Source organism: Pristiophorus japonicus, chromosome 4, assembly GCF_044704955.1.
Source record: "Pristiophorus japonicus isolate sPriJap1 chromosome 4, sPriJap1.hap1, whole genome shotgun sequence".
Classification (NCBI taxonomy): domain Eukaryota; kingdom Metazoa; phylum Chordata; class Chondrichthyes; family Pristiophoridae; genus Pristiophorus; species Pristiophorus japonicus.
In genome coordinates this window covers 42,091,854-42,163,942 of record NC_091980.1, presented here as the reverse complement: position 1 = coordinate 42,163,942, position 72,089 = coordinate 42,091,854, and the positions used below count along the sequence as shown (strand labels likewise).

The 72,089-nt window shown below is 42.9% G+C and overlaps 1 protein-coding gene across 7 annotated transcripts; it reads right to left on the bottom strand.

Annotated features, from left to right (window-relative positions):
- Positions 1–22,213: 22,213 nt before the first annotated feature.
- rnf14 (ring finger protein 14) lies at positions 22,214–66,810 on the bottom strand. Of its 7 annotated transcripts, XM_070878127.1 has the most exons (11): positions 66,669–66,810; positions 65,585–65,836; positions 56,084–56,215; positions 55,761–55,857; positions 54,918–55,079; positions 54,639–54,787; positions 51,399–51,917; positions 47,484–47,712; positions 39,532–39,704; positions 29,872–30,002; positions 22,214–26,579 (listed from the first exon to the last, which is right to left on the bottom strand). In XM_070878127.1, exons 5-11 carry the CDS (start codon positions 55,069–55,071, stop codon positions 26,507–26,509), a joined length of 1,428 nt encoding a protein of 475 aa, XP_070734228.1. In that variant the 5' UTR covers positions 55,072–55,079; positions 55,761–55,857; positions 56,084–56,215; positions 65,585–65,836; positions 66,669–66,810; the 3' UTR covers positions 22,214–26,506. The 7 variants fall into 7 exon arrangements, with proteins under 7 accessions (XP_070734228.1, XP_070734229.1, XP_070734230.1 ...); XM_070878128.1 differs by lacking the exon at positions 55,761–55,857; XM_070878129.1 differs by lacking the exon at positions 56,084–56,215.
- Positions 66,811–72,089: the final 5,279 nt, after the last annotated feature.

The window sequence follows — 72,089 nt, the reverse complement described above, 5'->3', positions numbered from 1 at the left end:
CTGTCTTTCCTGATGAGAAGACTTTTATTGTGACGGCTTTACTAGTGATTTCTGCTGTTTTAACGGATTCCGAATTTCTCAGCAAGTTTTGAAGGCACAAAGACTTAAAAAAAAATGTTTTTGGATGTTTACGCGAAGTCACGTAATGACATCAGGCCTTCTTACAAACCTGTAAAGGAGTTAACCCTTTCCATTGACAGCTATTTTATACTGGACATTATTAATTTGGATTTCTGAATAAAAAAGACTCACCTGACAGATAGAGGAAATGGTTGGATGGGTGGGGTGGTTTGACCCATCCACCTCCACGGAGGTGTGTGGGGGTGCTGACCCATCCATCTCCATGGCACGAACCTGGTATTGCAGTACTTCCAGGAACGGTGCAATGGCTCTAGGCCTTTTGGCTAAGAGCATTGGCGCAGAGTGATCCTTGATGTGTGCAAGGTGACCTCTGGCGTTTGTGATCTGACAAAGAATTGGAAAGATTGGATAGTCAGAATAAAAATAAAACAGAACTAGCCTATGTAATAATACTCCACTGATACAAATAAAAGAAAGATACTCAAACAAAACAAATTCAAGAGTTAAAGGCTAAGATAAATAAGCTGGAAGAGATTTTTTTAAATGGGACCAGACGGATAGTGCAGGCAATAGCACCATGATCTATGGCAATAGAGCCAATGTACCCCACGGTGGGTAAGTGTAGTCCACAAGCCCAAACTAAACCTTACCTTCGATTTCACAGAGTGACCTCGACATGCATGGATAAAAGATGAGTAGACCAGAACCTAACACCTGGTGACGACCAGGCTATCTGTTTAAAATTTGCAGATAAAACACTCACCGAGATGGGACCGCAGTGGCTACTTCGACTCTGGAGACTCAGGATACTGGGAACCTTAAGGCCCACGCAAGCACTGGATAATGCAGACGGACAACGAGAGATATAGCACACGCAGGAAAGACACAACTACATGAGATGGGGCTTTGTTTAATTTAACTGCCGAAATATGCATGCCAGCAGCCAAGGACTGGAGCAAGGACAAAACTTATTTTAATGCATGGCTATGTATAGTGTATTAAGTAAGGTTGTAATGCAGCAGGCTGCCGATGCCAGGGCGCCAGTAGATTCCGAGGACAGGAGCACGTTCATAGGACGAAAAGGGGAAGGGCGCAGAAATCCAACTGGATGGAGTGTGGAGGAAAGAGAAACAGAAGGGTGGGAACAGAACGGAGCAAAAGGAGGGTGGGACCCCAGGATGTTTAGGAGAACTGGCCAGTGGGATAAAATGAAGACCAAGGGAGGTCTCTGGAATATAAGGTGTATGTCCCGAAGCATGACACGGTAATAACACCGAGAAGCCGGTATTGATCATGCGCAGCACAAACAAGAAGGAATACAACCAAAAAGGGGGTGGACGGAGTGTGGAGGAAAGATGACAATGTAGTGGACCCGAAATAAAGGTCCAGCTGGGACACCAGACATGCCCAAAGGGACCCTGGGAAGCCCTGCCGCTGCCCCGACAACCACCCTGGGGACAACAACTCTTCCCAGCAACCACGCAAGCCCCCCCATATGCCCGTCCATAAAGACTGGAGCCAAAGGGGGGCTAGTAATAAAAGAATCTAAAGAAAGGATATAATTTGGGATGGGTCAGCGACTACTTAACCTAAACCTAAAGGATATCATTCTTCCTAGCTTCTGTGGGAATGAAACTATAAGTCTTTCCCAGAACCTGACACAACGGATCCTCGAAGGCCCGGAATTCACTACCCTGAGATTTAATGTCAGAAAGGGAACAGGATAAGGTTTGAACAAAAAGGGGAATACTGGAAACTATAGGCACGGGTTATGCGGCAGGGGTTACGACAAGGAATTCCATAGACCTGTATGCAATAGACGACCGGGTTAACAACTTAACGCAAATCTTAAGGGGTTTACTGGGGAGGGACATGGATAACTTTTTATTTTTTATATCAGTAAGTAAACTGTAACATTGGTCTTTGATTTGATACTCTCCTTTATTTCCTTGGTTATCCACGGCTGGTTATCCCTTCTCTTGCCGCCCTTCATTTTCACTGGAATATATTTTTGTTGCGCATTATGAAAGAGCTCGTTAAAAGTCCTCCACTGTTCCTCAATTGTGCCACCGTTTAGTCTTTGTTTCCAGTCTACTTTAGCCAACTCTGCCCTCATCCCACTGTAGTCCCCTTTGTTTAAGCATAGTACGCTCGTTTCTGACACAACTTCTTCACCCTCAATCTGTATTACAAATTCAACCATAATGTGATCACTCATTCCGAGAGGATCTTTTACTAGGAGATCGTTTATTTTTCCTGTCTCATTACACAGGACCAGATCTAAGATGGCTTGCTCCCTTGTAGGTTCTGTTACATACTGTTCTAAGAAACAATCCCGTATGCATTCTATGAATTCCTCCTCCAGGCTACCCCGTGCGATTTGATTTGACCAATCGATATGTAGGATAAAATCCCCCATGACTACTGTCGTTCCTTTTTCACATGCCTCCATTATTCCCTTGATTATTGCCCGCCCCACCATGAAGTTATTATTTGGGGGCCTATAAACAATGCCGACCAGTAACTTTTTCCCCTTACTATCTCTAATCTCCACCCACAATGATTCAACATTTTGTTCATTCGAGCCAATATCATCCCTTACAACAGTCCTGATATCATCTTTATTAACAGAGCTACCCCACCTCCTTTCCCTTCTTGTCTATCTTTCTGAATCGTCAGATACCCCTGTATGTTTAATTCCCAGTCTTGGCCACCCTGCAACCATGTTTCTGTAATGGCCACCAAATCATACCCATTTGTTATGATTTGTGCCGTCAACTCATTTACTTTATTTCGAATGATGCGTGTATTTAGGTAGAGTGTTTTCATCCTAGTTTTGAAACCATGATTTTTAGTTTTGACCCCTCCTGCAGCCCTTTATATTCAGTGGCTCTTTTTGTTTCTTGCCTTGGGTTTCTCTGCCCTCTACTTTTACTCATCTCCTTTCTGTCTTTTGCTTTTGTCTCCTTTTTGTTCCCCTTTGTCTCCCTGCATTGGTTCCCATCCCCCTGCCATATTAGTTTAACTCCTCCCCAACAGCACTAGCAAACACTCCCCCTAGGACATTGGTTCTGGTCCTGCCCAGGTGCAGACCGTCCGGTTTGTACTGGTCCCACCTCCCCCAGAACCTGTTCCAATGCCCCAAGAATTTGAATCCCTCCCTGCTGCACCACTGCTCAAGCCACGTATTCATCTGTGCTATCCTGCGATTTCTACTCTGACTAGCACATGGCACTGGTAGCAATCCCGAGATTACTACTTTTGAGGTCCTACTTCTTAATTTAGCTCCTAGCTCCTTAAATTCGTCTCGTAGGACCTCATCCCTTTTTTTAACCTATGTCGTTGGTACCAATGTGCACCACGACAACTGGCTGTTCTCCCTCCCTTTTTAGAATGTCCTGCACCTGCTCTGAGACATCCTTGACCCTTGCACCAGGGAGGCAACATATCATCCTGGAGTCTTGGTTGCGGCCGCAGAAACGCCTATCTATTCCCTTTACGATTGAATCCCCTATCACTTTCGCTCTCCCACTCTTTTTCCTGCCCTCCTGTGCAACAGAGCCAGCCATGGTGCCATGAACTTGGCTGCTGCTGCCCTCCCCTGATGAGTCATCCCCCTCAATAGCACTCAAAGCAGTGTATCTGTTTTGCAGGGGAATGACCACAGGGGACCCCTGCCTACCTTCCTTGCACTGCTCTTCCTGCTAGTCTTCCATTCCCTAGCTGGCTGTGGACCCTTCTCCTGTGGTAAGACCAACTCGCTACACGTGCTACTCACGTCATTCTCAGCATCGTGGATGCTCCAGAGTGAATCCACCCTCAGCTCCAATTCCGCAACACAGTCCGTCAGGAGCTGGAGGCGGATACACTTCCCACACACGTAGTCGTCAGGGACACCGGAAGTGTCCCTGAGTTCCCACATGGTACAGGAGGAGCATAACACGTGACCGAGCTCTCCTGCCATGCCTTAACCCTTAGATACACTTAAATTGGCACAACAATGTTACAGTTTACTTACTGATATAAAAAATATATTCCAGTGAAAAAGAAGGGCGGCAAGAGAAGGGATAACCAGCCGTGGATAACCAAGGAAATAAAGGAGAGTATCAAATCAAAGACCAATGCGTATAAGGTGGCCAAGGTTAGTGGGAAACTAGAGGATTGGGAAAATTTTAAGCAACAGCAAAGAATGACTAATAAAGCAATAAAGAAAGGAAAGATAGATTACGAAGGTAAACTTGCGCAAAACATAAAAACAGATAGTAAAAGCTTTTACAGATATATAAAACGGAAAAGAGTGACTAAAGTAAATGTTGGTCCCTTAGAAGATGAGAAGGGGGATTTAATAATGGGAAATGTGGAAATGGCTGAGACCTTAAACAATTATTTTGCTTCGGTCTTCACAGTGGAAGACACAAGAAACCATGCCAAAAATTGCAGGCCACAGGAATGTGGAAGGGAGGACCTTGAGACAATCACTATCACTAGGGGGGTAATGCTGGACAGGCTAATGGGACTCAAGGTAGACAAGTCCCCTGGTCCTGATGAAATGCATCCCAGGGTATTAAAAGAGATGGCGGAAGTTATAGCAGATGCATTCGTTATAATCTACCAAAATTCTCTGGACTCTGGGGAGGTACCATCGGATTGGAAAGCAGCTAATGTAACGCCTCTGTTTAAAAAAGGGGGCAGACAAAAGGCAGGTAACTATAGGCCGGTTAGTTTAACATCTGTAGTGGGGAAAATGCTTGAAACTATCATTAAGGAAGAAATAGCGGGACATCTAGATAGGAATAGTGCAATCAAGCAGACGCAGCATGGATTCATGAAGGGGAAATCATGTTTAACTAATTTACTAGAATTCTTTGAGGATATAACGAGCATGGTGGTTAGAGGTGTACCGATGGATGTGGTGTATTTAGATTTCCAAAAGGCATTCGATAAGGTGGCACACAAAAGGTTACTGCAGAAGATAAAGGTACGCGGAATCAGAGGAAATGTATTAGCAGGGATAGAGAATTGGCTGGCGAACAGAAAGCAGCGAGTCGGGATAAATGGGTCCTTTTCGGGTTGGAAATCGGTCGTTAGTGGTGTGCCACAGGGATCGGTGCTGGGACCACAACTGTTTACAATATACATAGATGACCTGGAAGAGGGGACAGAGTGTAGTGTAACAAAATTTGCAGATGACACAAAGATTAGTGGGAAAGCGGGTTGTGTAGAGGACGCAGAGAGGCTGCAAAGAGATTTAGATAGGTTAAACGAATGGGCTAAGGTTTGGCAGATGGAATACAATGTCGGAAAGTGTGAGGTCATCCACCTTGGGAAAAAAAAAACAGTAAAAGGGAATATTATTTGAATGGGGAGAAATTACAACATGCTGCGGTGCAGAGGGGCCTGGGGGTCCTTGTGCATGAATCCCAAAAAGTTAGTTTGCAGGTGCAGCAAGTAATCAGGAAGGCGAATGGAATGTTGGCCTTCATTGCGAGAGGGATGGAGTACAAAAGCAGGGAGGTCCTGCTGCAACTGTATAGGGTATTGGTGAGGCCGCACCTGGAGTACTGCGTGCAGTTTTGGTCACCTTACTTAAGGAAGGATATACTAGCTTTGGAGGGGGTACAGAGACGATTCACTAGGCTGATTCTGGAGATGAGGGGGTTACCTTATGATGATAGATTGAGTAGACTGGGTCTTTACTCATTGGAGTTCAGAAGGATGAGGGGTGATCTTATAGAAACATTTAAAATCATGAAAGGGATAGACAAGATAGAGGCAGAGAAGTTGTTTCCACTGGTCGGGGAGACTAGATCTAGGGGGCACAGCCTCAAAATACGGGGGAGCCAATTTAAAACCGAGTTGAGAAGGAATTTCTTCTCCCAGAGGGTTGTGAATCTGTGGAATTCTCTGTCCAAGGAAGCAGTTGAGGCTAGCTCATTGAATGTATTCAAGTCACAGATAGATAGATTTTTAACCAATAAGGGAATTAAGGGTTACAGGGAGCGGGCAGGTAAGTGAAGCTGAGTCCACGGCCAGATCAGCCATGATCTTGTTGAATAGTGGAGCAGGCTCGAGGGGCTAGATGGCCTACTCCTGTTCCTAATTCTTATGTTCTTATAGTGGCTAACATATTGGACAACACTGATTTAAACTACAAGTTATAGCTTTTGCATTTAGATTCTTTTCCCTTGCATTTCACTTGCAGGATTTTGTCCAATTGAGTGCCAAGCCTAAAGCAGAGAAACTGATCATAAATATGTAACTGTAGGTAATAATTTATGTGAACTTGGCTTTGAAGAATGTATATTAGGAATTACTTGAGCATCACCATAGGAGTGACCTAAAATTCAACCAAACACGTTTGGAGCTGGGTTGGATGAGATAATAAGAACACAAGAAATAGGAGCAGGAGTAGGCCATTTTGTCACTCAAGCCTGCTCCGCCATTTAATAAGATCATGGTTGACCTGATCTTGGGCTCAGCTCCACTTCCCTGCCTGCTCCCCATAACCCTTCACTCCCTTATCGTTCAAAAATCTGTTTATCGCCACCTTAAATATATTCAATGACCCAGCCTCCAAAGCTCTTTGGGGCTGAGAATTCCACAGATTTACGACTCTCAAGAGAATAAATTCCTCCTCATCTCAGTTCTAAATGGGCGATCTCTTGTTCTGAAATTATGCTCCCTAGTTCTAGATTCTCCCATGAGTGAAAACATTCTCTCTGCATTTAGGTTGTCGAGCCCTCTTAGTATCTTATATGTTTCAATAACATCACAACTCATTCTTCTAAACTCCAATGAATATAGGTCCAACCTGCTCAACCTTTCTTCATAAGGTAACCCCTTCATCTCAGAAATCAACCTAGTGAACCTTCGCTGAATTGCCTCCAATGCAAGAATATCCTTCTTTAAATGAGGAGACCAAAACTGTATGCAGTACTCTAGGTGTGGTCTCACCAATACCCTGTACAGTTGTAGCAGGACCTCCCCGCTTTTATACTCTATCCCTCTTGCAATAAAAGCCAACATTCCAATTGCCATCCTGATTACTTGTTGTACCTGCAATGTCAACCGTGAGGGATTATGGAGCAGCCTCCTCCGTTTCGGCTCAAAAGGATGTCATCATCCTCCACCTGCTCCACAATGATATGCGAGCCATGATCTTGACCAATAGATTCACCACAGACCCAATTCATGTCTGGACCGGGGTCAAGCAAGGCTGCGTCATCACACCAATGCTCTTCTCGATCTTTCTTGCTGCAATGCTCTACCTCACTCCCAGCAAGCTCCCCGCTGGGGTGGAGTTAAATTATAGAATAAATGGGAATCCGTTCAACCTCCGCTGACTCCAGGCCAGATCCAAGGTCATCCCATCCTCTGTCATTGAACTACAGTACGCAGATGACGCTTGTGTCTGTGCACGCTTGGAGACCGAACTCCAAGCCATCATCAATACCTTCAATGAGCGGTATGAGAGTATGGGCCTTACAGTAACCATTCATAAGACAAAGGTCCTCCACCAAACTGTCCCCGGCTCACAGCACAGCCCTCCAGTTATCAACATCCACGACAAGGCCTTGGACAACATGGACCATTTTCCATACCTCGGGAGCCTTCTGTCAAGAAAGGCAGACATTGACGACAAGGTCTAACATCGCCTTCCGTGTGCCAGTGCAGCCTTCGGTCGCGTGAGGAAGAGAGTGTATGCAGACCAGGACCTCAAACCTGGCACCAAGCTTATGGTCTACAGGGCAGTAGTGATACCCACCATCCTATATGGCTCAGAGACATGGACTATGTACAGCAGACTCCTCAAAACGCTGGAGAAGTACCACAAGCGCTGCCTCCGCTAGATTCTGCAAATCCATTGGCAGGACAGGCGCACCAAGTTCAGTATTCTCACTCAGGCCAACATTCCCAGCATTTAAGCAATGACCAAACTCAATCAGCTTGGGCGGGCCACATCGTCCACATGCCTGACACGAGTCTCCCAAAGCAAGCGCTCTACTCGGAGTTTCGGAACAGCAAGCAAACCCTGGGCTGGGGGGGGGGGGGGGGGGGGGGCGGGGGGAAGGGGCAGAGGAAACTCTTCAAGGATACCTTCAAAGCCTCCTTGAAAAAATGCAACATCCCAACTGACACCTGGGAATCCCTGGCCCAAGACCGCCCAAAATGGAGGAAGAGCATCCGGGAAGACGCTGAGCAGCTCAAGTTTCATCGCTGAGAGCAAGCTGAAGCCAAGCGTAGACAGCGGAAGGAGCGTGCAGCAACCTAGGCACCCCACCCACCCGTTCCTTCAACCATCGTCTGCCCCACCTGTGACAGAGACTGTGGGTCCCACATTGGACTCTTCAGTCACCTAAGAACTCATTTTTAGTGTGGAAGCAAGTCATCCTCGACTCCGAGGGACTGCTGAAGAGAAGACCTAATTTCATACTCAAGATACCACTGTCCCTTTAATACAATGTGCTTCTATTTTTCAAATAAGTCTGTAATGAGGGTACTTTACCAAATGTCTTTTGAAAGTCCATATATATATTTACTGCACTATCATAAACCCTCTGTTATTTCATCAAATAATTCAATCAGTTGGTCAGACACTATTTGCTTTTAACAAATCCATGCTGACTGTCCCTTATTAACAAATACTTCTCCAAGTGATAAATTTTGTCCATGTCAATGGTCTCAAGCAGTTTTCCCACCACTGACACTATAGTAACCGGCCTGTAGTTACCAGGTTTATCCCGTTCCCTTTTTTTGAACAGGGGTATTACATTTGCAATCCTCCAGTCCTCTGGCACCACTTGAATATCCAAGGAGGATTGAAAGATTGTGGTCAGAGCTTCTGCTATCTATATCCTAACTTCCCTCAGCAACCTAGGATACCTCCCATCTGAACTAGGTGACTTGTTAATTTTGAGTGATGCCAACCTATGCAAATCCTTTCTGTTGCGTTCATAATAAAGTAATGTGATTGAGTACTGCAGACGTGAGTAAGTGTGACCTTAGAATAAAGAGACCAACTCCAGAGTGTCGGTACAGCATAGGAGGCCTGCTTATATACAGCGCTCCCAAGGGATGCTGGGATCCCTTGGGACTCCAACAGATACGCCCTCTGGTGGAGGTAGAATAATGGTTACATAGGATTGCATACATAACATCACTCCCTCCCAAAGTCAATAGTACACTTATTTACAGGGTGAGACAATCTGGGGCCTTTCGCTCCCTAGTCAATTGTCTCGGTACAAACGCAGGTGCAGGTGAGTTGGTTGGTTCTTCGCTGGGCTGCTGCGCAGCTGGACTTGCTGGGGATGATGAGTTCAGCTTTGTGGTCAACCGTGATGTCGGAGTGTGTCGTGTGTCGGAGGGTCGAAGTTGGTGGTGTCCTCTTCAGGTTGCTCTTGGCAGTCTGTGAATCGTAGTTTGGTTTGGTCCAAATGCTTTCTGCAGGTTAGTCCATTTGAGAGTTTGACCTGAAACACCCTACTCCCTTCTTTGGCTATGATGGTGCCAGCAAGCCAATTGGGACCATGTCCATAGCTGAGCACAACTACAGGGTCATTGACTTCAATATCGTGTGACAAATTTGCGCGATCATGGTATATGCTTTGTTGATGCCGCCTGCCCTCGACGTGATCATGGAGACCAGGGTGGACGAGAGCGCGCCTTGTTTTGAGCACCCTTTTCACGTGCAGCTCGGCTGGGGGAACCCCGGTGAGCGAGTGGGATCTTGTGCGGTAGCTGAGCAGGACTCAGGACAGGCGGGTCTGCAGGGAGCCTTCCAACACGCATTTCAAGCTTTGCTTGATGGTTTGGACTGCCTATTCTGCCTGGCCATTGGATGCAGGCTTGAGTGGGGAAGATGTGACGTGCTTGATCCCATTGCGGGTCATGAATTCCTTGAATTCAGCGCTGGTGAAGCATGGCCCATCGTCGCTGACAAGGACATCAGGCAGGCCGTGCGTGGCAAACATGGCTCGTAGGCTTTCAATGGTGGAAGTGGATGTGCTTAGACATTATTTCACACTCAATCAATTTTGAATAAGCATCCACAACAACCAAAAACATTTTGCCTAGAAACGGGCCAACAAAGTCAACGTGGTTCCTGGACCAAGGTTCGGAGGGCCATGACCACAAACTTAGCGGTGCCTCCCTGGGTGCATTGGCGCACGCAAGACTCCAAAATCTGAGTCGATGCCAGGCCATCACACATGGGATCTGGCTATAGCTTTCATCATTACTATGCCTGGGTGGGTACAGTGTAGGTCGCGAATGAACGTTTCCCTGCCTTTCTTAGGCAAAACCACATGATTACCCCACAAAAGACAGTCTGCCTGCATGGACATTTCATCTTTGTGCCACTGGAACGGCTTGATCTCTTCATGCATCTCTGCTGGGAGGCTGGACCAGCTCCCATGGAGGACAGTTTTTTTTTTAAAAACAAGGGACAGTAAAGGATCCTGGCTGGTCCAGGTCCTGATCTGGCCGGCCATAACGGGTGACTTTTCATTTTCAAATGCATCCATCACCAAGAGCAAGTCTGCAGGCTGTCCCATTTCCACCCCGGTGGTGGGCAATAGTAGCCGACTGAGAGCATCAGCGCAGTTCTCTGTGCCTGGTCTGCGGCGAATTACATAGTTATATGCAGACAGCATGAGTGCCCATCTTTGAATGCGAGCAGAGGCATTGTATTAATACCTTTGCTCTCTGAGAATAACGATATGAGTGGCTTATGATCAGTTTCTAACTCAAACTTAAGCCCAAACAGATACTGATGCATTTTGTTTTAACCCGTAAATGCATGCCAGAGCTTCTTTTCAATCGTGCTGTAGGCCCTTTTGGCCTTGGACAAACTCCTGGACGCATAAGCGACCGGTTGCAAAGTTCCCGATTCGTTTGCTTGTTGTAACACACACCCGACCCCATACGAAGACGCATCGCAAGCTAGCACTAAACGTTTACATGGGTCATACAGAACAAGCAGTTTGTTGGAACATAACAGATTTCTAGCTTTCTCAAAAGTTGCCTCTTGTGATTTCCCCCATACCCAGTCATCTCCCTTGCGTAGCAACACATGTAGGGGTTCTAGCAAGGTGCTTAATCCGGGTAGGAAATTACCAAAATAATTGAGGAGTCCCAGGAAGGACCGCAGCTCTGTCACGTTCTGTGGTCTCGGTGCCTTCTTGATGGCCTCTGTCTTGGCATCGGTGGGTCTGTTGCCGTCTGCCGCGATTCTTCTCCCAAAGAACTGGCGTCAGGAAAACACACTGAGCGTTTCAATCTGAGTCCCACATGATCTAGCTGACTTAGAACCTCTTTCAGGTTCTTCAAGTGTTCGATGGTGTCCCAACCTGTGATCTCTATGTCGTCCTGGATAACAACGGTGCGCAGAACTGACTTTAGCAGGCTCTCCATGTTCCTTTGAAAAATAGCCGCGGCCGATCGATTCCCAAAGGGGCATTTATTAGAAACATAGAAACAGAGAAAATAGGTGCAGGAGTAGGCCATTCGGCCCTTCTAGCCTGCACCGCCATTCAATGAGTTCATGGCTGAACATGCACTTCAGTACCCCATTCCTGCTTTCTCGCCATACCCCTTGATCCCCCTAGTAGTAAGGACTTCATCTAACTCCTTTTTGAATATATTTAGTGAATTGGCCTCAACAACTTTCTGTGGTAGAGAATTCCACAGGTTCACCACTCTCTGGGTGAAGAAGTTTCTCCTCATCTCGGTCCTAAATGGCTTACCCCTTATCCTTAGACTATGACCCCTGGTTCTGGACTTCCCCAACATTGGGAACATTCTTCCTGCATCTAACCAATACAAACGTGTCAGAATTTTAAACGTTTCTATGAGGTCCCCTCTCATTCTTCTGAACTCCAGTGAATACAAGCCCAGTTGATCCAGTCTTTCTTGATAGTCAGTCCCGCCATCCCGGAAATCAGTCTGGTGAACCTTCGCTGCACTCCCGCAATAGCAAGAATGTCCTTCCTCAGGTTAGGAGACCAAAACTGTACACAATACTCCAGGTGTGGCCTCACCAAGGCCCTGTACAACTGTAGCAACACTTCCCTGCCCTGTACTCAAATCCCCTCGCTATGAAGGCCAACATGCCATTTGCTTTCTTAACCGCCTGCTGTACCTGCATGCCAACCTTCAATGACTGATGTACCATGACACCCAGGTCTCGTTGCACCTCGCCTTTTCCTAATCTGTTACCATTCAGATAATAGTCTGTCTCTCTGTTTTTACCACCAAAGTGGATAACCTCACATTTATCCACATTATACTTCATCTGCCATGCATTTGCCCACTCACCTAACCTATCCAAATCAGTCTGCAGCCTCATAGCATCCTCCTCGCAGCTCACACTGCCACCCAACTTAGTGTCATCCGCAAATTTGGAGATACTACATTTAATCCCCTCGTCTAAATCATTAATGTACAGTGTAAACAGCTGGGGCCCCAGCACAAAATCGTGTGGTACCCCACTAGTCACTGCCTGCCATTCTGAAAAGTACCCATTTACTCCTACTCTTTGCTTCCTGTCTGACAACCAGTTCTCAATCCATGTTAGCACACTACCCCCAATCCTATGTGCTTTAACTTTGCACATTAATCTCTTGTGTGGGACCTTGTCGAAAGCCTTCTGAAAGTCCAAATATACCACATCAACTGGTTCTCCCTTGTCCACTCTACTGGAAACATCCTCAAAAAATTCCAGAAGATTTGTCAAGCATGATTTCCCTTTCACAAATCCATGCTGACTTGGACCTATCATGTCACCTCTTTCCAAATGCGCTGCTATGACATCCTTAATAATTGATTCCATCATTTTACCCACTACTGAGGTCAGGCTGACCGGTCTATAATTCCCTGTTTTCTCTCTCCCTCCTTTTTTAAAAAGTGGGGTTACATTGGCTACCCTCCACTCTATAGGAACTGATCCAGAATCAATGGAATGTTGGAAAATGACTGTCAGTGCATCCGCTATTTCCAAGGCCACCTCCTTAAGTACTCTGGGATGCAGTCCATCAGGCCCTGGGGATTTATCGGCTTTCAATCCCATCAATTTCCCCAACACAATTTCCCGACTAATAAGGATTTCCCTCAGTTCCTCCTCTTTACTAGACTCTCTGACCCCTTTTATATCCGGAAGGTTGTTTGTGTCCTCCTTAGTGAATACCGAACAAAAGTACTTGTTCAATTGGTCTGCCATTCCCCGTTATGACTTCCCCTGATTCTGACTGCAGGGAACCTACGTTTGTCTTTACTAACCTTTTTCTCTTTACATATCTATAGAAACTTTTGCAATCCGCCTTAATGTTCCCTGCAAGCTTCTTCTCGTACTCCATTTTCCCTGCCCTAATCAAACCCTTTGTCCTCCTCTGCTGAGTTCTAAATTTCTCCTAGTCCCCGGGTTCGCTGCTATTTCTGGCCAATTTGTATGCCACTTCCTTGGCTTTAATACTATCCCTGATTTCCCTTGATAGCCACGGTTGAGCCACCTTCCCTTTTTTATTTTTACACCAGACAGGGATGTACAATTGTTGTAGTTCATCCATGCGGTCTCTAAATGTCTGCCATTGCCCATCCACAGTCAACCCCTTAAGTATCATTCGCCAATCTATCCTAGCCAATTCACGCCTCATACCTTCAAAGTTACCCTTCATTAAGTTCTGGACCATGGTCTCTGAATTAACTGTTTCATTCTCCATCCTAATGCAGAATTCCACCATATTATGGTCACTCTTCCCCAAGGGGCCTCGCACAACGAGATTGCTAATTAATCCTCTCTCATTACACAACACCCAGTCTAAGATGGCCTCCCCCCTAGTTGGTTCCTCGACATATTGGTCTAAAAAACCATCCCTTATGCACTCCAGGAAATCCTCCTCCACCGTATTGCTTCCAGTTTGGTTAGCCTAATCTATGTGCATATTAAAGTCACCCATTATAACTGCTGCACCTTTATTGCATGCACCCCTAATTTCCTGTTTGATGAACAGACCTTTGTGCGTGTTGCTGCAGGTGAGGCCTTTCAAAGATTCCGCCACTTCCTGCGTCTTGTAGGTGGAGGTCAGATCCAACTTGGTGAACGTTTTTACTCCACCCAGGGTTGCAAATAGGTTATCTGCCTTGGGTAACGGGTAATGATCCTGCAGCGAAAAATGGTTAATCGTTACTTTATAGTCCCCGCAAATTCTGACCGTGCCATCGCCCTGGAGAACCTTAACAATCAGACTGGCCCACTCGTTGAACTCCACCGGCGCGATGATGCACTCTCATTGCAGCCTGTCCAGCTCAATTTCAACTTTCTCTCGCATCATGTATGGCACCGCACATGCCTTGTGGTGGATGGGTCGTGTACCGGGAACCAAGTGGATCTGCACCTTCACCCCAGAGAAATTTCCGATGCCTGGCTCAAACAACGATGGGAACTTGCTCAGAACCTGAGCACATGAGGCATCGTCGATGGATGAAAGTGCTCGGATGTCATCCCAGTTCCAGCAGATTTTACCCAGCCAGCTTCTGCCGAACAGTGTGGGGCCATCTCCTGATACTATCCATAGTGGTAGTTCGTGCACCGCTCCATCATAGGAGACTTTTATTGCTGCGCTGCCAATAACAGGGATCAGCTCTTTGGTGTAAGTTCTCAGCTTGGTGTGAATAGGGCTCGGCTTGGGCCTGTGTGTCTTGTTGCACCACAGCCTGTTGAAGGCCTTTTTGCTCATGATAGACTGACTCGCACCCGTGTCCAGTTCCATGGATACTGGAATTCCGTTCAGTTTAACTTTTAACATGATTAGTGGACATTTCGTGGTGAAGGTGTGTACCCTGTACACTTCTGCCTCCTCTGTTCGAGTCTCTGGTTCAGTTTGATCTGCCATGGATCGATCTTCCTCTGCAACATGGTGGTTTGCAGCTCGTCTGCACCTTCGCTGGAGGTGTCCTATTGTTCCACAGCCTTTGCATGCATAGTGTTTGAAGCGGCATTGATGGGCTCGATCACCTCCGCAGTGCCAACAAGGTGTTAACTGCCTCGCATTAACGCTTGATGGCGGACTCTAGGTCATCTGAGGTCGTGCAGCTGCAGGCGTGTACATTCTGCCATATGCATTCCTGCCTGAAAATGACATTACTTTGTGTACAGTACTTGCCGAAACATCTTTATACTGCAAAATTTGTTTGGTGTTATAAATGCCTGGGCTATCGTTATGGCTTTGCTCAGGTTCGGTGTTTCAACAGTCAATAGTTTGCGAAGGATAACCTCATGGCCAATGCCAAGCACAAAAAAAGTCTCTTAGCATTTGCTCCAGGAATCCATCAAATTCGCAATGTCCTGCAAGGCAGCTTAGTTCGGCAATGTAGCTCGCCACTTCCTGGCCTTCAGACCGTTGACATGTATAAAATCGATATCTTGCGATCAGAACGTTCTCCTTCAGATTTAGATGCTCCCGAACCAGCATACACAGTTCTTCATACGATTTGGTTGTTGGTGTCACCAGATTGAGAAGATTCTTCATGAGGCCATAGTTTGTTGGCCTGCAGTGGGTGAGGAGAATCTCCCTTCGTTTGGCAGCGTTCTCATTCCCTTCCAGCTCGTTGGCCACGAAGTATTGGTCGAGTCGCTCCACGAAGGCTTTCCAGTCGTCCCCTTCTGAGAATTTCTCCAGGATACCAACAGTTCTCTGCATTTTCGTGTGATAATTCATTATCTCGTCGCCAGTTGTTACTTCTATAATAAAGTAATGTGATTGAGTACTGCAGACGTGAGTGTGATCTTAGTCTCTTTATTCTAACTCCAGAGTGCTGGTATAGCATGGGAGGCCTGCTTATACAGTGCTCCCAATGGATGCTGGGATCCCTTGGGCCTTCAACAGATATGGCCTCTGGTGGCAGTAGAATACTAATTACCATACATAACACTTTCTATCTATTTTTATCCTATTCAATATCTCTACTCCTACCTCCCACTCCAAGAACTTGAGCACATAAATTTAGGTTAACAGTCCAGTGCCGTGCTGAGGGAGTGCTGCACTGTCAGAGGTGCTGTCTTTCGGATGAGATGTTAAACCGAGGTCCCGTCTGCTCTCTCAGGTGGATACAAAAGATCCCATGGCATTATTTAGAAGAAGAGCAGGGGAGTTATCCCTGGTGTCCTGACCAATATTTATCCCTCAATCAACATAACAAAAACAGATTATCTGATCATTATCACATTGCTGTTTGTGGAAGCTTACGGTGCGCAAATTGGCTGCTGCGTGTGCTTGTATTAAAACAGTGACTACATTCCAAAAGTACTTAATTGGCTGTAAAGCGCTTTGAGACATCTGGTGGTTGTGAAAGGTGCTATATAAATGTAAGTCTTTCTTTCGCTCTCTACTCTGACAGCTTCATCCTCTTTTGTGTTGTGTCCAATTCTGGGCACCGCACATTAGGAAGGATGTGAAGGCCTTAGAGAGGGTGCAGAAAAGATTTATGAGAAGGATTCCAGGGATGAGGGACTTCAGTTATGGGGATAGACTGGAGAAGTTGGGATTATTCTCCTTAGAGTAGAGAAGACGGAGAGGAGATTTGATAAGAGGTGTTCAAAATCATGAAGGGTCTGGTCAGAGTCGTTAGAGAGACTGTTCCCATTGGCAGAAGGGTCAAGAACCAGAGGACACAGATTTCAGGTGATTGGCAGAAGAACCAAATGCGATATAAGAATAAACATTTTTATGCAGCAAGTGGTTAGGATCTGGAATTCACTGCCTGAAAAGGGTGGTGGAGGCAGACTCAATCACGGTTTTCAAAAAAAGGAGTTGAATAAGTACCTGAAAGAAAAATAATTGCAGGCCTATGGAGAAAGGGCCAGGGAGTAGGAGTAGCTCTTGCAGAGAGCCGGCATGGGCTAGACAGGCCACATGGACTAGACAGGCTGAATGGCCACCTTCTGTGCTGTAACCATTCTATGATTCTATGATACTGTACTCAGTTCTGCAGTCATGCCTTCGGCCTCCACAAGATTTCCTTTTTTGTCACTAATTGGCTCCACCACTCCTTTAAATATCCTTTTACTTTCTTTACATTTCTGTAAGATTTTTGGGTTCCTTTTTATGTTATCTCCAAATCTGGTCTCATGCTATCTTTTTGCCTTTTTCAATTTCCTCATGCACTCTCTGTATTCTGACTGGTGTATGATTGTATTCTGTACCTGACATTTGTCATAAACCATTTTCTGATTTATTTTAACTTCTATTTCCTTTGTCATCCAGGGAGCTTGAGCTTTGGATGCCCCTTCTTTCCTCCTTATTGGAATATGCTTGCTTTGTACCCAAACTATCTCGGCCTTGAAGGCCTGCCATTGCTCATTTACTGTTTTCTTGGCCAATCTTTTTTTTCAGTCCGCCTGTGCTAGATCCCTTCTCAAATCACTGAAATTGTCTCTCTTCCAGTTGGGTATTTTCACCTTTGATTTTTCTTTGCCTTTTTCCATAACTACTTTAAACCTAACTATATTACAATTGCTATTACCCAGATGTTCTCCCACTGAAACACACTCCACTTGCCTGACTTCATTCCCCAGAACGGCTTCCTTCCTCATTGGGCTAGAAACATAAAATGTGTACAGGAGAACATTCTTAAGAATTCTTCACCCTCCTTGCCCTTTATTGTATTTCCCCCAGACTATATTAGGGTAATTAAGGTCCCCTACTTTTATTGCTCTACTATTTTTACATTTCTCTGAAATTTGCCTACAGATTTGCTCCCCTATCTCCTCACTATTTGGGGTTCTATAGTAAATAGCCTGCAATGTAACCGCTCCTTTTCCGTTCCTTAACTCTAACCAAATAAATTCAGTCGTTGAACCCTCCAGTATATTGTCCCTCTAGAATTGTGATATTATCCTTGATCAATACTGCCACTCTCTCCTTTCTTTTTTCCTTCCTTATCCGTCTTGAATACATTGTATCCAGGAATGTTTGGCTCCTATTCCTACCCATGTTTAAGTCAGGTCTCTGTTACAGCCACTATATCATAAGCTCATCAACCTTATTTAGAAAGTCTTGGACTTATATCGAACCTTTCACGACCACCAGACATCTCAAAAGCGCTTTACAGCCAATGAAATATAAATATATATATATTTTTAAAGTGTAGTCACTGTTGTAATGTAGGAAATGCGGCAGCCAATTTGCACACAAGCAAAGCTCCCACAAACAGCAATGTGATAATGACCAGATAATCGGTTTTGTTGTTATGCTGATGGAGTGAAAAATATTGGCCAGGACACCGGGAGTAACTGACTTGTAACATTCTGCGCATTAACACATATGCATTCCAACACTATGCTAATTAGGATTGCTCTCCTTTTACTTCCTGCTCTTCATCATAGGCAGTCCCTCGAAGCGAGGATGACTTGCTTCCATGCCAAAAAGGAATGAGTTCACAGGTGTTTCAATGAAGTACCTAATATTTCAGATCCCGAACTACATCGTGAAGGGTGAAAGATGCCTGTGAGTGGATTTTTTTTTTTTTTTTTTTTTTTTTTTTAAACGTGTGGTGGCTGTTGCACACCAGCCACCACACGGGCTTGACAGAGCTAGGTCTTGGTCCAGTAGCAAGGATTACCCAAGACGACTGGAGACCAGCTCTGCTGCACAGACCAAGTGCGCACACATCGCAGTGTGGGACTGGCCTATGCTACCCCATGGCCCTTGCCTCTCCTGGGCCCCAGTTACTTCCCTCTACGAACTCTTGCCGCTCCTTCGCCCCCTCCTGCTGTGCCTGCCCTCACTGCAATCAGCAACCTGGCTTCGCAACTGCCGCACGCTGCTCCCTCTGATGGCCTCGGCCTGCTGATGGTCTTGCAGGCCGGGACCACGCCGATTTCCGGGCCAGGCCACCGCACGCTGCTCCCTTCAATGGCCCCAATGCATTCCAACACCATGCTAGTCAGGTTTGCTCTCCTTTTATTTCCTGCTCTTATTACACTATTTTTTGTTCGGTTGCTGCCTGTCCCTCCTAGTTTTCTATGCACTTTGTCTCATCTCTCTGGTGCCCTTACCCTTACCAAATTAGTTTAAACTCTCCCCCACAGAACTAGTTAACCTCCCCATGAGGACATTGGTCCCAGCCCTGTTCAGGTGCAACCCACCTGACTTGTACAGGTCCCAATGCCCCAGGAATCTAAAGCCCTCCCTCCAGTACCACTTCTCCAGCCACAGATGCACCTGCACTATCTTCCTGTTTCTGTATTCACAAGCACATGACACTGGGAGTCATCCAAAGATGATCACATTTGAAGTCCTGTTCTTTAATTTTTTCCTTGCTCCTGAAACGCTGCCTGTAGGAGCTCAACCTTTTTTTTTTCCTACGTGTGTCGTTGGTTCCAAGATGGACCATGACTTCTGGTTGTTCCCCTTGGAGAATGTCCTGCATCTAGTGATATTCTTTACCCTGGGACCAGGAGAAAACACACCATTTGGGATTCACGTCTGCGGCTGCATAAACACCTGTCTATTCCCCTTTTGAATCCACTATAACAACTGCAATATTGCACTATCTTGTGCCCCCATGCAGCTGAGTCTCCTACAGTGCTGTGGATTTACTACTGACTGCACTCTCCCAAGGCGTCATTCATTGCTCTCCCTGGTATTCAGTTTGTGAATGCCACACTCCCAGAGATTCCTGCACCGCTTGCCTTTTCCTCCTAGTCTGCCTGGTGGTCACTGACCCTCTATTCCCCTGAACTCTCTGTAGCTGCAGGATGACCACCTCTTGAAATGTACTATCCAAATGCTTCCCCTATGCATTGCAGTGACGCCAGCCACCCCTCGAGCAGTTGGCACTTCCTGCTTTTCCAGGAAACACATGTCCTTGAGTTCCCATATGACACGATTTGCAAGCAGCTGGCCCTAGCTGTACAGCCATATTAGCTAACAGTTAATTATAATAGCTTTAAGGCTATTTAACTGTTATAAAACTAACTTAACACTATCCGTCACTTATCTGTAATTCCTTGGGTTCCACCCTTTGCAGTGGTTGTGACGTTACCACTTCAGCTTTTCCTCCGTCTTGTTTTGCGATGCTCTAGCGCTCGCTCTGCACTGTATTCATGCTCCTCAGCCCTCCCACGATGCTATGTGATTATTTATTGTTGTCCCTTGGTTTAAATTACTTAGCACCTTCTGTCCCCTCCATCAAATTCCCACTCTCACCAAATTCCTGTAGCGCTGTTAGCTGCCACTGACCTGCAATTTTAAAGTCCAGTTTTAAAGTAAGAAATGTGTAGCAAATTTTAGGTTGATAGCACACTATCTGTACTATTTACCCATTTTAACTCTCACCAAATTCTCTGTGCATGCAGAGTCTCACAGATGTGTTGCTGTTTTATGAATATGGAATTTAAAACAATCACGTGACATGTGATACAAATAAGTTTGTAAGTGGACAGTGTGATGGCTACAACGCGAGGGACAAATAAGCACTACACACAGAGAGATCTCCTGTGGCATTGTTCATGTTGAGTCAGAGGTTAAGCTGTCTAAGGGATGGCCAGAGCTAGAATTGATGGTCCAGGATAATGTTGAGGTGGACTGAGAAGGACTCCGGCCAAGCAGAGCAGCAGTTATTTGTTGTGGTACATTATGCCATGACAAATAAGATTTGCACCCAACAGCACAACTTTCCTCAGCAGTCTCTCTACTTAAGTCCTTTAATTGTGATCAGTAGTGTGTCTTTAAAGTAAGTCTTCTGTTTCTCTCAATCTATATTAGGAGTGAGGGAGGTTTGCAACTAGTTACTTTAACAACTGCTTTTACTGTTTGCTACCAGCAGAGTCGGTGACCTGAGCAGTTACTGACTGTAGTTCATTTGTTTCAGTAACCTAGCTGGAAATTTCCTAGTGATAAGCAGGTTGAGGCAGAACACTGACATTTTAAATTATGTAGACGATTAAAATTTAAGTGGTTACAGGTATAACTAAAAATTGATCAGAACTGCAAGAAAAGGATCTTCTGTAATTGCCCAGTATAGGAGAGTTCATGTGGAAGCAGGCTGTGGTGGTATGTGGGACCACTGGGGATGGGTGAGTAGTAGGAGGGCATACAGCAGGATGGAAAAAGTGGAAAGGATTTTATTAGGATCAGTTAGCAGTAGGTAGTGTGGGGAAAGATATGGATGCTTGGTGGGAAATAGAGAGATGGCAATGGTGAGACATGGCAGAAGGGAATGAGGGGGAAAACAGAACAGGTCCTTGGAATAATGGGTGATACGAAGCAGCGAGGGGTGAATAAGGGGAGAAATGCACAGGAGGGGCAAGAGGTTGCTAGAAGGAGTCACACAGCAAGCCTGAGTCAACAGGAAGGAAGGAGACGAAGAAAAATCCTTCCCCTCCATCCAAGGTTTAAAAAAGTAAAAGGCTTCTCCAGAATTGAGCTGGAAAAACATGGCTAGATGCTTTTGAAAGCTTTGTGCCTTTTAAAAGCATTTAACCAATTTGAAACTCATACCTAGTCACTGCAAAAATATGGCTTTTCTTTGTGCAAAGGCAAGATTTCCTAGTGGCACAGAAGCTGCAAGAATAATCCAGTGGGGCCTGATATTAAGGGGGAGCTAGGAGAGACCAAGTAGGTCTCCGCCATGGAACACAGCACCTTCACAGGTGGGAGGATGTAATTACAGCACAGGTTCACATTATAAAAAGTAGGCATTGGAATTTATTGTTGAAAAAGGTGATGGGAACTATACAAGATTTTTTTAATATACTACACGTCAATCTCCATGGGGAGTCAAAACCAAGTGTCGCCTTCAGGTGAAGCAGTATATAATTGAACCCTGCCACTAGTGGTAACACTGCAACTGCTTCACTGGGTGTGAATGAAGGTGTAATTAGTGTTTACATAGGTTGTCAGGGGACATAGAAATTTATAATGTAAAATGTTGACAGGAAATGCATGCAGATGCAAGTTTTAAAAATATTATGGATATAGATGAGAGAGAGAGAGAGAACACTTCCCATTTTGAAAATCTTTTGGAAAAACCCCTTTCCTCTTCACTACAAGCTAATCTTTCTGCCAGCACTATTATAAGGAAAAATACAAAATATCTGTAAAATTTACCAAAGAATAAAGCCTCAGGCCAAGGAGTCCATCAATTGTTTATTCAACAGAACTGTTAACCTTCATCAAAATCCTTTTATACAAGAGGAAATTAATTTTAAGCATCTGATATGTAGATTTTCTAGCAGTAAAGTGTCTGAATACACTTACTTCACAGCAGTTAAAAAAAAAAACTTGCTTTACAACAAAAAGCTTAAGGTAATCTTTCCTTGAAGATTATAATTTTGTTTAAAAACCACTTCAACCCTGAAATTATGCCCATCTAAATTAACCTATTTATTTTAAACTGATTATGTATGAAAGTAACATATCCCAGTAATATTTTTCTTGTGAGCTGATCCTATTGTAACCCCAGTCTTGCATTGTGTAATAGAACATGTGATCGGAAAAGCAGAGCTACATAGGTAAAACCAGCTGTTTTAATGGAAGACATGAATTGTGCCTGGAATATAACAGGAACGTTCTTAGTAAATGGTTAGGGGAAAAGTTTATTTAAAAATAAGCAGGGAAAATATGTACTCAAGATTGTAGCAATCTTAGGATTTGAACAACATCTTACATTGAGGATGTCATGTTATTCGAATGCTTCCACCATTTCAGCTTTCTGCAACTATTACTATATATGGCAACTGTTGTTCTTCCTTCTCCCAGTAAGTGACTTAATAAACGTGCAGTGATTAGATCACAATCATAAATGCATTAGTGCAATGTCACTGCACATTAACTACAAAGGATATCTTATCCAATTATACCTGAATGCGACATTGTAAAACGATGCAAATTTACCAGGGTACTTATCAAAGTGGTTCTTGGGGTCACTGAATGGGGTGGGGGGAAAAAAATGAAAAACAATTCAAAAGGTTCAAATAAGTCAAATTAATTTTAGTGCAGAAACTAACAAGCCCTGGGATAAATCCTTAAAAGCCCAGATGCGTAATTATGCCCTAGGGTAACCAGATATGATTAATAAAACACAGTAAAACCTGCCCAGTGACTACCTTCAGGATGGATTTCATAGACTTTTTGGTAGGAGAATTTTTGATACTGTGATTTAATGATAATTCTGGATTTGTAAGAGTGTTAGAGAGAAAGCAAGTGGCTCCATCAATCATAGCCCACATCAGTTAGAGTTTTCTACAATTTATCTTTTCCAAAAAGCATACCAATTTACCCAAAGTTGTCACAGATATACTTTTCAATTAATTACTCAGTAATGAAACTCCAAACAAGAAACAGAATTACTTCAAAAATATTTGCTAAATAAAAAGGCAACTTGTAGCTCTATAGATATTCCCTTCATAGAAAAAAAACAATCTTAGAATTCAACATTGAATATTAACTTCTCAAATCCACTGCAGTAAGATATTCAGTATATACCACCATTAATTAATTGATATGGAACAGTATGCTGCACTGTATGACATCATATTAATCAATAAGTTAAAATGAGATTTAAAGCACCCACTTGAATATGCAGTGAAAGAAAACCATTAAAACAATTGTGTCTATAACGTGGATGCTCACAGTTTGTAGAGCTGTTGCCTTGGGAGTGGCTTAGCCAGTCACGTGATGTTCACAAGACTCAGTCAGTTGGGTCTAGGTCATCCATGATGAGATATGCAGTTGTGAGCAGAGTGGATGAACTGGTAACGTGTAGTGTGATTGTTGAACCTTGGTTAATAAACCAACTAGTTCTTGATAGCAATGTGTTGCTATCAATTCTTAAGCAAAGAACCATGAAGTAAATACATTACACTGTCCAGTAGCCATGTGATTAACTATAAAGATAACTGCAATTTCTTTTTTAGCAATGCTAAGATAGGAATACCAAGTCACCAAAACATATTTTTATTCAATTATTTGCTTAACTCCAAAAAATATTTATTTTGCATGATACTTTAAATATGTCTTGCTGTAAGAGAACATGGTGATGTAACAGACTTAATTGACAGAAATGCCTTTCTTGCACCAGAGTTAATAGATTAGCTTTATGTAATACCAAGGAAACATAACAAAAATGCAGCCCAAACAGCAGTCACCTTCTACACAAAAATGCAGCTAATAAAAAGTATTTATAGTAAGACTAGCTGATCATTTCAGTCTGATTCACAATTCCAGCAATTTCAATCATTTCTTTTTTAAAAACCAACAATTGTATTGCTCCTTTCCACCACCCACCTGGCCAAGGGAGGGATTATCAAACTTGCTCCTAGACCTCTGCTTAGATCACTTGAGCTAGCAAGGCCAACAGGCTTATAATGCAATGCAAGTGGACAGGACTTGACATTTTCTCTACCTTTATAAAAACAATTCAGTCTACTCAGCACCTAGTCCCCTTCCTTCAACCGACCAACATCCTGCCACTGCCATACGTTTCTTACTGAATGTGTTTCTTGAATTAGCACAGTATAGTTTCACTGAAGCTTATACCAAATGTCCATCAGAAAACAAAGAAAATCCAGGAACTTCACAATATCCCTTCAGGATTAAGCAAAACAAAACCTAATTCACGCAAGAGATTAATTTGAGAGAATCTCACAATTAGATATCTTTCAAAATCTACGATACATCATTACAAGAATCATTAACCTAGATATCCTTTTTAAAAAGTTAAACTGATACGAGGTGAACTTGTTGGATGAGACTTTTAGCCTGCCACGAGGATTAATAACCATGTATGAAAGTTAATGTGTCTCCTTGGTTCTGTAGATTATTTTGCCCAATGTCACCATAGTTATGCTGCTTTATTTTAAAGGAAAGCTGTCACTGTGTACTCCAATGTATTGCTAGGTATAAGCCTGTGATCCTCCTCAATTAATTTCTAAGTTATGCTGTAAGGAACATTGAAGAGCGAAGACAAGAGAGAGAGTTGCCCCACAGGGAAGAAACTGTTCTTGTGCACATTCTAGTCTGTAATATTCAAACTACAGTGGCCTGTGAGCCCTAGCTATCTGATCCACAAGTTCGTGTTCACCATTCCTGAAATAAGTATATGCATCTCTCGTGCTGATTCTCCATGTTAGTCCCTATTGCCATGGTGTGGTGGTCAATCACATAACATGAGCCTGTTTAGAAGAAATAAAGTAAGGAGTGCTTTAGTGACTGTCAGGGCTTTGGGGTGAAAGAGAGGCATCAAGATGCCTACAGTGACAGACAGCAAGATGAAAGCTTCACATTTTACCCTGGAAAAAGATGCTGAGACACTCCAGAAGTAAAATACACATGAATGATTTGCAATGTAGAGGGAAGAATGATTCTCTTTTAATGAAGGGGGGGGGGGGGGGGGGGGGGGAAAGAAAGAGACAGAAAGCAGAATTTAAAAATGACTAATCGACCAGAGTTTGAGTGCAGCCACTTTTGTTTTACCTTTTAACTTTAACCCTGAAATGTCAGTTGTTTTTGGTTTTAGTGTATAAATAAATTATTGCTTTGGTCACTTTTTGGGGGCAAGTGAAGGTACCAAATAGCTAAGAGTTGAGAGCTGCTGATGAGTGCAAACATTGGAGGGAATCTGAAGCGTTCCAGAACTGAGGGTAACTGCTCCCTTATTACCACCTAGTACTTTCTTGCATAATACAAATATAAACTTTTATCTGCTCTCTCTCTCTCTCTCTCTCTCTCTCCCGACTCCAGCAATGCCCCACCCCCACCCCCACATTGCTGTAACTAGGATATAAAATCAGGACTGGAATAAACCCCCTGCCCGTTCCGGTGTCAAAACTGAAAATACATCAATAAAATCCCCCACAGCTTGTGGTGTTGCACCAAGCAGGGAAATTCCATTCGCAAACTCATCAATGTCCTAGCCAATAGATCAAGAGCCACAGTAAAAGGTCTACAAACAAGTTGCCAACATGGGTGTTATGGGAGACCCAGGATTTGTAGGGGATGGGGAGAAACAATATTTTTTTTAATTGAAAAATAAAGATAGCATTGATCTTTCTCCATAGCCAATTATTTTTGCAAATGGGTCCCAATGACAAGGGTTCTCAATTTCACTCAACTATACCAATATTATCCTCTGAATGTTGTCTAAGTTAAATGAAACATGATCTTGCATTCAAATTTGAATGCTTCATTTGCTCAGATATCTTGAGTATATATGCTTGAAAGCTGAAAACAAAAATACCCAGGAATACGGTATATGCTGAGCCACAAGTTTCAACACAGTCAACAGTAAGTGCTAAAATGAATGATCTACAGCAGGGGATGCCTCGACTACGATTGATTACACTGAAGATAATAGCAGCTGGTCAGTTTAAATGGTTAACACATAAGCTTCATGTTATGCTAAATCATCAGTAACTTCAGAAAACAGCTTAAACAATTCCATCGTCATCTTCATCACTCAGGACATCATCTTCTGCTTCAAACTCAATACCTTGGAAAAGCCTACAAAATAAAAAAAAGCAATATGTGACAAAAAACACAATCTCTCTTTAAGCTGTGCAAATACTTCAATTTCATATAAAATGAACCCAAACTGCATGACATATCAGGACAAGCACATACTTCACAACCTTTCTAAAACTCAGGTTAGGTTAAACTTTCAGGATATAGAGCAGGACTCAAAGTCAGGCCCCAGAATGATAGCTACAAGAGTTCTCGGTGAAATTAGTTCTGGTAGTTTCAACTCGAGTGGACAATTTTGTAAGAAAATATGCGTCATTGAGCAATGGCACGGGAGAGCAACTTATAATACAAAAAGTTTTATGCCTGGAGCACTTTCTCCAGGTGAGGAAAACGTATATAGGACATGGGAAATATTTTGACCCGTCTGTAGGATGCAAGCAGTGACTGGTCTCTGGGAAATTACATCCAATCAAAACATCCCCAAACAACTCTGAATAAAGTTTTCCTAATTCCTTTCAGCAGTTGTTGGTTAATCATCCACCTCATTATATACCCATAAAAATATAATTTCTGACCAACACATTCTGGAAAAAAACATCAATAAACTCACCCATTTATCTTTCTATAGCAAAATAAATTATCCCCTCTTCTTGATGGCTTTGCCTTGTTTACTACTGTTTCCAAATCTTCTGTCTTTCATCTAGACTTGGCTCCTGACATTTGTTGGCCCTCTATGTATGCATCATAATGTAGGACTCGGCAGAGCTGCTGAGCAAACTCACTGCTCCTTGTTCTCATCTATGCATGCGCAATCTGTTAATCCCTCCACTGCACATAGAGAATTAGTCAACAACTCCACACATGCAGTAAAATTCTCGAAGACCATTACCACTGAGCACACCACAGGACACTGATGCATAAACATTTTTAAATTGTGGTAAATTTACCACTGCTTTCAAAACTAAAGGCTGTTTTAAATGTTAAATTACTGGGAATGTTGCTTTCAACAAAATTGAGCCTGCATTTGAAGTTTTTAATCCTTATTTCCAGGAAATTATGGCTTCTCTGCTCCATTCTATCACCTCTCCTATCTCTCACACAAAGTGTCCGTGAGCACTCCTCTCTTCCTATGTTAAATGCCATGGGACGTTCTTCTACATTAAAACGTGCTACATCAATGCAAGTTGTTGATGCTGCCCCTATCCTTCATGGGACGCTTTTGCCATGATAGCTTGGCCACCATCCTAGCTGCTCTATTTCTAGCTGATCAGTTTCCATAAAATCTCTCTCGTCCTGCTTGGCTGCTCCCTATGCATAGCTACCCGTCCACCAATACTACTAGAGCCAGTTTCCAAGCCTCATGTTATCAAATCCCAGGTTCAAAGTAATTCTAACTCCAGAATACTATAAGTAGGTCCAAGCCCTTTGACGTCCTCACAGAAGCAGCAGCAGGACATTTGGAAAAGCATAATTCAGTCAGCATGCTTTTATGAAAGGGAAATCATGTTTTTCAAATTTGCTGGAGTTCTTTGAGGATGTAACGAGCAGGGTGGATAGGAGAGAACCAGTGGATCCGGTGTATTTGGATTTCCAGAAGGCAAATCGATAAAGTACCACATAAAAGGGTACTGCACAAGATAAAAGTTCACAGGGTTGGGGGTAATATGGATTAGCCTGGATAGAGGATTGGCTAACTAACAGAAAACAAGAGACACGGGATAAATGGGTCTTTTTTCCAGTTGGCAAACAGTAATTAGTGGGGTGCCACAGGGATCAGTGCTGGGGTCTCAACTATTTACAATCTATAGTAATGACTTGGATGAAGGGACGGAGTGTAATGTAGCCAAGTTTGCTGATGATACAAAGATGGGTGGGAAGGCAAGTTGTGAGGAGGACACAAAGAATCTGCAAAGAGATATAGACAGGCGAAGTGAATGGGTAAAAATTTGGCAGATGGAGTATAATGTGGGAAAGTATGGCACTTTGCTTTTTTATTTTTTCTGCCAAATTATTTAAACGGAGAAAAATAACAAAATGCGGCAGTATGGAGGGACCTGGTGCCCGGGGGTCCTTGTGCATGAAACACAGTAAGTTAGTATGTAGGTACAGCAAGTAATCAGGACAGCAAATGGAATGTTGGCCTTTACTGCAAGAATGGAGTATAAAAGCAGAGAATCCTGCTACAACTGTGCAGGGTATTGGTGAGGCCACACCTAGAATATGGCATACAGTTTTGGTCTCCTTATTTAAGGAAGGATATACTTGCATTGGAGGCAGTTCAGGAGGTTCACTAGCTTGATTCCGGAGATGAGGGGTTTGACTTATGAAGATAGGTTGAGAAGGTTGGGCCTGTACTCATTGGAGTTTAGGAGAATGAGAGGTGATCTTATTGAAACATACAAGATAATGAGGGGGCTCGACAAGGCAGATGCAGAGAGGATATTTCCACTCACAGGGGAATCTAGATCTAGGGGGCATAGTTTCAGAATAAGGGGTCGCCCATTTAAAACTGAGATGGGGAGGAATTTCCTCTGAGGGTCATAAATCTGTGGAATTCTCTGCCCCAGAGAGCTGTGGAAGCTGGGTCATTAAATATATTTAAGGCAGATAGACAGATTTTTGAGCAATAAGTGAATAAAGGGTTATGGGGAGTTGGCAGGAAAGTGGAGCTGAGTCCATGATCAGATCAGCCATGATTTTTATTAAATGGCGGAGCAGGCTCGAGGGGCCAAATGGCCTACTCCTGCTCCTATTTCTTATGTTCCTATTTTCCTCCCAAGTCTACTCACCTTTCTTCCAACCCCTCCACTTAAGAATCATTCTACTCCCTACCCATCCAAATGCATTCTCCTTCCACTACAATAGCATATCCCTCCACTTTCCATGAGCAATATCAGAGGAATTCCACACTTTAATGTGCCACATGGAATAATGGCCGTTATAAATCAGCATTCCCTCCAGCTCAAGGATCAACACCACGGAAGATTTGCTGGTATGTTTTTTTTTAATTCTTGTTATAATGCAGCTTGAATCTACATTAACCTATTATTTACTTACTCAATTGTTATATTTATCACAATCACTAAATAGGGTGATGTAGGTTCAAGCTGGATCACAGCAAGGAATTTAATTAAAACATAACAGCACATCTTCTTGATTGACCAGACGCTGCAGTTTGCATCATTTTGTGATAAAGAAAAATCTGCATCGTCTGAACAAACCACTGGTCAATACCACAGCAGCAAACTACAAGGTGGTAAAACATGAAAGCCTTTTGAGCACTCTAATGTCTAAAAATAGCTCAAGATAAAGCATTAAAAAAATAACTCACTCATTGAAGCACGGTGACGAGGAATCGCTGAAGTGTCCATATGGATTTATTCTCGACAGCGGGCATAAGCAAAGCCAACAGAAGTATTGCTTACAGCTAGTGCAACTCATCTTATTGCATCCATATGCCTTCTAGAAAGGAACATGAACAACATTTTACTGCAGCGACCCAGTGATAAAGCATTCCATTACAAGCTTAAAAAGAAATTCTACCATTGGTATTGATGATTCCTTGACTGAGTTTTCAATTTCAGACAAACATTTGGCAGTTGGTAGGGGCTGGAGCAGCAGGGTATAATGTCATGAAGCTGCAACAATATTTGAAGTTTCTTGAAGTTAGGGTGCTATAAAACAACACATTCTGTGTATAAGAACTTGCATTTATAAAGCATCGCAGGAAGCCCACAAGCACTTTACAGCCAATGAAGTACTTTTGATGGGGTCACTGTTGCAATGCAGGAAACTTTATTCCTTCATGGAGCACTAACAAATGGTGCAATGCAGGCTTCAGATCTCAACTTCATCATTGCACTGTAATGATGAGTACAGTCCAAGCATTTCCCTAAAGGGATGGAAAAAAAAAAGATCCCTGGGCTACTCCCACATACTTTCTAGTGGCTGATTTACAGCCGTCTTAAAACCAGAGCATAAATATCATGCTTAGAGGGATATATATGCGAACATATCTGCACCAGGAGATTTCTGAAAATGCATTCTGAACAATGACCAAAAAATATTCAGCTCAAATAGCAAAAAAAAAAATCAGACATGAAATTTAATTTTGATTTTTTTTGCATTTTTTCATTTAAATTCAGATGAAATAGTTCCCCTCAAGAGGCATGATGTGGAAATTTACTTTTTGAAGTTACACTTTCTGTTAAATGTATCCTTTTGTAATAAAACAAAATGGAGTCTCGGTTCTCCCAGAAGCCCCTGCAGCAGACGGCCTGTTTCTGCCTAAACATAAGAACATAAGAATTAGGAACAGGAGTAGGCCATCTAGCCCGTCGAGCCTGCTCCGCCATCCAAAAGATCATGGCTGATCTGGCCGTGGACTCAGCTCCACTTACCTGTCCTCTCCCCGTAACCCTTAATTCCCTTATTGGTTAAAAATCTATCTATCTGTGACTTGAATACATTCAATGAGCTAGCCTCAACTGCTTCCTTGGGCAGATAATTCTACAGATTCACAACCCTCTGGGAGAAGAAATTCCTTCTCAACTCGGTTTTAAATTGGCTCCCCCGTATTTTGAGGCTGTGCCCCCTAGTTCTAGTCTCCCCTACCAGTGGAAACAACCTCTCTGCCTCTATCTTGTTTATCCCTTTCATGATTTTAAATGTTTCGATAAGATCACCCCTCATCCTTCTGAACTCCAACGAGTAAAGACCCAGTCTACTCAATCTATCATCATAAGGTAACCCCCTCATTTCCGGAATCAGCCTAGTGAATCATCTCTGTACTCTTTCCAAAGCTAGTATATCCTTCCTTAAGTAAGGTGACCAAAACTGCACGCAGTACTCCAGGTGCTGCCTTACCAATACCCTATACAGTTGCAGCAGGACATCCCTGCTTTTGTACTCCATCCCTCTTGCAATGAAGGCCAACATTCCATTCGCCTTCCTGATTACCTGCTGCACCTGCAAACTAACTTTTTAGGATTCATGCACAAGGACCCCCAGGTCCCTCTGCACCTCAGCGTGTTGTAATTTCTCCCCATTCAAATAATATTCCCTTTTACTGGTTTTTTTCCCCCAAGGTGGATGACCTCACACTTTCCGACATTGTATTCCATCTGCCAAACCTTAGCCCATTCGCTTAACCTATCCAAATCTCTTTGCAGCCTGTGTCCTCTACACAACCCGCTTTCCCACTAATCTTTGTGTCATCTGCAAATTTTGTTACACTTCACTCTGTCCCCTCTTCCAGGTCATCTATGTATACTGTAAACAGTTGTGGTCCCAGCACCGATCCCTGTGGCACACCACTAACCACCGATTTCCAACCCGAAAAGGACCCATTTATCCCGACTCGCTGCTTTCTGTTCGCCAGCCAATTCTCTATCCATGCTAATACATTTCCTCTGACTCCACGTACCTCTATCTTCTGCAGTAACCTTTTGTGTGGCACCTTATCGAATGCCTTTTGGAAATCTAAATACACCACATCCATCTATCCACCATGCTCGTTATATCCTCAAAGAATTCCAGTAAATTAGTTAAACATGATTTCCCCTTCATGAATCCATGCTGTGTCTGCTTGATTGCACTATTCCTATCTAGATGTCCTGCTATTTCTTCCTTAATGATATCTTCAAGCATTTTCCCCACTACAGATGTTAAACTAACCGGCCTAAAGTTACCTGCCTTTTGTCTGCCCGCTTTTTTTTTTTTATAAACAGAGGCATTACATTACCTGCTTCCCAATCCGCTGGTACCTCCCCAGAGTCCAGAGAATTTTGGTAGATAAACATGCTAACCTTGACTGATAGCTAATTAAAGAAAGGCAGGAGCCATCTGTGTGAGCGAGGGAATCTTGAATTTACCCTCCCCAACAGAAAGAATGTCCTGTTAGAATTATACTCCCTACTAATAACTGTGCTATGCTAAACCTTAGAAATACTAGATAAAGATTGTATATAGACTAAAACAAGGATGTGGTGTTAATTAAGTGATTGAAGAACTCCTTATCTGTATTTGCTGACCGCAAGGGCAGAACTGATACGTGACGGAACCATAATTTGTTTGTTTGTTCTTCTGTATAAAGATAATGTGATTTTGTACCTCTTTGGACGTCTTCGCTGAGCCTTTGACTTAGCAGGGCTTTTCCTTGCAGCAAGTAAAACTATTAAAAGGGACATCTACCGGAGCTGTTTATGTCAAGAGTTTCATATTTTTAATTAAATTGAGTGAGAGATTTCGACAGTTACTTCTTGGAGGTTCCACCAAGATTGCTTACCCTCTATTCTGCGAGTGAACAGATGCGGACATAGTGCCTCTTCAGTGAAGGGCTTAACTGGCCAGAATAAGGTGAGCCTTTTGCTCGCAAAGGGTCTCTTTACTATTGAATCGCATATGTAATCTGTTGTTCACAGTGGAGATAAATGTCGAGTCTCGTAGATCGCAGTAAGAGCTAAAGTTATTTTTATAATCATTTCCTTCTCAGCTTGTAGGCAGAAAGGATCTGATCCTGAAAATATCTGATCTGGAAACAGCCCGGGGAGATTTTCATTAGTATAAGGTAAAAAGAGCGCTATCGATCAATGATCCTTGTGTGATAGGATCAGAGTCCTTGTGCGATAGGACTATAAAGGGAATTATCCTTTTTCGATAGGATAATACAAGTCCCTAAAGGAAAGTTCCTTGTGTGATAGGACTGCCTTTGAAGGGACAGGGTCCTTGTGCGATAGGATCTGAGTCCTTGTGTGATGGGACCATTTTAGATAAGTTAAGGACTCCGTCTGTAGTGGTGTACAACGCAGACTGAGAATTGACTATATGTTTAGATAGAGTTTAAGGCTATGATTTGTATACCCGTGTGGATGTTGTTTGTCTTAAATTGTCCTTGTTATACTGTTGTGTTCAGTACATTTGTGCGATATTGCAATTAACGAAACGGGAAGAGTCACTAGGGAAAATTGTGATTCGGAAAAACAAAAATTGATTGAGAAAAGAAACAGTGACTGATTGATAAACTACGGTTCGTGTCAACATATCTCAAACACCCAGACTGAGCCCGAATTAAGAGCCTTCTTAGGCCACCTGATGGCCAGGAAAAGTGGGCGTAGAGAACTCGTTGACCGAAAGGATTGAGATATCAGAAACTGTGGAAATCTTAATCATCCAGAATGCGTGCCGGAGCAAGTAAAACACCACCAAAGGGCACACCAGCCTATTTTATGCTCCAGAATTGTGGTCAGTCTTCAACTGATCACCAAAAAAAAAAATGGGTAAAATGGACTAAGGGTGAAAACAGGCCATTTCCACCCGATGGTTCATTTAATTTAGAGAGAACAACATGTCTAGAGGAGTGTCTTATAAACAGAGACCCAGGTAGAAGAGGGAAAAAAAGAAAATAATTTAAAAAAAGAGCACCTGGGTTCAGATTCTTCAAGCCCATGTAAAATTAACAGAGAAAGTAAATCAATATGTAAGAAAAAAAAGAAAATCTGATAGTGACATATGGATCCAAAAATAGAGCTGGCCAAACAATAAGCTTTGTTGAATGAAGAGAGACTTTTGTGAATGTCTGTCTTTGAATGAGAGTGCTTCTGTGATTTTGACTGCAGAATTCTTCATGTGTCTGAAAGCCTGTTTGGAAAAGTGTTGGAGCTGTCTGCTGTTTTAGCTCCACCCACTTTTTCCAAACTGTGAAGGTTTTTTTAAACCCTTCGTAGTGTTGTCCTATATGTGGGAAGTTTAAGAAAGTGTGAATCTTATTGAATTACATTTTAAGTTAGAAACGCAGGTGTGGATTTAGTCGGATGAGAAGTTACGGAGCTAGGTGGTTTAAAAAAAAAGAATTTATTTGACATGCTCACTTGTCAAAAGAAGACACGCAATCATTGAGTATATTGGGTTGAAAGATATAAATTTAGTCTAGGAATGAGATAAAGAATGGGGAAGGGAAGTTGTAATGCCTTTTTTTTTTTAAAAAGCCTGCATGGGTCTCTCGAGGCTGCAGGCTGGGGGAGTATGCTCCCATTTTCCTTTGCGTAAAACCTTGACGCGAAAGCTTCTAGCTCAGTAAGAAGATTTTTAAATAAAAGATTGGCAGTACAATATTTGAATTGGAATTGAGATATTTCAGGTGATTCTCCTTGATAAACATTTTGGGTGTACTGGAAAAAATATCTTGGGTTTGGAAGCCTTTTAATAAAATTACACAACGGATGTGCCAGAAGCTGTAGCTTAAAAGGTTGTAATTTATGAGACACGATCATAAAATTGAAGTGACAGAGCAAAGGATTGGAGTTTTTGATGTTCAGCTTCTAAAACAGAAGTTGGGCACATAATTATAAAACAAGTACTTTGCATTCTGTGATCTGTGAATCACTATAAGCATAAATGAGAAGTCCCTGTAACACACTGATTTTTCCGGTTCAAAAGTCCAATAGTGACAAATGGAGATTTGTCCAAGATCTCCGAGCTGTGAATGAATCTACTATATTCCCACAATGCTTAAAGAAGGATTTGGAATGGAGTATCCCGGATTGCTTTCCAGAATTTTAAGCAGTCCCTCACTTCAGCACCAGCCTTGGGATTACCAGATTACACGAAGACATTCAACTTATTTGTTCATCACAAGTCGAGTTTTGCACAATCTATTTTGACTCAGTTGCATGAGGACAGACAGCGACTGATAGCGTATTTCAGTACCCAACTAGATCCAGTGGCACGAGGACTACCAGGATGTCTTCCCTCTTTGGCAGCAACTTATTATGCTGTACAACAGGCTCAGACAATAACTCTAATACATCAGACTATTTTGTATATCCCACACTCTGTCGAGATTTTACTCACTAAATGTGCCACTCAACACCTAACTTCTGCGAGAACCACTAAATATGAAGTTGAACTGTTATCAAATCCGAACCTCATCATTAAAAGATGTACTACGCTAAATCCAACCATTTTACTCCCCACGGAAGAAGACGGCGAACCCCATTCATGCGAAATGGTAACCGAATTAGTAACTAAACCACGTATTGACTTAACAGATATACCAATATGTAACCCTGATCTAGCGTAGTATGTTGACGGATCAGCCTTACGAAATAAGGGCCAACCTAAAGCGGCTTATGCAATTGTAACCCAGTTTAATGTTGTCGAAACAGCCTCTCTTCCAGATTCCTTTTCAGCCCAACAAGCCAAATTATTTGCATTAACTCGAGCCTGTATTTTGGCTGAAGGACAAACAGTTAATATCTACACTGACTCCAGGTATGCCTTTGGGGTAACGCATGACTATGGACAAATTTGGAAAATTTGCGGATACCTAACTTCTTCAGGAACCACCATTAAAAATGCAGAACAAGTAGAAAATCTTCTACGAGCCATTCAATGCCCCTTAAAACTTGCCATTATCAAATGCCAAGCACATACGGGCCAGTTGAATGAAATAGCACTTGGAAGCGACAGAGCTGATAATGCAGCTAAGTCAGCAGCTCTGTCGAAAGGGGGGGATGCAGGTGTCATTGTTTCCACTAAGAAAAAATAATTGCTCAGATCCACTACCCACTATTAATGATGTGCTGGTCTTCCAGTCATAGGCCAGTATGGAGGAGGTGTTGACCTGGACAAAGGATCAATGTTATAAAAATTCAGGCAGGATATGGGTTTACCATGACGGCCGCATGGTGGCGCCCAAATCCTTACTTCCATGGACTGCCCAATGTGTTCATACATTCATACATGCGGGCAAAGGGGGAATGGCAGATTATATTTTGGCAACCTGGTATGCACCAGTTATTTCGGCAGTTGCAAAACAAATCTGTGAAAATTGCGTTACCTGTCAGACAATGAACCCAGGTAAAATGGAAAAAGTAGAATCTGCCTCCCACCCAAATCCAATGGGGCCTTTTGTACATTTACAAATGGATTTTATTGAATTACCTATGTGCATGGGATTTAAGTATATATTAGTTATTGTAGATGTGTTCTCTAGATGGATTGAAGCCTTTCCATGTAAAAAGGCCGATGCCACTACTGTTGCTAAATTTTTGTTGAAAGAAATTGTACCACGCTTCGGAATTCCCGCAAAGCTTTCTAGTGATAATGGCTCACATTTTACGGGGAACGGTTATAAAAGAAGTGTAAAGCATTACAGACCAACCAACGTTTTCATTGCAGTTATCATCCACAATCAGCCGGACTTGTTGAAAGATATAATGGAATGCTTAAAAATAAGCTGGCAAAATTATGTAATGACACTGGACTAAAATGGGTAGAACTCCCACCCTTAGCCTTGATGGTAATGCGATCTGCAACTAACAGAACAACAGGCCTGTCACCGCATGAGATAGTTATGGGACGTTCCCAATGAATGCCTTTCACTGCACAGTTTACAGCAAAACAAATGGACATCCATAAAATGGAAGAAAACATGTTGAATTATTGTATTGCACTAACCAAATGTATTTCCAGCTTTCATTCACAGGTAAAAGAAGCTCAAGTCGAACCAGCAGAAGGGAAGTGTCATAATCTGGAGCCTGGACATTTTGTTTACATACAGGTTTTGCTGACAACTAATACTGCAATCAAGCTAAAAGACCAACATGGATCCAAGCGTCCCATTGCTAAAGGCACCCAACAAGGAGGAATGAATAAGGAACTGGAAAATGGGGACTGACAAGTGCTGTGCTCAGCAGGATTGTGCCTTGTGTCATCAATAGTACCAGGGGTACAGAAACATGAACAAAGGGAACTACAGGAAAATGTTTTTATGGCACAGAGTCATAAGTATGCTCAAGAAAGGAACTTGTCTGACTGTTGGATATGTTCCCATGGACCTGTCCACTCCGAAGGGGGTATTCCCCAAAGATCCGTTCCCTTTAATGAATCGGAAATGGCAGAATGGTTAATAGTGCAAAATAGGATAAACCTAACCAAGGTGTCGGAAACGAAGGATCTAGCAGAATGGAGGTCAGCAGAATATAATCTTACAACCTTCCAGTGATGGTAGCAGCCAAATTATAGTAATAGCCGTCAGCCACCCTTCCTAAGTATTATTCCCGGAAAAGGAAATCCTGAAGGTATAATATGCTTAGTAAGTGATGAAACTAAAAGACCAGAAGTGGGACGCAGCAAGTGTCCCCAAATGACTAAATGGCAAGCCTCGACAAATCACGTTGACGGGAGAAAGATAGCAACCTTTTACTGGACTATGGTCCTTAATAAAACCTCAGGTAAAAGGTGGGACGGGGAGACCACTCGAGTATGGATGGCACGGAAGGATCAGAGACTGACGTCCTATAATTGCACTTACTTTATTTGTGGCCATAAAGTTACCAACCAACTGGATGGGGTCCTGTTATTTAGGCTATGTGATACCTTTTATTAGGACAACAAAGTCTCTAAGGGATGCCTATGGAGGCCATAGACCTAAACAGGATTTGACATGGTTAAATGAAAGAGTCAAGGTAATGATACCACCCTATGGAATAGCATCGAACGAATGGCAATTACGGGAACTGGCTAATTTAGTAGAATCAGTAGCCAATACAACTTCCCAGGCCTTCGAAAGGGTAAATAACGAAATGGTAGCCATTCGAATGGTGGCTCTCCAAAATCGTATGGCTCTAGACTATCTCCTAGCTAAGGAGGGAGGGACATGCGCGTTAATTGGTGAAGAATGCTGTACGTATATCCCAGATAATTCAGAAGAGATCAGCAATCTAGCTGAATATATTAAGAGGGTGAGAGAGTACAATCAAACTATTGGCCAGGGAGGTAACACCTTGTGGAATTGGGTGTCCGGATGGCTGGGATCCCTAGGAAAATCCTTGGTAGAGGGTTTGATCATATTCTTGCTGATAACTAATACAAACAAAAGGTATAGGGCAAAGATTAAGTGTTGCTGCGCCAGGTTGGGAGAAACAATATTCCCAACCGAGATCACTGCTAGGGTTATGGTAGCAACAACTACTGAAGGCTCTTGTGTGGAGATGGAAATAGAAAGACTGTGCAAGATTAGAATGGATTAAGTTGTCTTTGTAAAGGACAAAAGTGGGGAAATGTGGAAATTTACTTTTAGAAGTTACACTTTCTGTTAAATGTACCCTTTTGTAATAAAACAAAATGGAGTCTCGGTTCTCCCAAAAGTCCCTGCAGCAGACAGCTCGTTACTGCCTAAACATGCTAACCTTGACGGACAGCTAATTAAAGAAAGGCAGGAGCCATCTGTGTGAGCAAGGGAACCTTGAATTTACCCTCCCTAACAGAAAGAATGTCTTGTTAGAATTATACTCCCTACTAATAACTGTTGCTATGCTAAACCTTAGAAATTCTAGATAAAGGTTATATAGATTATAGATTAAAACAAGGATGTGGTGTTAATTAAGTGATTGAAGAACTCCTTATCTGTATTTGCTGACCGCAAGGGCAGAACTGATGCACGTGATGGAACCATAATTTGTTTGTTTGTTCTTCTGTATAAAGATAATGTGATTTTGTACCTCTGTGGAAGTCTTCGCTGAGCCTTTGACTTAGCAAGGCTTTTCCTTGCAGCAAGTAAAACTATTAAAGGGACATCTACTGGAGCTGTTTGTGCCAGAGTTTCATATTTTTAGTTAAATTGAGAGTCGAGATTTCGACAATGATCAAAGGAAAATACATAACCGTACTTTAAAAGAAAAAGAAAAATTGCTAGATCTGAGCTAGGCATTCAAACCAACTATGGAAATGTACTCATGACATTACAAATTAAAATGAAAGCAGCAAATTCCATGAACTAGGTACTTGGCAATATATGCACCATTCATGAAAAACATCCAAAACTAGTGCAAAAATCATCAACTTATCAGTTCTTCCGAACAAATGGATTGGTTTAAATTTCTGACAAAATGTTTTAAAATTCAACGGACAAAGTCCAGTGACATAACTATTTCCGTGTGTTACAAGATGATTTTAAATTTAGTGTGCGCCTTTAGGCTGATCAACCAACCTGTATGTTTGTACCACAGCGGGGACATGGCTTTGAGTTCTTATAGAGCCATTCCTGGCTGCACAACTCCTCCACTGCTTTCTGTATCACTCGGCGGCCATAAGTCTTTTCCAAAAGCATTTTTCCAGATTCATCTGTGTTCAAATACTCATCACGCAGCTCAGAAAGTTTCTCTGGATAAAAAACCCAACAAAGAATGAGAAATAAAGTAACTAGCAAGCTCACGATAACATTTCTTTCCTTGCACTTCCTGCCAGTCCAACAAAAGTCCAAGTGTGAATGACAGTGGGATTCAAATTCTAGATTGTCTTAGTCGATAGCCTATTGCTCGAGGATTCCAGTTAAGAGAATGAACATTATGTAGAAAACCAGCAATGTGTCCACTTAAAATTTTGTGAAGCTGAGATGGGATTTAGCCAAAGTGGACTGGAAACAGCTACTTGAAGATAAATCAGTGTAAGAGCAATGGAAGGCATTCAAGGAGGAGATCCTGAGGGTTCAGAGCAAGTATGTTCCCTTAAAGTAAGGGTGGGACTAACATCTAGAGCCTCCTGGATGTCAGGATTATGACAGACACGAGGGCTCAATTCTGCAGAAACTCTCGAGTATAGAAAGTGCAGGGGTGCAATTAAAAAGGAAATTAGGAAAGAGAGCACGAGAACAATTTGTTAAGTAAAATCAAGCAAAACCCAAAGATGTTTTATAAATACATTAAGAGCAAGAGGATAAATATAGAAAGAGTAGGGCATGTTAGAGACTATAAAGGTAATGTGTGTGTTGAGGTGGAAGACGTGGGTATGGTTCTTAATGAATACTTTATGTCTGTTTTCACAAAAGAAAGGGTGATGTAGACATTGCAATCAGGGAGGAGTGTGAAATATTATATGAAATGAACATAGTGAGAGAGGAAGTATTAAGGGGCTTAGCAGCTTTGAAAAAGGATAAATCCCCAGGCCCAGATGAAATGTATCCCAGGTTGTTGAGAAGCAAAAGAGGAAGTAGCAGAGGCTCTGACCATCATTTTCCAATCCTCTCTGGCTACAGGTATGGCGCCAGAGGACTGGAGGACTGCTAACTTTGTACCTTTGCTTAAAAAGGGAGAAAGGGATAGACCAAGTAATTGTAGGCCAGTCAGTCTAACCTCGGTGATGGGAAAATTATTGGAAAATATTCAGAGGGACAGGATAAATCTTCATTTAGAATGACACGATTATTAATAAAAAAAATTTTTAACATAGTAAAACGTCTCAAGGTGCTTCACAGCAGTATTATAAGACAAAACAGATAAATGTGACACCGAGCCACAAAAGAAAAAATTAAGGCAGATGACCAAAAGCTTAGTTAAAGAAATAGGTTTTAAAGGGCGTCTTAAAAGGAGGAAAGAGAGGTAGAGAGATGGAGAGGTAGAGAGATGGAGAGGTTGAGGGAGCGAGTTCCAGAGATTAGGATCCAAACAGCTGAAGGCACGGCCACCAATGGTTGAGCAGTTATAATGAGGAATGCTCAAGAGGGCAGAATTTGAGAAGTGCAGACATCTTGTGGGGTTGAGAGGCTGAAAAAGATTAGAGATAGGGAGAGGCAAGGCCATGGAGTGATTTGTAAACCAGGATGAGAATTTTGAAATCGAGGCGTTGTTTAACCGGGAGCCAATGTAGGTCAGAAAGCACAGGGGTGATGGGTGATCTTGACTTGGTGCGAGTTAAGACACGGGCTGCTGAGTTTTGGATGACCTCAAGTTCACATAGTGTAGAATATGGGAGGCCAGCCAGGAGTTGGAGTAGTCAAGTCTAGAGGTTTCAAAGTCATGAATGAGGGTTTCAACAGCAGAAAAGCTGAGGCAAGGGCGGAGGCGGGCAATGTTACGGAGAAAGGCGGTTTTAGTTATGCCGCAGATATGTGGCTGGAAACTCATTTCAGGGTTAAATATAATACCTAGGTTGCAAACAGTCTTGTTCACCTTCAAATTGATGCTAGGGAGAGGGATGGAATCTGTGGTTAAGAAATGCAGTTTGTGGCAGGGACCAAAGATAATGGCTTCGGTCTTCCTAATATTTAATTGGAGAAAATTTCTGCTCACCCAGTACTGGATGTCGGACAAGCAATCTGACAATTTAGATACCAAGCAGAGGTTGAGAGAAGTGGTGGAGAGGTAGAGCTTGGTGTTGTCAGCATACATGTGGAAACTGACTTCGTGTTTTCGGATGATATTGCCAAGGGGCAGCATATAGATGAGAAATAGGAGGGGGCCAAGGACAGATCCTCGGGGGACACCAGAGGTAACGATGCAAGAGTCGGAAGAGAAGCCATTGCAGGAGATTTTCTGGCTACGATTAGATGGCCAAGAATGGAACCAGGCGAGTGCATTTCCACCTAGCTGGACGATGGTTGAGGTGTTGGAGGAGAATGGCGTGGTCAACTGTGTCAAAGGCTGCAGACAGATTCAGAAGGACGAGGAGGAATAGTTTTACCTTTGTCACACTCAAAGGAAGTCATTCGTGACTTTGATGAGAGCCGTTTTGGTGCTGTGGCAAGGGCGAAAACTAGATGGAAGGGATTCAAACATTAAATTCATGGAAAGATGGTCATGCATTTGGGAGGCAACAACACGTTCAAGTACTTTGGAGAGGAAAGGGAGGTTGGAGATGGGGCGATAGCTAGCAAGCAAAGTGGGGTCAAAGGTTGGTTTTTTGAGAGGGGTAATGACAGCAGATTTGAAGGAGAGGGGAACAGTACCCGAGGAGAGAGAACCGTTAACAATGGTCGGCTAACATGGGAGCCAAAAAAGAAAGTTGGATGGTCACCAGTTTAGTGGGAATAGGGTCAGGGAGCAGAAAGTGGGTCTCATGGACAAGATGAGCTTGGGGAGATCAAAGAGAAACTAGAGAAAGATGTGAGTTTAGGGCTAGGGCAGGTGGGAGCCTCAGATGAAGTTTGGCCCTGTGGGCAAGGTGAAGGAAGGGAACTCGCAGAGGCAGCTGATCAGATAGTCTCAATCTTTGATGCAAAGAAGTCCATGAGTTCCTCACATTTGTTGTTGGAGGAGAGTGTGGTGGAGACAGGGGAGAGGGGTTTAAGGAGACGGTTAGCAGTAGAGAATAGTGGCCAGGGTAATTTTTTTTTTTAAATTGAATTAATATTTTAATCAAGGACAGTCAGCACGGATTTATTAAGGGAAGGTCGTGTCTGACTAACTTGATTCAATTTTTTGAGGAGGTAACAAGCTTGATGTAGTGTATATGGATTTTAGCAAGGCCTTTGATAAGGTCCCACATGACAGACTGGTCACGAAAGTAAAAGTCCATGGGATCCAGGGCAAAGTGGCAAGTTGGATCCAAAATTGGCTCAAAGGCAGGAAGCAGAGGATAATGGTTGATGGGTATTTTTGTGACTGGCAGGCTGTTTCCAGTGGGGTTCTGCAGGGCTCAGTACTATGTCCCTTGCTTTTTGTGGTATATATATCAATGATTTAGAATGATTAAAACGTTTGTAGATTATATTAAAATCAGCTGTGTGGTTGATAATGAAGACGACAGCAGTAGATTCCAGGAAGATATCATGAACTGGTCAAATGGGCAGAACAGTGACAAATGGGATTCAATACGGAGAGGTATGAGGCAATACAAGGCAAGGGAATACACATTAATTGGTAGACACAGAAGTGTAGAGGATCAAAGGGACCTTGGAGTACATGTCCACAGATCCCTGAAGGTAGCAGGACAGATAGATAAAAGGTGGTTAAAAAGGCACACGAACACAGGTGTGACGGCCGAAATCCAGAAACCTCAGGACCGAGGTCTTTCCGGATTTCGGAACGTCTTTGCCTGGGCCGAGGAAGTAGGTAGGTAGGGGGTATCGGTCGGGCCTCCGAAGGAGTCCAGATTTCGGAACATTTTTCGGTTTCCGGAGGACCCCGCCACGGATCGGCCCAGTGTCCGGATTCTGGATGTCGCATCTGTACTTGCCTTTATTAGCCGAGGCATAGAATACAAGAGCAGAGAGGTTATGCATGAACTGTATAACACTAGTTAGGCCACAGCTCGAGTACTGCACGTAGTTCTGGTCATCACATTACAGGAAAGAAGTGATTGCACTTGAGAGGGTACAGAGGAGATTTACGAGGATGTTGCCAGGCCTGGAGAATTTTAGCTGTGAGGAAAGATTGGATCGGTTGGGTGTGTTTTCTTTGGAACAGAGGAGGCTGAGGGGAGACCTTATTGAGGTGTATAAAATTATGAGGGGCCTAGAAAAAGACTGGATAGGAAGGACCTAGTTCCCTTAGCAGAGCGGTCAACAACCAGGGGCTATAGATTTAAAATAATTGGTAAAAAGTTTCAATGGGATTGGAGGGGAAATTTCTTCACCCAGAGGGTGGTGGGGTCTGGAACTCACTGCCTGAAAAGGTGGTAGAAGTAGAAACCCTCACCACATTTTTAAAAAGTACTTGGATGTGCACTTAAAGTGCTGTAACCTACAGGGCTACGGACCTAGAGCTGGAAAGTGGGATTCGGTTGGATAGCTTTTTGTCAGCCAGCATGGACTCGATGGGCCGGAATGGCCTCCTTCCGTCCTGCAAATTTCTATGCTTCTATGAAATTGACATAAAACACACACATAACTCTGGTCAAACCAACTTATCCCATTCCTCTCCCATTATATACTGTCTTCCATTGTGCTCGAACAGATTCTAACCCACTAAATTGCATGCCTTACAAACAAGTATTTTCCATGTCAAACATCTTTTAAGTTTGTAAGTAAATTATTCTGATCTAATGTGCCTTGGTGAAAACAAGGCTCTTTAAACAATATAGTTTGACTTAATAATTGTCAATAAAACTTAAATTAAGAACATCGCCAAAAATCAATCCCAATCTGAAACACTTAAGTTTATTAGATAACTACCAATATTTCATATCTAGTTCTATATTACATCCTACAGATGAAGACATACTTAACTGAAGTTGATTATCTAAGTTGCTACCTTCCACCTACATCTAATTTGCCCAACAGTAATCCTAACAGATAAAGGGGACAGGATTGTTTGTGCCTTCTAACCCCTTGTTTTAAACAATCAATCACAAAAAGAATCATTTTGTATGCATCAAAAATCTTTCATCTTTTTACAGCTAAATACTTTAGTACAGGTACTGCATTTTCTGGCGATTGTGAAAATCATTTAGAGCAAGTTATTGGAAAGTTTTGAATTTGTCAACCATAACATATTTAAATCTTACATCTGCACATACTTCCTGTCTGCACCACCCATTATAATTTCTTATGTACACATTTAACAAGTTTTACCACTATAATTATACAATCTGGCCACTGGGTGGCTCATGCATAGTCTGAACATCGTCAGAGACCTTCTTTGCACATTTTCAGCAAGTAAAATTTACCTTCTTGTTTTCTATGGTGAGGTTTTCCTCTTAAATTTTATTTTTCTATTTTTATTTTTAAATTACTTTAATTTTAAATTTACTTTATTTTTTGGTCCTCGCTTTCTTTTATGTTCTTGCCTCCATAAAATAAATTGGGCTCCTGATGGCCTTCACCCAGTCTTGGGTGCTTCTAGACTGTGTGATTTTATTTTAAATTTAATATATAATGAAATAACATGTGCTGCCTCCCAACATGTAACTGATAGCATCTCAATATCTCAGTCAGATGGACAGTAGGTCTAACTGCCCTGTCCCCAGTTGTGTTTTTTGCCATAACTAACAGTGCATCAGTCCTTGCCCCACTGACTGAAGCCTTCCCTTCCACTGAGACTTTTTTGGCCTAGGTCAGTGGGCCGTTTAAGCTCTGCTGGCTCCTGATGCAGCTGCAAGCCAATATATCTGAAGCCCTTGCCCCCACCACTTGGTGCAGGATGTGGGATTGTAGCATTTAGAGATGCAGCTGTTGATCAGATTGATCAGATTGATTTTCTCCACTGCTCCTGCTTTTGCTGTGCTATAGGTAGATTGGTTGGGTAGGAAACAAAAAAATCATCCAGTGCAAATCGAATTTCCGCAATTTCTTGCATTGGTTTAAAAAACATTGCGCTGGAAGCCGGACCCGCCCACAAAACTGGCCACAGTGCCAGAGTGAATGAATCATCATGATGAGTTTATGCTAATTACACCCCTTTGAGGAGATTCTTCAAATTAAGCTGCTTTTATTGGTGCAAGGGCCTTTTAAAAGTTGAAGATTAAAAATGATTTATTTTACTCAGAAACTGACTAGTGTACACCAATGAAACTAGTAAATGGTCAGTATTGTTCTTTAAAGTCATTTTCAGTTATTTAAAATCAGGTTACTCACAGGTGGTGGATTGGACACTTATTAAAATGCTTATTTTTGTAATAAACCCATTTTCAGCTGTATCATCACTCTTAAATACATCAAGGAATATTTTTTAATGCAAAAGGAAAAAAACAATTATGTTCTAAAACACTGCACGATTACACTGGTTCATAGTAGATTTTACATGTGATTATGCAAATGAGTTTAAGTGGAAACTTGAACCACAACTTCAGTTCGGAAAATTAGCGCAATTTTTGAGTGCAATTTGCGCCCGGATTGCCGAGTGCGCTTAAAGTGAAAACTCTACCCAAACATCTGTCGGTAGATATTTGTTTAGGGATGAAAATGTTTGCAATCGCAGGGGCTATAAATGAAAGGCGTTATATAAATAAAATTAATCTCTTTCACACCTCCTGTCTGCAACCTTGACTTTTGTGTCAACTATTTCTCCATTATGAATTCCTATAATCTATATTTATTTGCTGATATAAATTCTTCATGCTGCAATTGCAGAATCTGGCCATTGAAGGTCTTTGTGTAAACATCTCTATTCTCATGAAAAATTTCTGAGCCTCTAGTCACCATCTTGTTTACTCTTCAGGTACATTTTAGTTTTAGGTTTTAGCTTTTTCGTCGTAATTTGTGTATAGGTTTTATGCAAGTGGCATGGGGAGTGGGGTACTCTCCTATCTATTCTCCTGTCCATATTCTACACTATGTAAACTTTAAGTCATCCAAAACTCAGCAGCCCATGTACTAACTCGCACCAAGTCAAGATCACCCATCACCCCTGTGCTTTCTGACCTACATTGGCTCCCAGTTAAACAACTCCTCGATTTCAAAATTCTCATCCTGGTTTACAAAATCACTCCATGGACTTTTCCCTCCCTATCTCTAATCTTTTTCAGCCTCACAACCCCACAAGATGTCTGCACTCCTCAAATTCTGGCCTCTTGAACATCCCTTATTATAACTGCTCAACCATCAGTGGACGTGCCTTCAGCTGCCTGGGCCCTAAGCTCTGGAATTCCCTCCCTAAACTTCCATGTCTCTCTACCCCCTCTTTCCTCCTTTAAGACGCTCGTTAAAACCTACTTCTTTAAACAAGCTGCCTTAATTCTTCTGTGGTTCGGTTTCAAATGTATCCGTTTCTAACACTTGGGACATTTTACTACCTTAAAAGGCGCTATATAAATAAAAGTTATTATTTTATCCCGCACCAAGCCCAACTCGTCCATCACATTGTCATTGTTGACCTACGGTTCTCCAACACCTCAGATTTAAAATTCTCATCCTGGTTTATAAATTCCTTCATGGCCTCACGTCTCCCGACTCGCCCAATCCCTGTAACCTACTCCACCCCCTGCAACCTTTCTCTTCCTCCAAAAAGGAAAAGTAAAAGGGGCAGTAGGAGCAGGAGAACACCATTAAAAAGATAAAAAAAATTTTAAAAAGAGAAAACAGCCAGGAGTTGAGGAGATACAGACAGGAGAGTATTCCCATTCCCACCCCACATCAACCAATATACACTTCAAAGTATCAATCACCAGCTATCCAATAAAACATTTCCAAATCAGTGCCCATTTGCATATTTTAATCTAACAGGACAGGGACTGGCATAAGTGCAAGATAACTATTCTTTAAAAAGTCAAGTGAAAACATGTTCTTACCTGCTTTTAATCTACATGGGGAAATTCCATGATAAGCCATTTCACACAGTGCACAAAAGGCATAACGACATCCTGGACAGACACCCATGGTGTTCCCAGGCTCAAGCACCACTACTGACTTGCAAATGGTACGAGGGCAATACACTACATCTGCCATTAGGTCCAATGTAGACTGAAGGAGAAGGCGGTCATACCGTGCAAACATCTCCTCCTCGACGAGCTCTTTGACCTATAAAGATGCAATACTTTCAAACTCTAAATTTGGACTCCAGAAATTCAAGAGAATCTGATATACAAGTTACATCTTCATTCATGTTTCTGTATCTTCTCAACAGATGCGACTTCTAAAATGGACATTAAGATGTAACAGTTTCTTGGATAACTAGATTACTTGGTAGAATTTTTAGTAACTTAGCCATTTTTAGTAAATTAGCCATAGATGAAATTTAGAATTAATTAACCAGTATTTCAAAAATGCATGCATTGGCAGTCAAATTACTAATATTAGAATTCTATCAAAACAATTAGCCCGAATATAGAATTTCCAGCAAAGTAGCACTGTTTCAATGTGGGCAGAATAGAACATTTCTTTCTCAATCCGTAGCCTGACCTGGTTCTTCAACCAGGATTTGGGAGTGCTGACAAATGCAATAAAAGGAAGATAGGCAAGTAGCAATTAGATTTAACAATCATCTTTGAATTTGAATTTTGTCCATAAGCAAAGCCAGAGATCAACTGGCGCATGCTCAGCCCAACTGGTTCCTAGCCCACTTGCCCACCAAAGTGCTTCTTGAGTTATCCACCCCAGTGCCTGACAGCTCACCTGCTTGGTCATCCAGCCCAAGTGCTCCCTAGCTCATCTGCCCAGAGTACACACCGACCTACATGGCCAAGCTCAGATGGAGATAACTTTCAATTGAAACATTCCATGATTTGTCAGTCAGCACAGAGTCAGGAGTTTGAGGGAAGTTGTGGAGGGGTAGAGTTGGGGTCATTGGCATAGACATGGAAGCTGACACAATAGCAGAGAATAAAGTTACTGAGGGCAACATGTAGATGAAGGAGGGGAAGAGGAGGGGGTCAAGGCCTGGTCCTTTCAGGACACTGGAGGTGACCATGCAGGGGCAGGAAGATAAACTTTGCTGGAAATGCACTGGCTGTAGGTGGGAGTCAAACCACACAAGAGCAGTCCAACAGACCTGGACAAAAGTGAAAAAGGCGAGAGGAGGAGGAGGATGGTGGTTTGGTCGACCATGCCTAATGCTGCAGAGAGGTCAAGAGGCCAATAGGGATAATGTACTGTGTCACAGTTACAGAAGATGCCATTTGTAACTTGGCCAGCGTAGATTTAGTGCTGTGAGGAGAGCAAAAGCCAAACTAGAGAGAGATTTGAACAGGGAGTTGAGAGATGAACAGTGTGCTGGGAAGATAAAATATATGTAAGTAACTAGGAGAGAAAAGGTAAGTTACAAATGGAGAGGATGCATAGTAACCTAAAATTGTTTTTTCACCAATGTTACTTCATAAAAAGTTGAAACATTCATACTTCACCTTACTTTGATTTGGTTATGCCAAAAAGAAGCAAATTACAATTAATTTTACTGCTTCTAAAATGTTTGTCTGTGTCAATGCATTGGGGGCAGGGAGGATAATAGGACTTGGAGCTTGAAATCCTAGCATACTTTAAATTGCCAATCTTACTACGAAACATTAAACAATTCCAGGATACGATCTGGGAGTTGTAGCATGCTAACCTGTTGACTCAATGAATTGCGATATCATTGGGAAGCCCATGAACTCATTTTAAACATATAGAAATACTGTATAGATGCATGTTTTCGGTTTTAAATTGTGTTTACTATATTAGAAACAATTTTCTCTGGACTGAATATCTCATTTTAAGAAGAAAGCAAAATGGCAAACAAAATCAAAAAATATTTTAAGCAATTTGATGATTTTTTTTCTTCTTTCTTTCTTTTATTGGTAAATATCCGCACCGATTTTTTTTTTTTAAACTTGTGTTGGATTCATATGTTCCCTAACTATTCAGCTGTCGTGAGCACAGATGGATGTGGAGCTTAGCCTTGAATGTTGAACAATTGGTGGTAGCAGCCAACACTATTCACTTCTCCCAAGTTAGAAACGGAGAGATGGCATGCAAGATACCCTTCTGATTGTGGAGCGATATGTGGACCATTATGGATACTTGGTGTATCCAGGGGCAGCACATTTGCATTAATTGTCAGAAAACAGAGTCTCTGGGCAGATGATTTCTCTGCTAAACCAGCAGTTAGCCATACTCTACAGCAGAGGGGATGAGGAGTTTCTGGACCATACTCTCCAGAATGTGGTTGACCAAGTGGCAGTACTACACAGTTCAGAATACAGGGATATTGTAGAAATCCAGCAGGGGAGACAAGACAGAATGAGAGAGCGGGAACGGATGGACGGACGGTCGGACGGACGCACGAACGAATGATTGTGCAGGGAACCCCCCTAGTTATTGGAACTGTTCAGTCGATACATAATGTTGGATAAGTATGAGGTGGTCAACAGTGACTCACAGGAGAGTGGTCCTGAGCAATAATGTGACACCTTGGAGAAAGTGATTACGCAAGGGGGAGAGGGGCAAATAAACTACAAGAATGAGTGAATGGTAGTGGTGGGGATATACTATAGTGAAGGCCTTTTTGTCAGTTATGATCAAGAGTCCCAAATGATAGGTTTCCTTGTCTCCTTAGTGGTAGGGTGAAAGATGTCAAGGAATAGGTAGAAAACTCTGGAAAGGGAGAGAGAGCAGCCAAAAGTCATGTTCCACGTTGGAACCAATGATAAAGTACATTTGAGATACTACATAGACTGATTAAGAAGCTAGACAGACCAACAAGAACTCAAGAGTTAGAATCTCCAAAGTGCTTTCTGTACCATGGACAAGTTAAGGAGAGGAAGATTAGGAAGGTCAATGCATGGATGCAGAGCTAGTTCACGAGGGAAAGGTTAATATTCTCAGGGCATTGGAGATATTTCTGAAACAAGGGAAGACTATACTGAAGTCAACCAAAATGAAATGACACTAATATCCTTGCAGAGAGGATAGAGAGTAGTGGGGGAGGCTTTAAACTAATATGGCAGAAGGGTGAGGAATGTCTTAAGTTTGAGACTAGAGAGGGAGAGTGCGATGCACGAGACGTGGCAAAAACTATAAAAAATTAAACAAGCAAACCGATAGAGAGAGAATGGAGTCAGGGTTGAGTTGTAGGTATGTGAATGCACAGAACTGCTTTAGAGATCAAAATGTTGTTAATTCAACAAGGAAAGAAACATTGCTCGATTTAATTCTGGGAAATGAAGATCTCAGGAGCCCCCCCGCCCCCCCACCCCACCCAGTAGTGGTACATCCAGGACCTTCCACACCCAGGACTTTCCAATATTCTTTCCCCACAAAGTGTCATACCCCTGCCCTGTGCTTCTCATTCCGAGGTGTCCGACCATTGCACCCATATCTCAGAAACTGAGGATTGGTTGTTTTCATAACCCTTGGTATTTTTCTCACATTCAATGGAGATGTTCAGCTGTGATTTGTAGCTAATTTCTGAAGACTGATTTTGAGTCAATAAACACAGACTTTACAGATCTGAAGTTTGACAGCCGAGATGTAATAGATGAGGTGTGATGCCTGAAGTGCAACAGGTAGGAAATGTGTGCACATGAAGGACAGACACACATGCATTATGAACGTCATAATGAGTTGGAATTATTCAGTTTCTGGCTCATTTTGATGCTAACTCCTGAGTTAAGATGCTGACAACCAGACCACGTCCATGCTGCCACTGTCTAATAACATTCACACTGAAGAAATAAACTAAAGTAATTAATGAACAGACAATTATATAGATTAATATTCAAAATCCTTACTTGAGCAGGTGTGGCAATAGAAGTACACTTTGGCTCCGGACAGTTAAGGCACTGGACATTCCCATCACGGATCTGAATCTCAAAATATTCTTTCAAACAAGCCTTGCAGTACACATGTTTACACTCCTTAAAGTACATGCAGTCAATGCCCAGCTTTTCAGAAAAGCATACATTACAGCTGAACAACTTGCTATTAAAGGCTTTCTGTTGCTGACTCTGATCAAAGTCCAAGATTTCACGCAAAATACTAGCCCATGACTCCACATCCTGGATAGCCCTCAGGTCAAGAGGAAACTCTTCTTTCAAGTTCTCGGTTTTGTCCTGCGATCCAAATTCTCTTTTCTTATTAGAGAAAATGCAGTCAGATTTCCCTTTAATGTTTCTTTGGATTTCTAATGGAGACTCAATTCGCAAAACGGAGAGTGTCTCTTCTTTTAAGAATTGCATCCATGAAAATAGCACTACACAACTGCCATTGTCTTTCCAAATTCTATCCAGGCAAGCACAAAGTGCAGAGAGCTGTTGGAAGATAGGCAAGCAGGTGATCAAACACAGGGAACAAAGTATAGAATCATCAGAATTAGGACAGGGCACAAGCAAATTTCTCCCAGCATAGATCCTAAAAGACTACATGGAAAAAGGATGGATCTTGGTGAATTCCTAAGAAGACTCTTGTGAATTATAAATCCATTTGGGGTTCTGCACATTACATAAAAATTACAACATGGAAACAGACTGTTTGGCCAACCCGTCCATGTTGCTGTTTATCCTCCACATGAGTAGTAGTTCTAATTTCACAGGCCCAGCCTGCTCCCATATCCATACATCTCCCTTTCCTTCAACCAACTATTTAACCTATTCTTAAATGTTGATATGGTCTTTACTTTAATCACAAACTTCTGTAGTGCATTACAGCCTTGTGTGTGTAAAACGGTTGCGCCTGCTCGGTCTTAAATCTCTTATATTTAACAAGGGCAAGTTGATAAGGTGGTTAAGAAAGCATATGAGACACTTGGCTTTGTAAATAGGGGCACGGATTACAAAAAATAAGGCAGTCCTGCTAAATCTTTACAAAATCACTGGTTAGGCCTCAACCAGAATATTGTGTACAATTCTGGGCACCACATTTTAGGAAAGATGTCAAGGGTACAGAGGAGGTTTTCCAGGATGATGCCAGGGAAGAGGGTTATGTGGAGAGATTGGAGAAGTTGGGATTGTTCTTCTTGGAACAGAGAAGGTTAAGGAGAGACCTAGTAGAAGTATTCAAAATTGGAGAGGTTTTGATAGAGAAAGTAGGAAGAAACGGTTTCCTCCAACAAGTGGGCAGATTTAAAACTATTGGCAAAATTAGAGGGAAATGTGGAGAAATATTTTCACACGAGGGTTGTTATGATCTAGAACAGATTACCTGAAAAGTTGGTGGAATCAGATTCCATAAGAACTTTCAAAAGGCAATTGGACATGTATTTGGAGAACTAATTTTTGCAGGGTTATGGGGAAAACACTGGGGTGTGGGACTAAATTGGGCAGCTTTGTCAATGGCCCCCTTCTGTGCTGTAACATTCCATTCTATGTCCCTCATTCCAGACCCCTCAAATCGCTGGAAACACTTTCCTTCAATCTACTCTGTCCTTTCTAGTTATAACTTTAAACACCTTGATCAAATCACTCTGTAATCTCCTCTGTTCTAATGAAAATATTTGACTGGACGAACTGCCTTCTATTCTGTCAGAAATTTAAAAATACATACATCAGGGCTTACGGACATTACAGACATTTAATGGTTTAGTGCACCAGATTCAAGTATGTATAATTTATAACAAGTCTCATTTTCCAATAGTTTTTTTTAATCCCGAGATTTAACAAATAATTTTGTTTTCCTCCTTTTTCTGCAATTTTTCTCCTCTCTCTTAAAGCTATTAACTCCTTGTTGAGCTAAAATTCCATTGTTTATGGTCATGACCATTCTTCACATACAAATCTAAACACTACATTTCAGCAGTCTATTTCCCACTTGTGGTGGATGGAGAGCAAAGGCATTGAGAAATAGAGAATCAGAGTTGAGCCCAATTCCGTCCTTGCTGAAGGCCAGCAAAGATTATTGAAGAGAAATCAGGAGCATAGACTGATGCTGATATTTATCTCCATAACCCAGAGATGGTGATGCCAATTGTAGCAACCGAAACATCACCCTAGCCAAGATCACAAATTCAGCAGATATTGGGAATTGAACCTGGGACCATCTTGGTTTGTATGACTTTAGTGACTTATTGCATTCACTGAGCCATTGGGGGAGGGAGAGGGGTTAGACAAAGGTTTTCTTCTGCCATTTAAAAATGAAAGCAGTCTCACGGCAAAACAAAAGTGCTAGAGCTCTTCTATTAAATTTATTACATTGAGATCTATTTGCAGGAGATCTTTTTATGTTGCATCCCTCTCTAACCCACATAAATGGAATGTTTCAGCTATGTCATGGGTCAATTCTCAAGCACACAGATTACATCATCTATTCATTTTATAATCGCATGCAGTGGAATGGTTCATACTGAAACAGCATGACCAGCATAATGTTAGTAATACAGTCAGAAAGGAAAATCCAGCATTTTTGCCTGAGACCTAAAAGAATGTTTGGGGATTTTTTTAAACTTAAAATGTTGGGGGGGGGGGGGGGGGGGGGGGCGGGAAACATTGACCGTCAAAAGATTCCTCCAAACAAGCATTTTCCAGCATGCTTAACAAGTGAATGTGGTTAGTGCAATTATCAATAGCTATGTCACAGTCTGATTACTTATAAATTAGTTACACATGGAGAATGGAGGGAGAAATAGAAAAAGAATAGTCTACTTAAAAGCACCTCACACTTCAAATAGCAGAGGAATGCAGTTGAGCTTTAGTAAAGGAGGATATATGGCAGCCACAAAAGAAAATAGGAGTGGTGATATTTAAATTATACTAGTTGCCATAGCATTTTTGCAATGTTTATTGCTGGCATTTAATTTAAAAAGTAATATAAAACACATTTTAGTAACCCCAGAAAATCAAGGTTTTTTGTAACCAAATAAAATGGCAAAGTGACATTTCAGTGAAAATATAATTTTATTTCCACTTTTATTACCCCACACAAGTGTTGGAATACACTGTGTTGTCTTCAGAGTTGCTGTTTTAACTATGTCCTTCCACAAACTCTTGTCCTCTCCCTTAAATATTCTATTTTATTAAAAACAAGAATGAGCCGCAAACCTGAGCTCGGAAAAGCCACTTGCAGCTCAGGGTATATTTAGGAGCTGAACACGATGGATAATCTGGTGGAAGTTCAAAGTTCAACACAAGAGGAGGCAGGAAAGAAACTATGTATTCAATCGGTTCTTTTTTATTCTGCTTTTCATCACCTGAATCAAGAAAAACAATTGTTATTTTGATGATGACTTTTGGTGGTAATTTTGCTAATCCATTTTGTACTTCAAACCTTACAATTACAGATATAGACATTTAAAACATTAACACGCTAGTTCAACTTACCACAAACAAATATCGTGAAGTTTGGTGGCAGCTCCAAACAAATGCTTATTTCTCCACCCTGAGCAGATTCTGCACGTTTAAATTCATCCTCCTCATAAATACTAGCAAGAGCCAGCAGCTCATCTTCTTGCTCCTCTTTATCCCTCGAGGACATCTAGATTCCTGGGAATTAAACAAGTTTTTTTTTTAAAAAGTGTCGTCTGGTGCCAAATAGCTCCTTATGAGTTGTAAGTGGCCACCTTAAGATCAGGTTGTCAACCCATTCTCACTTTTAGTTCAAATTTAATTTTTAAACTGAATGGATAAACAGGTTTTGGTGGGGGAGTTAAAAGGAAACGCCCCAGGAAACACATCAAGCAAACTAACACTTGTGTGGGAAAACAGCGCAAGTGAAAACCCCCTTTAGTGAAATGACATCACAATGATCAAATTTGATGCCCCTCCCCCAAAAAAAGGTTTTTGCAATTATCTGTTATACTTTAAAAAAGAGGTTTTTATTAGGGACCACAATTTCTTAAGACAAGTCAATCCAAATGGTACAGTTTGGTTCCTGGTCTTTTGATGCTGCAAAAAAAAACTTAAGTACAGGTACTATGGTAACCATAGGGCAGGGGGCCCCAAACTGTGGTACGCGAGACATCTCTGGGGGTATGCGGGAGGAATTGTATAATGGTGGATTTTATTTATTGCATTTTTATAAACAGGCTACTCAGAAAAGGTTTAAAACTCTGTGGGAACTTGTTATACTGTATAAAGTAATTAATTTACTTCAAGATGTACCAATGAGAACACAGATGCATAGAGACAATAACGTACAGAGACAATAACATACAGAGCCCTCACCTCCAATCACCGTACACTACAGCGTGGTTTCAGTTGCCCAGCAATTGCCCAACCTAAAACCTGTATGCTGGTAGAGGTACGAGGGCAGCTTGCAGATCTGGAACAGGGTATGCAATAAGTAAACCTTGGGAATCTCTGTCCCAGGGCATATTATACCAGCTCCTTTGTGACCATCATCTTTATAATATTTTACTTGTCATGATAACGTGAACTTAATACATCCACTGGTTTCCAGTGAGAATAATCAAAGCCTAGAAACTGAAAATTACTATTACCAAAAGTACAAAAAGCTAACAATAAGATTTAATAATCCAATCTCAAACCTAATAAAGCTTCACTCTAGTGGTTTGTGTGTCTGACCCCAGGGTCATTAGTTATCTTGTGTTGATTCCCAAGGTTGAATTCTTACTGCACAAGAAATTGGATTTTCCAAAAAATTGATATTCTGCACTTTCCTTTTAGGGGGAAGAGAAGACTGTCAATATATTTCTTGCAATTCACAAACAGCAAACTTCTAAATTTCAAACAATTTTCTGGCTAATCACATTCAAGTACATCAAAATCTCAATAACCGCAGAATAAGTTTGCCAATAAACATTAAAGCCTGAATTAAGGCTTTCAAAAAAAGCATATAAAAAGGGACAATTTCTAAACAGTTCTGCTACAACTCATTCAGCAAAAAATAACAAAAATAAGCAAAACTTTTTGCTGATTTTGTGCTTAACTATTGAACGAAACCTAGATTAGCAATCCTATACAAGCAGAGTGATTAGGAATGAATTTGGTCCATTAGAATTCTATACAATAGGAAGAAAAAAAAGAGAGCATGCAGCAGGTTCAGCACACGGTTCCTTAATAGTGTGGACACGGGTTTGAATCCAGCTTGGTTTGCCGGTAACAAGGATGCTATAGGAAAGGAGGATGGACAATCTCAACCTGGTTCCTTGTGGATGTGGGTAGACAGCACAATAATAAATTGTGGTAATTTTTAATTGTCTATTTTACCTAGAAAGTCTGACAGGATGGCTGCTGTACAAAATAAAATCAGATTGACTTCCTAGGTTTGTCGTCAGCATAGGCAGTCTGTCGGGATCGAGGAAGACTTGCTTCCACTCTAAAAAATTAGTTCTTAGGTGACTGTACAGTCCAATACGAGAATTACAGTCTCTGTCACAGGTGGTTCAGACAGTCGTTGAGGGAAAGGATGGGTGGGACTGGTTTGCTGCACGCTCCTTCCGCTGCCTGCGCTTGGTTTCTGCATGCTCTCAGCGATGAGACTCGAGGTGCTTAGTGCCCTCCCGGATGCACTTCCTCCACTTAGGGCGGTGATTGGCCAGGGACTCCCAGGTGTCAGCTGGGATGTTGCATTTTATCAAGGAGCCTTTGAGGGTGTCCTTGAAATGTTTCTTCTGCCCACCTTGGGCTCGTTTGCCATGAAGAAGGAGTTCAGAGTAGAGCACTTGCTTTGGGAGTCTTGTGTCAGGCATGCAAACAAGGCCCACCCAGGGATATTTACTGTATTTCTGATATATCTAATCTGAGGTGGCTCCCTGATGGCCCAATTGAACTCTACAGATCATGCACACACACTTTTATCCCCAGTGTCAATTCTGTTAGCTAATCTCAGCCATGGTACCAGTGAGGTGCTGCAATTGTCCTTGACACCTCTGTAGCAGCAAGTGGAATGGAAATAGCATTAGCCTAGGTTCCCACTCTTGATCTTTATCCAACAACCCCAACAGGAAGAGCATGAGTTGACATCGGGTGAGGGCAAGATCGATAATAGTTTTGATGCCTGCCCGCACGCCCCACACAATCCCTCCGGTACTCAGTCAAGCCTCATGCGTAAGTAAACAACAGCCAATTGGATATCATGCCAGAGTTAGACTGGCACACATTCATTAGAGTTTTCTGATTCAACACTAGTGCCCAATACTGACACTGATAGCAAAGTGAAATAGCACAGACATCTTTTTCTCTAATAAGCACACATTATATATAAATCAAGTCTAAACCGAATACAGTGGGAAAAATTGATTCCATTGAATTCTGTGTAATCAGAAAGGAGTTTAATCCACTGTAAATTTATGCTTGGATCAAGTGCACATTTATCTAACAATGTTGCCTGTACAGGTCATTACGTTAACCGACATGTTAATGGATGTGTGTGTACAGGAACAATTCCCAATGAAACAAGTATCACATTTTTATGTTTGGAATCTAATAAAGCAGTTTCGTCACTCAAAACGGTAGGGAAACATAGAAAATAGATGCAGGAGTAGGCCATTTGAGCCTGCACCACCATTCAATAAGATCATGGCTGATCATTCCCTCAGTACCCCTTTCCTGCTTTCTCTCCATACCCCTTGATCCCTTTAGCCATAAGGGCCATAGCTAACTCCCTCTTGAATATATCCAATGAACTGGCATCAACAACTCTCTGCGTTAGGGAATTTCACAGGTTAACAACTCTCTGAGTGTAGAGGTTTCTCCTCATCTCAGTCCTAAATGGCTTACCCCTTATCCTTAGACGATGTCCCCTGGTTCTGGACTTCCCCAACATCAGGAACATTCTTCCTGCATCTAACCTGTCCAGTCCCGTCAGAATTTTATATGTTTCGATGAGATCCCCTCTCATCCTTCTAAACTCCAGTGAATACAGGCCCAGTCGATCCAGTCTCTCCTCATATGTCAGTCCTGCCATCCCGGGAATCAGTCTGGTGAACCTTCGCTGCACTCCCTCAATAGCAAGAATGTCCTTCCTTAGATTAGGAGACCAAAACTGAACACAATATTCCAGGTGAGGCCTCACTAAGGCCCTGTACAACTGCAGTAAGACCTCCCTGCTCCTATACTCAAATCCTCTAGTTATGAAGGCCAACATACCATTTGCCTTCTTCACCGCCTGCCATACCTGCATGCCAACTTTCAATGACTGATGTACCATGACACCCAAGTCTCGTTGCACCTCCCCTTTTCCTAATCTGCCGCCATTCAGATAATATTCTGCCTTTGTGTTTTTGCCATCAAAGCGAATAACCTCACATTTATCCACATTATACTGCATCTGCCACGCGTTTTCCCACTCACCTAACCTGTCCAAGTCACCCTGCAGCCTTTTAGCATCCTCCTCACAGCTCACACCACCACCCAGCTTAGTGTCATCTGCAAACTTGGAGATATTACACTCAATTCCTTCATCCAAATCATTAATGTATATTGTAAATAGCTGGGGTCCCAGCACTGACCCTTGCAGCACCCCACTAGACATTGCCTGCCATTCTGAAAAGGACCCATTTATCCCAACTCTCTGTTTCCTGTCTGCCAACCAGTTCTCTATCCATGTCAGTACATTACCCCCAATACCATGTGCTTTAATTTTTCACACCAATCTCTTGTTTGGGACCTTGTCAAAAGGCTTTTGACAAGTCCAAATACACCACATCCACCAGTTCTCCCGTGTCCACTCTATCAGTTACATCCTCAAAATTCCAGAAGATTTGTCAAGCATGATTTCCCTTTCATAAATCCATGCTGACTTGGACTGATCCAGTCACTGCTTTCCAAATGTGCTGCTATTTCATCTTTAATTAAATTGATTCCAACATTTTCCCCACTACTGATGTCAGGCTAACCGGTCTATAATTACCCGCCTTCTCTCTCCCTCCCTTCTTAAAAGCTGGTGTCACATTAGCTACCCTCCAGTCCATAGGAACCGATCCAGAGTCGATAGACTGTTGGAAAATGATCACCAACGCATCCACTATTTCTAGGGCACTTCCTTAAGTACTCTGGGATGCAGACTATTGGGCCCCAGGGATTTATCGGCCTTCAATCCCATCAATTTCCCTAATATAATTTCCCACCCAATAAGGATTTCCTTCAGTTCCTCCTTCTCACTAAACCCTCGGTCCCTTCATATTTCCTGAAGGTTATTTGTGTCTTCCTTCGTGAAGACAGAACCAAAGTATTTGTTGAACTGGTCCACCATTTCTTTGTTCCCCATTATAAATTCACCTGAATCTGACTGCAAGGGACCTACATTTGTCTTCACTAATCTTTTTCTCTTCATATATCTATAGAAGCTTTTGCAGTCAGTTTTTATGTTCCCAGCAAGCTTTCTCTCATACTCTATTTTCCCCCTCCGTTGTATTATAAAATTCTCCCAGTCCTCAGGTTTGCTGTTTTTTCTGGCCAATTTATATGCCTCTTCCTTGGATTTAACACTCTCCTTAATTTCCCTTGTTAGCCACCTTCCCCATTTAATTTTTACTCCAGACGCTGACCAATGCCACTTAAAACCTATTATAGACTAGATAGATTTTCACTGGATATGGCTAAGCATTCTAACACATTGACTAGCATAACAAATTCACATTTGAGGCAGGTTGTTTGCCTGCCCTGAATGCAAAGCTGAAAATGTCATAGAAACATTAAGCGTAAGATCATAGATTACAAACTAATTAAATATATGAATCTGCGTGTATTTTTCATGGTGATGCATGTTAATAAAGGTTCATTTTTATTTCTAAATTAGTAAATGTCACTCCCAATAAAAAATACTTGGCAGATCTGCAAATGGTGCAGCAGAATCTGAACAGAACAAAGAAAAAGAATAGAAAGTTAATAAATGGATTATATACAAAATTGAGATTCTATTACTACTCGAAGTTCTCTGTTAGAAACAAAGAAAATAGGTGCAGGAGTAGGCCATTCGGCCCTTCTAGCCTGCACCGCCATTCAATGAGTTCATGGCTGTACATGCAACTTCAGTACCCCATTCCTGCTTTCTCACCATACCACTTGATCCCCCTAGTCGTAAGGACTTCATCTAACTCCTTTTTGAATATATTTAGTGAATTGGCCTCAACAACTTTCTGTGGTAGAGAATTCCACAGGTTCACCACTCTCTGGGTGAAGAAATTCCTCCTCATCTCAGTCCCAAATGGCTTACCCCTTATCCTTAGACTGTGTCCCCTGGTTCTGGACTTCCCCAACATTGGGAACATTCTTCCTGCATCTAACCTGTCTAACCCCGTCAGAATTTTAAACATTTCTATGAGGTCCCCTCTCATTCTTCTGAACTCCAGTGAATACAAGCCCAGTTGATCCAGTCTTTCTTGATAGGTCAGTCCTGCCATCCTGGGAATCAGTCTGGTGAACCTTCGCTGCACTCCCTCAATAGCAAGAATGTCCTTCCTCAGGTTAGGAGACCAAAACTATACACAATACTCCAGGTGTGGCCTCACCAAGGCCCTGTACAACTGTAGCAACACCTCCCTGCCCCTGTACTCAAATCCCCTCGCTATGAAGAGCAACATGCCATTTGCTTTCTTAACCGCCTGCTGTACCTGCATGCCAACCTTCAATGACTGATGTACCATGACACCCAGGTCTCGTTGCACCTCCCCTTTTCCTAATCTGTCACCATTCAGATAATAGTCTGTCTCTGTTTTTACCACCAAAGTGGATAACCTCACATTTATACACATTATACTTCATCTGCCATGCATTTTCCCACTCACCTAACCTATCCAAGTCACTCTGCAGCCTCATAGCATCCTCCTCGCAGCTCACACTGCCACCCAACTTAGTGTCATCCGCAAATTTGGAGATACTACATTTAATCCCCTCGTCTAAATCATTAACGTACAGTGTAAACAGCTGGGGCCCCAGCACAGAACCTTGCGGTACCCCACTAGTCACTGCCTGCCATTCTGAAAAGTCCCCATTTACTCCTACTCTTTGCTTCCTGTCTGACAGCCAGTTCTCAATCCATGTCAGCACACTACCCCCAATCCCATGTGCTTTAACTTTGCACATTAATCTCTTGTGTGGGACCTTGTCGAAAGCCTTCTGAAAGTCCAAATATTCCACATCAACTGGTTCTCCCTTGTCCACTCTACTGGAAACATCCTCAAAAAATTCCAGAAGATTTGTCAAGCATGATTTCCCTTTCACAAATCCATGCTGGCTTGGACCTATCATGTCACCTCTTTCCAAATGCACTGCTGTGACATCCTTAATAATTGATTCCATCATTTTACCCACTACCGATGTCAGGCTGACCAGTCTATAATACCCTGTTATCTCTCTCCCTCCTTTTTTAAAAAAAGTGAGGTTACATTGGCTACCCTCCACTCCATAGGAACTGATCCAGAGTCAATGGAATGTTGGAAAATGACTGTCAATGCATCCACTATTTCCAAGGCCACCTCCTTAAGTACTCTGGGATGCAGTCCATCAGGCCCTGGGGATTTATCGGCCTTCAATCCCATCAATTTCCCCAACACAATTTCCCGACTAATAAGGATTTCCCTCAGTTCCTCCTCCTTACTAGACCCTCCGACTCCTTTTATATCCGGAAGGTTGTTTGTGTCCTCCTTAGGTGAATACCGAACCAAAGTACTTGTTCAATTGGTCCGCCATTTCTTTGTTCCCCGTTATGACTTCCCCTGATTCTGACTGCAGGGGACCTACGTTTGTCTTTACTAACCTTTTTCTCTTTACATATCTATAGAAACTTTTGCAATCTGTCTTAATGTTCCCTGCAAGCTTCTTCTCGTATTCCATTTTCCCTGCCCTAATCAAACCCTTTGTCCTCCTCTGCTGAGTTCTAAATTTCTCCCAGTCCCCAGGTTCGCTGCTATTTCTGGTCAATTTGTATGCCACTTCCTTGGCTTTAATACTATCCCTGATTTCCCTTGATAGCCACGGTTGAGCCACCTTCCCTTTTTTATTTTTACGCCAGACAGGAATGTACAATTGTTGTAGTTATCCATGCGGTCTCTAAATGTCTGCCATTGGCCATCCACAGTCAACCCCTTAAGTATCATTCGCCAATCTATCCCAGCCAATTCACGCCTCATACCTTCAAAGTTAGCCTTCTTTAAGTTCTGGACCATGGTCTCTGAATTAACTGTTTCATTCTCCATCCTAATGCAGAATTCCACCATATTATGGTCACTCTTCCCCAAGGGGCCTCGCACAATGAGATTGCTAATTAATCCTCTCTCATTACACAACACCCAGTCTAAGATGGCCTCCCCCTTAGTTGGTTCCTCAACATATTGGTCTAAAAAACCATCCCTTATGCACTCCAGGAAATCCTCCTCCACCGTATTGCTTCCAGTTTGGTTAACCCAATCTATGTGCATATTAAAGTCACCCATTATAACTGCTGCACTTTTATTGCACGCATCCCTAATTTCATGTTTGATGCACTCCCCAACATCACTACTACTGTTTGGAGGTCTGTACACAACTCCCACTAACGTTTTTTGCCCTTTGGTGTTCTGCAGCTCTACCCATATAGATTCCACATCATCCAAGCTAATGTCCTTCCGAACTATTGCCTTAATTTCCTCCTTAACCAGCAATGCTACCCCACCTCCTTTTCCTTTTATTCTATCTTTCCTGAATGTTGAATACCCCTGGATGTTGAGTTCCCAGCCCTGATCATCCTGGAGCCACGTCTCCGTAATCCCAATCACATCATATTTGTTAACATCTATTTGCACAGTTAATTCATCCACCTTATTGCGGATACTCCTTGCATTAAGACACAAAGCCTTCAGGCTTGTTTTGTTAACACCCTTTGTCCTTTTAGAATTTTGCTGTACAATGGCCCTTTTTGTTCTTTGCCTTGGGTTTCTCTGCCCTCCACTTTTCCTCATCTCCTTTCTGTCTTTTGCTTTTGCCTCCTTTTTGTTTCTCTGTCTCCCTGCATTGGTTCCCATCCCCCTGCCATATTAGTTTAACTCCTCCCCAACAGCACTAGCAAACACTCCCCCTAGGACATTGGTTCCGGTCCTGCCCAGGTGCAGACCGTCCGGTTTGTACTGATCCCACCTCCCCCAGAACCAGTTCCAATGCCCCAGTTGTTTTAGGGCCACCTGTAATTAAAATTAAAAAAGAACTTCTTTATGGAGTCCTGTATATACAGGATATGGGCCGGGGAGGGGTGGGGCTAGTAATATCTGGAACCATAGGAAGGGATCTCCGTGCTGGAAACACCATATAACTGGGTACTCGGATCACTGAGACAGGCATGGGATTATTGAGAAGGTCTCAGGGTCTGGGAACATTGGGGCCATCTCGGGATCAGGGAGCACAGGATCAATTCTAAAGGGTGTGTGAACATGGAGAAGAGTCCAGCTGGATTTAGGAATTAATTTGAGATTTGGGTATCATCATATTGCAGAATTCAGGGTTGCTAGGATCTAGCAGTATTTGGGGGGATCGCGTACAAACCTTGAGAGGGAAGAGGGCCAGGAGAATGGGACTTGAACTGCACGTGACCTTTTTAAAACAGGCCATCAAACAATAACCCACATCGCAGCTTCTCCTATCAGCCTACTTTTCCAACTGGTCCATAGTCCCCATTGTGTCACCCATCCCCCGACCACTTTCATAGAATCATAGAAATTTACAGCATGGAAGGCGGCCATTTCAGCCAATCGTGTCCATGCCGGACAACAATAAGCTATCCAGCCTAATCCCGCTTTCCAGCTCTCGGTCCGTAACCCTGCAGGTTATGACACTTCAAGTGCACATCCAAGTACTTTTTAAATGTGGTGAGGGTTTCTGCCTCTACCACCCTTTCAGGCAGTGAGTTCCAGACCCCCACCACCCTCTGGGTGAAGACATTTCCCCTCAAATACCCTCTAAACCTTCTACCAATTACGTCAAATTTATGCCCCCTGGTTGTTGACCCTTCTGCTAAGGGAAATAGGCCCTTGCTTTCCATTATATCTCAGCCTCTCATAATTGTATACACATCAATTAGGTCTCCCCTCAGCAAAGAAAAACAAACCCAGTCTATGCAATCTGTCCTCAGCTAAGATTCTCCACTCTTGGCAACATCCTCGTAAATCTCCTCTGTACCCTCGCCAGTGCAATCACGTCCTTCCTGTCAGGCGGTGACCAGAACTGCACGCAGTACTCCAGCTATGGCTTAACCGGTGTTTTTATACAGTTCAAGCATAACCCATCTGCTCTTATATTCTATGCCTCAGCTAATAAAGGCAAGCATTTCGAATGCCTTCTTAACCATCTTATCCACCTGGCCTGCTACCTTCAGCGATCTGTGGACATGCACTCCCAGGTCCCTTTGTTCCTCTACACTTCTCAATGTCTTACCATTTAATGTGTATTCCCTTTCCTTGTTAACCCTCCCAAACTGCATGACCTCACACTGTTCATGATTAAATTCCATTTGCCACTGTTCTGCCCACCTGGCCAGTTGATTGATATCTTCCTGCAGTCCGCAGCTTTCTTCTTCATTATCAACCCCACAGCCTATTTTACGATCATCTGCAAACTTCTTAAATTATACCCCTATATTCAAGTCTAGATCAAAAAGAAAAGGACCTAGCACTGAGTCCTACAGAACCCCACTGGAAACATCCTTCCAGTTACAAAAACACCCATGAACCATTTCCTCATGGGCTGCTAGTTCCTGTCTTTATGCTCTGGCTTAAAAGCAAATATTGCACTATTAGTGAGTTTGCTAGCTTCTACAGTTTTTAAATAAATATAGGTTTCCTCAAAATTTATTTCATAAAACTCAAGTGTTTTGTTCATGTAGTTTTTAAAATGAAAGAAAATTCCTTGACCCAAAAGTGATTCATAAGAGAAAGATTTTTTAACAGATTTTACCGATTCTTCAATTGTGGAAAGAGAAATCTATGTGCTTAACAATCTTGAGACAACTGGAAAGAAAAACACAGGAACTACATCTGTTGCTCATCACAGCTGTGTCAATAGGACTTTTTGCCTGACTGAGCACTTCACAATAGAAAAGATGTCCATATGAGGCCTACCTGAAATAAATCTTTAAGAAGTCAATCTTCAGTTCACTTAACAGACTTTTGGAAAAAGCAAAGAAACTCTCTCGGGACAAGGGAACCCACACTTCTGTTGATACACCGACTGCGTGCTAGGAAATTTTGCCAGCTGCATATATATGCTCATAATACAGAGATGAGGTTGAAAGCTTTGTGCAACATCTCCGAGGTAAACATTTCCAGTCCAAGCAGAGGCTTTTGAGATAGGCTGAAGTCTTGAAGATAAAACTTTAAAGAAGAAATTAAAAGACAAAACAATGCAGTGGGTAAATTGTATCATTTTACTGTGAAAATATATTAATTTTATTTTGGCTGATAAAATGTTTTGAACATTACTACTTCAGTTACTGAAGAAAAAAAGACTATGAATATTGAGTAATTCGAATGGTGCACTACTTACACGAGCAATTCCCATTATAAAAGTGTTTACAAAGGCTGTTTCATTGCTGAATGATGACATCCAAGTACAACCAAAAAATGTGACAACCGTAGGTGAACAGAAAGTGCAGACATACACACGATCAATAAAACATAACGATCAAGGTCCATATTTAAGGCTTTCGCAAAAAGAAAACCCAGGGTCTTTTGAATTCAATTCCAAAACACCAGCGAAAAAATCCAAGAATGCCATGTAACAACAAGATGTGACTTTTCCTCAAATCAGTGGCCCTGCTGTGTCCATGGCAGCACCTCTCCATGATTACAAATAACTCGTCCCGGAACTCACCATAGCAACACCATAGAAGTTCCGCCAGTGCGCAGCGAGCGAATGTGGACAGTTGTTTTCCTCAATTGGCCCGGGGACCAGCTGCCTCTCTGCACACGCAACATCTTTTCAGTCGGCTGTTCCCCTCCCAATGCACCCGTTGGCCTCCACCTCGGCCTCTCGCATGTTGTCAGGTGGACGCACCCAGAGGCCAATACGCATCCCCCTTAAAACAAATTTCACACCACTCCCAGCTTTTCCCCAAACACACCGCCGCGCCTCTGCCCGCACCTGTCTGCGACCACATTTCTCAACGCTTTACATTCAACGGAAGGCAACAGGTATAATTATTACCGGTACAGGTGAGGACGTGCGCGGGCTCTCGAAAACCTCCGGCACTTCAACGCCGCTTCACGCAGGCCGCAGCAAACCCCCCGCCTTCCAATGACATCACCGGAGAAGGCACGTACTCCGCGGTACGCAAGAAAGCCTGACGTCACTGAAGTTGGCAGAGTGACGCTTTAAACTGCGCAGAAAACCCGAAGAGCCGAGTGACGAGGCATCGTCTCGTCCGGGGGCGGAAGCCAAATCTCGCGATACCGAAGCCGGCCGGCGGCGGCGGCGCACGAGATTCGGTCGGCAGTAAGGGACAGAAAGAAGATCGGCCGTTCCTGATCCTCACACATATAATTTCCCCCCAAAAAAATAAAAAAGGTCTCTGCCTTCCTGTAGCTTAGTGTCTAAAGAGATACGGCATCTTTATTGGACGCGAGTTACTTGAGTGACCGCCTTTAAGACTTCGAAATAAAAGCAGCGATCGCGGTGTTCGCAGTCTGCGCTTCAGCCCAGAGATGTCAGTGGTCGGCTTTGATGTCGGCTTCCAGAGCTGTTATGTGGCCGTGGCGAGAGGCGGCGGCGTCGAGACGGCCGCCAACGAATACAGCGACAGAAGCACCCCGTGAGTATCCGACAGATAATGGCGTATGTGTGTGTTTTTTGCGTCTGGGGTAGCGTTTTAATGATGCCGGTTGCTTTGAGGCCTAGTTTCCATCCTCCTCCCCCTCCCTCACCCCTTCCTGACAGGAGCGTGGCCTGGGCAGGAGGTACTGACTGACTGCATGCGGCATTGAAGCTTCACATCTTGCTTGTTTGCCCCATGCTCTTCGCCTTCTAGAGTTGTCCTTTTTACAACTCGTATTTTGGATCAATTGCCTAATATATCTTAACCATCAGAAATATCCAGCTTAATTTTAAATAACACAATTATATTTCAATTCAACAGAACAGATTTTTTTAAATGAATGCAAGTTTGAAGGTGAATCGCAGTGTTAAGATTATTGCGATATCCCCACCTGCATTGACAATATTCCAAGTATTTTTTGGGTGGGTCTGTTTTTTTTTCCACAGAAATTATTTTGATTTGATTTTTTTTTGTATTCATAGAAACAGCTGGCCCACAAATTTTCATTTGCTGTAATGCTTAAATTGCAATTATTTTCAATTTCATATTTGCATAAGTTGCACTGCTCCATGTAATTCTATTCAATAGCCAAACAATTTGCTGTGTATGTGCTGGAAAGGTAATGATTGATCACAGTTTCAACAGCATTTAGCAAATCCTACATTTGAATCCTTTCAATGGCTGGGAGATGTATAGTAAGTGACCTGACCCCTGTTCCTTCCCTGCCTAGCTTACAACCACCACCCCTCAAAGCATGTTGAGATGAAGACAAATGTGTGAAATATTTTGATTGGTCTAGTGCAGCATTATGCTACTTCAGTATACCATTTCTAAATCATTTTTTGAACACGCATCAGAGAAAATGATTGATTTTCCTTTTTATTATTAATGCCTCTGACTTTCACTCTTGCATGTTACACATCAGTCCTCTTATCCTTCATGCTAATGAGCCAGCCTCTGACCGATTGCAATACTATTTTTCCTGTTGCTAAGTAACTGCTCACTGCCTGTCTTAGTTGACATAGACTCATAGAAATTTACTGCACAGAAGCCAGCCATTTGGCCCACAGTGTCCGTGCCAGACTAACCTAGCTAGGTAGCCTAATCCCACTTTCCAGCTCTTGATCTGTAGCCTTGTAGGTTACAGCACTTTAAGTGCATATATCCAAGTACTACTTTAATGCGATGAGGGTTTCTACCTCTGCCACTGTTTCAGGCAGTGAATTCTAGACCCCCACCAACCTCTGGGCAGAAACAAATTCTCCTCAACCCCCCTCTAATCCTTCTACTAATTACTTTAAATCTATGCCTCCTGGTTTTTGACCCCTCTGTTAGGGAAAATAGGTCCTTTCTGTCCACTCTAGGCTCCTCATAATTTTATACACCTCAATTAAGTCTCCCTTCAGCCCCCTTTTGTTCCAAAGAAAACCACCCTAGTCTATCCAATCTTTCCTCAAAGCCAAAATTCTCCAGTCCTGCCTGGCAACATCCTCGTAAATCTCCTCCGTACCCATGACATGAAGGAGTTAATCAATATTGTTTTAACTGCCTTTTGTACATCTTGTCTCTGAGGCAGTTTTCTTTCAATCAAGTTTTGCTTATAGCTGCTTAATTTTGTAGTGCCCACCAGTTCTGTAGTCAGCTTAAGTTACAGCATTTGCTTACATTTACTTTATCCATACCTTTTCATGTTTTAAAGACTGTGATTTCCTTTGTTCTGCTCTCCGGTCAAATTTATTTCTGTGATTTCTTTCTTCATAACTTAGATTCAAGGTCTTGAAATTATCAATGTTTCAATCTCTCTATTCATAGAATCTTACAGCACAGCAGGAGACCATTTGGCCGGTCGTGCCTGTGCCGGCTCTGTCAAAGAGGTGTCCAATTTAGTCCCACACCCCAGCCTTTTTTTCTTAACCCTGCAAAGTAGTCCTCTTCAAATACATGAAAGGTTCTATGGAATCTGATTCCATCACCCTTTCAGGTAATGTGTTCCAGATCTTAACAGCCCTGTGGGGGGTGGGGGGAGGAGGAAGAATGTGTCATCATTTCCCCTCTAGTTCTTTTGCCAATTATTTTAAATCTATGACCTCCTGGTTAGTGACCCAATTGCCAGAGGAAACCGTTTCTATCTGCTTGTTCTATTCATCTTTTTGAAAACTGGCTATTTTATAATTGCATACAATAGAGTCAGTGGTATGCATTTTTAAATACCCTGCTTTCATCAGAAATGATAATTTGTTGGGGCAAGGAATGGGCAAGTGACAACTGGGAAAGTAGGCGGAGATGAATGTCACCAAATCCTGAATATCTCAGTGTTTAATCATTAGATGGCCTTGTGGTTGTGCACTCAGCTCACCCATATAAAATGAGCAACGCTGTCCAGTCACATTAAGGACTTTGAGGAAATTAATTGTTAAAGCTTCAACTACAGGAATTTTGAAATGGATTTTTGTTTGCTACTGTCAAGTGAAGCAAATTCCTGTGGGTTTTCCACTCTCTGTTTTTGTTGAAGGAGGATGAAAGGAGGGATGCTACTGAGGTACCCATGCACCAGTTGTGGGTTGCTTGCTCCTGTTGTTAACCTACACAGCCATGCCTTCAAACCCAGGCATATCTTTCTGGAAATGTCCAACAGTGACTGCTTCATCTGGAACACATTGATTGTCATCTGCTGGAATTTGACCTGCTGCCAACCACCTCCACAAGAGGAATGGCACTGCCAGTGGCAGTGAAGGTCACCATAACACTAAACCTTTATGCCTCGACTCTATCCAAGCCATCGTACGGGACATAATTCGATTCATTCACAGTCCACAGGTGCATCAAGTAGGTCTCGACTGTTTATCCTGGCAGGCACCTTCATCAGAATGAGGAGGCACTGCAATTTTTCTGCATCACCGGACTTTCCAAAGTCTAGGGGATTATTAATGGTGCCCTTTTGACTATCTAGGTCCCTACGCACAATATTGCGGCTTTCATTAAGGGGGGGAGAGAAGCAAAGCTGAAATTGGGCAGCAAAGAAGTAGAAGTAGAAGTAGCAAGTGAATTTGGAAGACCGAGGAAACGAGGGCTGGAAAATAGACAACAGGGGAGTTTGGCAATACTAAATGGTATATACTTCAAGGAGTATAGGAAATAAGGCAGATAAGCTGAGAGCACAGATTGACACAGGAGTACAATATTTTAGCTATTACTGAGACATGGCTGAAAGAAGGGCAGGTATGGCAACTCAATATTCCTGGTTTATAAGGTTTTCAGATGGGATGGGGTGGGTGGGTGGGGGGGGGGTTACCGTAATGATTAAATAAACAATTACAGCTGTGAAGAGATGATATGTTAGAGGGGTCATCAAATGAGGCCATAGGGGTTGAATTAAAGAACAAAAAAGGAGCGATCACACTAGGAGTGTACTATAGACCCCCAAGCAGTCAGAGGGAGATAAAAGAACAAATATGTGGGCAAATTGCTGTGAAGTGCAAAAACTATAGAGCTGTAATAATGGGAGATTTCAACGACCCTAATAATTGGGGAAAAAGCTAGTGTGACTGGTACAGAGGGTGCAGAATTCCTAAAATGCATTCAGGGGAACTTCTTTAGCCAGTATGTAACAAGCCCAACAAGGGAGGTGGTGGTTCTGGACTTGGTTTGGGGGAATGAAGACTAGCAGGTGGAAGGGATATCGGTGGGAGAGCATTTTGGTGCTAGTGATCATAATTTAGTAAGATTTAAGGTAGTTATGGAAAAGGACAAAGAGGGACCAGGAATAAAAGTTCTCAATTGGGGTAAAGCCAATTTTGCTGAGCTGAGAAGGGATTTGGCCAAAGCGGACTGGAAATGGTTACTTGATGGTAAATCAGTGTCAGAGCAGTGGGAGGCATTCAATATTTCACAAACTTGTCGTCTTCTCTCTCTTCTGCCTCGCCCCCCACCTTCCCCTCTTCTGCCCCGCCCCCCCCACCTTCCCCTCTTCTGCCCCGCCCCCCCGCCTTCCCCTCTTCTGCCCCGCCCCCCCCGCCTTCCCCTCTTCTGCCCCGCCCCCCCGCCTTCCCCTCTTCTGCCCCGCCCCCCCCACCTTCCCCTCTTCTGCCCCGCCCCCCCACCTTCCCCTCTTCTGCCCCGCCCCCCCACCTTCCCCTCTTCTGCCCCGCCCCCCCACCTTCCCCTCTTCTGCCCCGCCCCCCCACCTTCCCCTCTTCTGCCCCGCCCCCCCACCTTCCCCTCTTCTGCCCCGCCCCCCCCACCTTCCCCTCTTCTGCCCCGCCCCCCCCACCTTCCCCTCTTCTGCCCCGCCCCCCCCACCTTCCCCTCTTCTGCCCCGCCCCCCCCACCTTCCCCTCTTCTGCCCCGCCCCCCCCACCTTCCCCTCTTCTGCCCCGCCCCCCCCACCTTCCCCTCTTCTGCCCCGCCCCCCCCACCTTCCCCTCTTCTGCCCCGCCCCCCCACCTTCCCCTCTTCTGCCCCGCCCCCCCACCTTCCCCTCTTCTGCCCCGCCCCCCCACCCCCCCACCTTCCCCTCTTCTGCCCCGCCCCCCCCACCTTCCCCTCTTCTGCCCCGCCCCCCCACCTTCCCCTCTTCTGCCCCGCCCCCCCACCTTCCCCTCTTCTGCCCCGCCCCCCCACCTTCCCCTCTTCTGCCCCGCCCCCCCACCTTCCCCTCTTCTGCCCCGCCCCCCCACCTTCCCCTCTTCTGCCCCGCCCCCCCACCTTCCCCTCTTCTGCCCCGCCCCCCCACCTTCCCCTCTTCTGCCCCGCCCCCCCACCTTCCCCTCTTCTGCCCCGCCCCCCCACCTTCCCCTCTTCTGCCCCGCCCCCCC

What these genes read in the sequence shown, in the direction of transcription:
- rnf14 (XM_070878127.1), bottom strand. Translation starts at nt 55,071, where the DNA reads ATGTCCTCGAGGGATAAAGAGGAGCAAGAAGATGAGCTGCTGGCTCTT. An exon ending in CCCATGTAGATTAAAAGCAG is followed by an intron (nt 39,705 to 47,483) that starts GTAAGAACATGT and finishes TTTTTTATCCAG; the next exon opens with AGAAACTTTCTGAGCTGCGT. An exon ending in GCTGTGGTACAAACATACAG is followed by an intron (nt 30,003 to 39,531) that starts GTTGGTTGATCA and finishes GTTCCTTTCTAG; the next exon opens with AAGGCATATGGATGCAATAA.